This window comes from Mercurialis annua, linkage group LG4 (genome assembly GCF_937616625.2).
Source record: "Mercurialis annua linkage group LG4, ddMerAnnu1.2, whole genome shotgun sequence".
Lineage (NCBI taxonomy): Eukaryota > Viridiplantae > Streptophyta > Magnoliopsida > Malpighiales > Euphorbiaceae > Mercurialis > Mercurialis annua.
The window spans coordinates 15,016,487-15,088,575 of record NC_065573.1 but is presented as its reverse complement, the minus strand read 5'-3'; the positions used below and the strand labels follow the sequence as shown (position 1 = coordinate 15,088,575).

The 72,089-nt window shown below is 37.3% G+C and overlaps 4 protein-coding genes across 4 annotated transcripts; 3 read left to right on the top strand and 1 right to left on the bottom strand.

The window, feature by feature from the left end:
- The first annotated feature begins 16,436 nt into the window (after positions 1–16,436).
- LOC126678333 (uncharacterized) lies at positions 16,437–17,555 on the top strand. The gene is made up of 2 exons (XM_050373235.1): positions 16,437–17,095; positions 17,165–17,555. Exons 1-2 carry the CDS (start codon positions 16,437–16,439, stop codon positions 17,553–17,555), a joined length of 1,050 nt encoding a protein of 349 aa, XP_050229192.1.
- A 21,186-nt stretch (positions 17,556–38,741) lies between these two features.
- Positions 38,742–44,716, top strand: LOC126676816 (CDPK-related kinase 1-like). Its single transcript, XM_050371106.2, has 11 exons — positions 38,742–39,421; positions 40,182–40,312; positions 40,626–40,667; positions 40,756–40,864; positions 41,818–41,896; positions 41,977–42,273; positions 42,372–42,481; positions 42,898–43,005; positions 43,109–43,171; positions 43,305–43,472; positions 44,066–44,716. The coding sequence occupies exons 1-11, from the start codon at positions 38,948–38,950 to the stop codon at positions 44,201–44,203; spliced, it is 1,719 nt and encodes a 572-aa protein (XP_050227063.1). The 5' UTR covers positions 38,742–38,947; the 3' UTR covers positions 44,204–44,716.
- A 9,395-nt stretch (positions 44,717–54,111) lies between these two features.
- Positions 54,112–54,770, bottom strand: LOC126678331 (uncharacterized). Its single transcript, XM_050373234.1, has 3 exons — positions 54,581–54,770; positions 54,408–54,475; positions 54,112–54,273 (listed from the first exon to the last, which is right to left on the bottom strand). Exons 1-3 carry the CDS (start codon positions 54,768–54,770, stop codon positions 54,112–54,114), a joined length of 420 nt encoding a protein of 139 aa, XP_050229191.1.
- An 8,531-nt stretch (positions 54,771–63,301) lies between these two features.
- LOC126676817 (uncharacterized) lies at positions 63,302–69,717 on the top strand. The gene is made up of 6 exons (XM_050371107.1): positions 63,302–63,720; positions 64,774–64,866; positions 65,192–65,425; positions 66,055–66,157; positions 67,477–67,706; positions 69,148–69,717. Exons 1-6 carry the CDS (start codon positions 63,392–63,394, stop codon positions 69,359–69,361), a joined length of 1,203 nt encoding a protein of 400 aa, XP_050227064.1. The 5' UTR covers positions 63,302–63,391; the 3' UTR covers positions 69,362–69,717.
- The last annotated feature ends 2,372 nt before the right edge of the window (positions 69,718–72,089 follow it).

Below are 72,089 nucleotides of genomic sequence, written 5' to 3'. Positions count from 1 at the left end.
TCAATCTCCTTTGGATAGTCGATATTGGAGAGATTGAAACAAGAAAATACAAAAGGATCGTGAAACGAGTAATACAACGATAAGAGCTGCACTGGAAAATGGTAAAGAAACTACCAGTCCGACATTCGTTAGAACTAAAGGATTGAAAGATAGTATGTATCATGGAAAGGGACGCGATACATATCAAGTAATGCCAAAAAGGCATTCAATTTCATGAGGTTCAGAAATCCATGAAGTGTATGACTAGTAGTAAAGGAAAGGACATTCCTAACTGCCTTAAGATATGGACAAGGATATTGAACGAAAGACTTTATATAAATATAACCATAAAGACAATGGTTAGTAAATGGATGATCAGAGTGTCGCAGTGAAAGCAAAGGAGGAAAAGACAATCACATATGTGATTGAATACGAGGAAGAAAAGAAACGTCAAAAAGATGATGTTGGACTTCGATAAAACTCGAAAGTCTATATGACACGAGAAAAGAATCGAGATTCATCAAAGGATACTGCAACCTAACAAATAAAAGTTAGGTTAAGATCTTGAGAAACAGTTAAAAGGGAATCAATGAGACTATTATGGAATAATAGTTCATAACAAATATCAAAGAAAGATTTGAGCCTGTGAACTAAGCAAGCCAATTACGTTAAGTATAGTTGAAAACGGATAAAACAGCGATTTCAGAGAGTAAAGGGATATCGAAAGTAGTTCGAGTCTACACAAATGTTGTAGGCAGGAAGGTAAGGTATAAGAATCCTGAATTTATTTTAGATAAGGATTGTCTGAACAATTAGCTTGTAGGTTCAAACAACAGCCTATGTAAGCGGTTAAAAATAGCCCAGGGAAGCGACTCCCGAGCCAATTTTTGACGCTTCAGGTTTCAATCTCAACATGAGGTTTATGTAAGAATGGTAACCAGTTTTGTTCAGTAAACAAACGCTTCTGAATAAGCAATTTTGGATAGCCGAAGTGAGCTAGAAAGGTGATTTTGAACAAGTTTAAGATTACTTGAAAGATATAAGTTAAAGTTGAAAATCAAAATTGGAATCAAGGGTCATGTAAACCCTTATGGTATTAAAGAACAAACAATGCATGAGGATTGAAGAAAGTGCTAGCGATAAAAAGTGAACGATGTGAGCCTATTAAGGCCAGATGTTAGTAAACGACGGGAGTAAAATCCCAACGTGACTACAATTGTTCTCCTGCCATTACAGAAATCGTATACGAAGCAGCTACGCATGGACTAAGAAAGTTCATAGTGAGATTAATTATGAATGAAACCACATGGTTAAGAATAACATAAGAAGAAACGTATGACAAGACTAACCATTTGTAAGGATGATTAACAAACATCGTAAGAGGAGTCAAACACTTGATAATAAAGATAATTATTCAAGTTATACACAACAGGAGAAAGAGAAAAACGCCAAGGAAAGGTGTAGATTATGTTGAATAAAGAGGAAATAATCCCGAGGTATGTTGGTTAATACCAAATAATAGAAATATAGACAAAGTTGATACCCGACTTTTCTCGTGTAAGCTAACCACAGACAGTGGAAATGAATAAAGAATGTTCATAAAGAAAGGAAACTAATAAGACATCGTCAATACATAAGTACCAGGACTACGAACGAAAGAGGTTATGGTGATGAAAATTCTTTGGAAGTAGAACCACTGTAGAAAAAGAGGATACGTGAAAAGTGGAAGTGAGTATGCATCAAAGGTACTCTTATCAGTTTATACCGAGTAAGTGGAAAAAGGTTGAATTCGTGGACGAATTTATTATAAGGAGGGGGTAATTGTAATAACCCTAAACAGATTAAGATATTAGATTGTGCCACGATGTCCTAAATCGTGAAATTTAGGTCAAGTAGGTTGGGAATGGGACTCGACTTAAGAAGTTTAGATGAAATAAGAGAATGAATCGGATTACGAAAAAAATAATTTGAAGTAGAAATTATTATTCGCTAAAGTTTTATTAGTAGGACTAAGTGAAAACTAAGATATCAAATAAAATCGAAGTCCCGAGCTAATAAATTTCACGATAATGTTTGCAGTATATTATTAAGAATTAATCGGAAAAAGATTTCCGAAAGTTAAGCACGGCGATTAATTAAGAGTTTGAGCTGAAGTGCAAAGTAACTGTTTTAAGCCAAAATAAGTAAGAGAATGACATCACTTACTTGGTGGCTAAGGAAATAAATCTTATTCATTTTATTTCTCATAAATAAAAAGAGAAAAGAAAGAACTTCAGAGAATCTATTTGAAAATAAAGCATGACGGAAAGTCGTTTTAGTTAAGCACGTAGGTTAATCGATTGATTTAAAATGAAAATTAATCGAGCTTAAGTGGACTTTTGTCCCCTTAGTGATGTCACTAACTTATTCATTAAGGGATTGACTAAGATACTTTCCTCTCATTATCTTAAGAAAGCAAAAGAAAGAAAAGAAAGAAAAGAAAAAAAATTGTGAAGCTTTCTCCTCCTTCATGGCCGAATATCATCTCCTCTATAGCCAAAGAATTTGTTCACCAAAATTATTCAACTATGAAGCAAATCCTTCCTATTCTTAAAGGTATTTGAGGTAAGGTCTTCAATTAATATTTTTGATGGATTAATTTGGAGTAATTTGGATTAGAAAGATTAGGGTCATAAGGACTGATTTGGGGGTTTTGTGTTCTTGATATGCTTAGGTGTTCTTGAGCCAAATAGAAGAACATTGATGGTGAATTGCTTGTGATTGGGCTTCGATATGAAGAAACCTTCAAGCTAAGGTAATCTCTGAAATTTAGAATCTTAAGATTGATGAATTGGATGGTATTTGATATGATGTATTCGGCAATATGCCTAAGATTGTGATGTTTGATGGATTGATTGTTAGGTTATGTATACATGTTGTTGTTGGTTGATTGGAGTAAAGGGCATTCGGCCTAATGCATATTTGAGGATATGAAATTCAGTTGTTGAGTTCATAATTTGATGATGAATGTATTAGAGCTGAAATTAAGATTGAATTGAATGATTACGGTTGATTGCAAATTGATGTTTGGTTTGGCCAACTGATGGATTTTATTATTAAACGTGTCGAGCAATCTTAAGATACGGAATGTGTGTGCTTAAGTATATATATAAGGGCTGGATAGGGATGGTATTGGAGTATGCTAGCAACAAATTATGGGTCTCGATGAATTATTGGTTACGAGTCGAGAACTACGAATTAATTGGACGTATGGCAGAATGTTGTGCTGCACAACAACAATATTGCAAAGGAAATATCTCGAGCTTTATAGCTCCAATTTAGTTCCATTTATTGGTAGGTAAACTTAAAGATGTTGTCTAAAATTGTTTAGGTTTACGTTTCTGCTAAATCAGACTCTAGGTTGCCCAAATAAAGAATAACATTAACAGTTCTGCATTTTAGGACATCCCAAGGTATTAACTTCCAGGCTGATTTCCGACACCTTCGGATGCAAATCAGAGTCCGAGATCTAAACGCAAATTTTAGACGACGCTTCAAACATTAGAAATGTCAATTTCGTTTAGGGGTCGGACTATTATAGATAAGCGTAAATAGAAAGATATCGGGTTAGACGCGATAAGGTGACAGGTTACATGTGCGTAATTTAGTCTCGAGTCAAAATTATCTATCAAATAGATTCTCACTCGAGAATTACTCCCTCCGTCCCAAATTGATAGGCATTATTTCAATTTTCTTTGTCCCAAATTATAGGCACTAGATATTTATCTCACTAAGTAATTTTCAAACATACTATAGAGAATATCTTGGAAAGACAATAAAAATCACTAAAAGACAAAAATTGTCACTATATTAAATGAGGGCAAGTATGATATTTTTTTATGTATTAACTCTTTTTATCTAGAGAACCTAAATTTCTTAATACCCGTATTTGTCCTAAAATGCCTATCAATTTGGGACGGAGGGAGTATTTAATAATTTTCTTAGGTTCGATAAGGTAACCTATTAGCGTACAAGGAACTCGAGGAGCTTGACGGGCATAGTAATTGATTGAAGATTTTGGAAAATAGCAAGTCGTGAATTTATAATTATGTTTACATTAGAAGTATTTAAAATGCATTTCTTTTATGCAAATTATTTATACAATTGCATAGCATCATTTTAAATAAAATGCCTTGCTTGAAATGCATGCATCATGAGTTTGAACTAGTATCCCGATGAAATGAACTTTCCTATTGAGAGGTAATAGGAACTGTGTGATCACCAGTTAAAAATCAAGAGATTCTATAAGCTTCAGAAAATCAGAGTATCAAAAGCCGGCAGTAATCTTCTCGAGAACACGACAGGCATAGGTTGAACTCGGTGGAGGTATCTTGGGACCCATGTCTAGGGAGTTGAACTCGGTGGAGCGAGGCTCTCGGGACTCACCTCATTGATTAAGGATATAAGATAATACTAGTCTAACTCAGTTTATCCATTTTTAGTTAAACTCGGCAAAGTCATCTTGGGACTAAAACCATAAGGAATAAGTATCATAAACTTGTTTAAGAGATGAAGTGATTAGACTGATTGGATTTATGGAATGGATTGGAATAAGGGAATTGATTGGATTATGATGAGACAAGCTATGGTTCAGGGTTTCAATCGGAAAGTTGTATCTTATTCCAGAAGTCTTATGTATAGATAGTCGGAGTCAAACAGTAGTGTTGCAGTAGTCGGGCTCTTATGTGTATAAGTAGTTTGACAAACGGCTTGTATGTTTTATTCATACTCTGATATTTATAAAAGAATTTGAAAACTACATCTTAAACCGTTTATTTTAATGCGGAACGGGCTATGCTAGGATGTAAGACATCGCATTATAAGACTCAGGTTATGTGGTGCACACAAAGGGCCAACCACCATGGTGAGAAAAGCATCCTTGCAAGGATACTAGTGGCCAAGAATGAAAGAAGACTCAAAGGAGTTGGTAAAGAAATGTGGCAAATGCCAAAAGCACAGGGATAGGTCGCACATTCTGGCTCAGGAAACCAAGATGGCGCACAACCCCTGGCCATTTGCAAAATGGGGAATAGACATCCTCGGGCCATTTCCAACGGCGAAAAATCAGAAGAAATTCATCTTCGTGACAATCGACCACTCCACCAAATGGGTAAAAGTAGAAGCAGTTTCCACGACAACGACAACCAAACCGGAGGAGTTTTTCTTGAGAGAAGTGGTGTGTAGATTTGGCATACCTAAGACGCTAGTGACAGACAATGGAAGGCAATTTGACAGCGCAAGCTTCAGGGGTTTCTGTGAAAATCTTGGTATAAATCTACAATTCACATTGGTGGCGCACCCTCAGACTAACGCAATGACGAAGGTCCCTAACAAAACAATATGTAAAGGATTGAAGAAGAGATTAGACGAAGTAAAGGGCAATTGGGCTGAACAGCTGAAAAGCGTGGTTTGGGCATATAGAACGACACCAAGGAAGAGAACGGGAGAAACAAAGTTTCGTTTAACATATGGGGTAGAGGCAGGCATCCAGGTGGAAATTGGAATTCCAATGATAAGAACGAAACACTACAATGAAGAAAAAAATGAAGAGGAATGAAGGCGGTTTTTGGACCAGCTAGAAGGAAGGAGACATGCGGCAAACATCCGGGCAGAAGGCTACCAAAGTCAAACAGCCAGATATTACAACAAGAAGGTACATACAAGAAATTTCAAGATAGAAGATCTGGTCCTAAGAGATGCTGCAATAGGAAAATTCTACACCGGCGTAGGAAAGCTAGAAAGCAACTAGGAAGGACTATATCAGGTGATCAAGACAACCGGTCGAGGAGCATACCGCCTGGATATGTGTGATGGAAGGACAAGAAGTACCCAGGTTCTGGAATGGAGAACACCTACCATGAATAAAATTGGAAGGAAATGTTGATTAGAAGTTACAGAAGTGTAAAGAAAAAGAAGGAAAAAAAAACAACAACAACAACAAACAGGGAAAACAATTCCCAAAAGGCAACGACCACCTTAACTGAGAAACATTTCTCAGGAGAAATAAAAAAACAAGCAAACGAAAAAATAAAGAACTCAGGAGGCATCTCCCAAAATGCAATGGCCGATTACCTGAGGAACATTCCTCAAAGGTAAAAACACACACAACAACAACTATAACAATAAAACAAAAAGAAAAGCAGCAGCCAGCGGATCATTCAACTTAAACAAATCGTGCAAGAAAATGAGTCTTAAAAAAATACAACAGATAAATATAACATAAGTACAACATCCGACATTGCTACATAGCTAAGTCCTATCGAAAAAGAAAGTTACAAAAGCTACTACTGCAGCAATCAACCACCATTGGGCGTGCTCAAGAACCCAAAACCTTTGGACAAGAAAGGCATGCTAGGATCCGGCATAGCCAAAGTATACGAAGCAAAGGGTGAGGGAAAACCCAGAGATAGCGGAGGAAGGCTGGGATGGCTGATAGGAACCGAAGCAACAACAGAGGTAAAAGAAGGACAAACGGCAGGTGGCACAGTACTAGCTTGCTTGTGATATGCCAACAGGCGCTGAGATTCTTCCTTCAAAGAGCGAGCATCAACGATAAGGAAGGAAGTAACCCCATACGGATGGAAAGCCAAGTAACTCTCAAGAATAGCCCTCCGATTCAACCTTAGCAATCGAGAGACAAGGAAAGCATATCTTCCAAACCCTCTTCCGCCACAACTTGATCAGCTTTAACCCGGGCAAGCTCGGCAAAGAGATCGACATTTTCCATCCGCAAAAGGACTTGTTCGATAAAAGCCTCCTTCGCCTACAAAGCGGCAAACTTAAGATCTGTCTGCTCAGCCGTCAGTTCACACTCTTTAGTGATGTAATGCTGCTGCGCAATGCGGATGCCATCAGTAACGGTCAAAAGCGCCTGATAAATTGAATCATAGAGACCTTCGCCCTCCAAACGTTGATAAAAATACGGAGGCTCCATCATCCCGATAAAATCACGAATCTGGAGAAAAAAACTCACATCGTTACAATTGCAACCAAAAGGAAGAATTAAGTGAGAAACCCCGTGAGGGACAGGAGGGGGAGCAACTGTCTCCTCCTCTTCATACTCACCATCATGAAAAGATTAAGAAGCAGCTGAGGGGTCCAGGGGGAAGTACAGGCCTTGGCCAAAGTTGGAAGGGTAGATGCCGAAAGAGTCGAAGCAGCGCCGGAACGAGGAGACAAAGAGCGAATAACTGTCCGCATACTACTAGAAGAAGCAGGACGAGGAGCCCTAGTCAGCAGTAAAGGAGAGGAAGGAGAAACAGATACAGTAGGGAGAGTCTCGGGCTTCTTCGTTGGAGGAAGATCCGAATCGCCACTTCGCAAACTCTTCCAAAAAACCACAGCAGGACTGGTAGAAGGAGCAGTGAACAAATTAGGAGAACGACCTACGAGCATACAAAATATTGAGAAATAACATAGATCAACACAAATACAAGAAAAAAAACAAAGAATAGGACTCACCAACAGCAGGAGATGCGTTCGGCAGAGAAGCGATAGTAAGAGAAACAACTAGAAAAGAAGTGGGGGTAGCAGCGCGCCTCCACAAGTAGTCGCTGATAAAATCAGCATAAGTCCGGGATCCTTCAGCATAAGTGAGCCCAGTCCGCTGCATGAGAGCATACTCCTCCTTCGAAACCTCATAAGGCTCGCGAGGCTCAATATGGGAGCGCTAGACAGCAAGACTAAAGGAGCGGGACAGATATGAAATAATGAAACACTTGCATTTCCAATTCTTAATTGAATCGAGAAGATCCTTAAACATCTTCAACCCAGAGCGAAACCCTAAGGAGATAAACGGAAACTCCTTGCGGCGCTAAGGAGAATTCATCCAATAGTGAAAGCAGTTAAGAGTCATCCGCTCGCCATGAAGGTGGTAGAGCAACTTTAAGCAAATAAAATGGTGGATGGCGTTGGGATGCAGTTAGGACACAGCAACGCGTCAAGACTCCAGAAAATGGAACTGCAGCATGTCCAACGGAAACTGGAGAGCAGCCAGCAACTGCTCTTCAAAATAAAGAAAGAGCAGGAGGAAAACGCGAGTCAGCATACTGACCGTCCGTCGGAAGATCCATAAGAAAGTCATCAGGAATACCATGGGTCTCCGGAAGTGAAACCAATGACTCCGGACTAAGAGAACAGGGCCATTTTTTTAAAGAAGCAAGAGCCTTTGAATAACCCTTAGCCATGATCAAAGAAGAAGAAAGTTGAAGAGTCAGTAAAAATCAAGGTAAAAGAAACGTAAGAGAAACAAAAAGAATAAAAAGGGAAGGAAAGACAAATCAGGCAAAGAAAATAAAAGGAAGATGAAACGACGGCAGAACACCAAAAGGTGTAAGACGCATTAAATGTCGCAATACAAGCCATCAAAGAAGCGCAAGAAAAGAGGAGAGGAGAAATCAAACTGATGAACCGGCCTAGTGAAAGCCCGATTCACATTACATACATAAATATTTATGAGAAACAAAGACCAAAATGGGAGGAATAATGATGGATTAAGCCTATAAAACAGATGGTCCACACAAATCCCACATCGAATAGGAAAAGCAAACAATACGTGCTCACCTATAAATAGATCAATCCTAAACTCTCACAAGGATCAGATTATCCTGACATGTACACTCATGTATGCTAAAACCAAATGTATCCCTTTAAATCTGAATATATAGAACTCGAGTCTTATATCCCCAATCTATCAATAACCAAAGCTCTAATACCAACTTTTCCATGAACCAAATTCGTAGATCGTGACCGGCGCTAGGGTAATGGGAGTGGTTGCTCCAAAACCTGTAACTAGCCTCGCGGATAAACATACAACACAACAAATCTGTATAAAGTTAATGCTCGGGGGCAACAGAGATTCCAACCTAAGTCTAACAGTTCAATTAACAACAATATAATAATGCTCGGCTCAACTACGAGTCTCCAACAGAATGGCATAAATATTAACATTCAGAGTATACAGTAAATATCCCAACAGTAAAATCATAACAATGGGACCAATCTAACAAACCATAAGTATAGATAAGAAATAAAGACATAGCTAGTACTAATACGGTTTAAGAGTTTTATAATAAGAAAGAGAATCTTTATTTAAAACTAAAAGTAGACCTCAACGAAAAATGAAAGCTAGAGATCACTGGACACGCTCAAAATCATAAACCTGGAAAATGGGGTAACAACAGGGGTCAGATATACTGAGATAAGTCTATACTACCATTTATATTTATTAAGTGAAAACCTTTGCAACAATAAAGTCTTTTATACTTATATGTAATCATTATGGAATAAGTATTGTATCAATCCCAAAATCGGTGAGACGCATCTCCACCAAATCCAAAGTAGGTCCAAGATATAACTCTGTCGAATCTAAAGTAGGCCACATAATAATCTGCTGATAATAAGTATAACTGATTCACATAGTCTCAATAATACCCATCGAGTAGCTCGTTCCATTTCAAATCCATAATGAACTCAAAACCATTTCAAAATTGTGTGTCCAATATATAGTGTCACACCCGTACTGTAATGATAGAATATGCATTCATTAAACATTCATTATCATGCATTAAAATTATAGAGTCTAATTAGCATGTCAATTTATTAGTAAGAAAATTATTAGGACAAAATTGAAAGGAAAGCTCGTCGGTAAACTAAGTTGATTTCGTTTGTCGAAATGAATTGGAACTTTAAGGTCAAAATGGAACTTGTGGAATTATTCAAGGACTAAATGAACCCTAACTAATTTCTTATTTATGTATATGCAAATCAAATCTTTTGTTTTACATGACAAAATATTATTAGTATAAGTTAAAAGTTACCTCTTTGATATTTTCATTCAATAAAACCTAATAACCTAAGAGAGAAATTCGAAATCCACAATCCCTAACTCCATTTCAGCAACTTAAACTTCAATTCTTCAACTTTAAAAGAATTAGAAGGTGTGGGATAACCTACTTGGTAAGTTCTTGTATCATATTGTGCTTTGAGTTATAGTTTACCTCTTTGTTACTTTGTTCTGTTTTATGACAGAAATTATAGCTTATGTATTTTGCATATAAGTCAAGTTATATAACCTCAAATCAAGTAATTCTTGATGGAAATTTGATTCCCCTTTAGTTTCTAGTTGATTGAGATCTGATGCCTCCTTATTTTTTGGTTGATCGAGCTCTAATGCCCCCGATTTCTAGCTGACGGAGATCTGATGCCCCCTTGAATTTGATTCTGGTGAGGACTGTAATACCCTATTTTTAGGATTATTAAGTTATGCCACGCGTTCTGATTTGTGATAATAAAGTAAAGGAGGTCTAATAGATGTTAGGATATTTTGGATATAGACCGAAGTGGGTCTAATTTATTTCTCGCAAAGTAATAAATTAGTGGATAAAATACTATTCAGCAAATCGGGTATGAGCAGGATTAAAGAATTAATATATCAATATGCATCTCTAAATGGAGAGGTAAAAGTTTCGGACAAAACCCCGAAGTTAAAACATCAAAATACGGAACTTTGGACGTGAAAATTGAAGGATATAGAAGATTACGATTACGGATAAGTGGCGATGGGTGAATCGAGACAAGTGGCGACGCGTGAGTAGTGACAAATGGCAATGCGTGAATGGAGACACATGGCGCGCATGCACGATGACATGTGGCGCATGCACGGTGACACGTACACGCACGGCGATACATGGCGCGCCTGCACGGCAACACGTGGAGACACGTGGTGCGCATACGCAACAACATGTGGCGCGCATGCACACTGACACATGGCAAGGTTTATGTCTATATATATATAGGAGCGTTAATAGTTCGTTCTTCTATGATCGACATATTCTCTGAAAACCGGTTAATATATGTCGAGTTTGTTTGATTGATCTCTCTCTACTCTGATATCAGAATTTGATGTTCTTTATGTCAAATCAAAGCTATTGGCATGCTCGTCGACTCTACTGATTTTTGTTTATTAAAATTCGGCCGAAAAATAGATTGCATACACGACTTAGAGTTCGGCCCAAAACAACGTGTTCGGTTTGTCGTGCTTCGATCAATTTTCTCGCCGTTCAAATCTCGGAAAATCCTTTTCTTAAAGATTTTGGAATTGGAGGATTGGATTCTAAGGATACGACGTATTATCCAACTATCAAAAAGGAGCTTGACGGTTTTGATACGTTGTTATTTCAAAATAACGGTGTTTGTGAGTTTTCTATTTACTTTGCGTATTATTTATATAAATTGTTGTTTGTATTTTTAGGATTTGGATGATTGCGTATTATGTATTTTCGCAATATGTTTGATATGGTTTTGATACGATGTTTTCTATATAATAGTTTGTTTGTAAAGTGCGTTTCTGACATGATTTTAGGGATAAGGTTTTGGTTACGATATGAGTTGTAGATGTCTATATGTTTAATTATATTTGGAAATGGAAAGAAGGATTATGTTTGTCAGATACGAGGTAACTCGGTAGAAGCTCTCGGGACTGGGATCTCGGTGGAAGAAAAATTCTCGAGACCTGTATCTAGTTCGTAACTCGGTGGTATTCTCGGGACTCACAACTTGGGATTAAGCGATGGTAGCGGTTAACTCGGTGGAATTATCTTGGGATCGTACCACTTGAATTGAGTCAATTTGATATAGCATAGGTAGTTGTGATACGATGTAAGATTAGGGTTTTGACGTGTTTGTCTTTTAGATGTGTTCAGTTTAATACGAAGAATTTGTATGTTAGATACAAGGATAACTCGGTGGAATTATCTTGGGACTTGTATCTAGTGAGTAGCTCGGTGGATGATCTCGGGACTCACATATCGTTGGATCAAAGAAGTGGTTGCAGTAACTCAGTGGATGATTCTCGGGACTGAGTCACATGGTATAGGTAACTCGGTGGAAGTATCTCGGGATCATACCATATGGATTAAAGAGATTGGAATCGATAGGAATGGAATTGGGTATCGTCTTATAAGTTATGTCATAAGATTGGGTTTCAATCGGATGTATGATTTTGTGATGATATATGTTTTTCGGTTTATGCAATTTATATTTATAATGTCGTACATAAATGTGAACTCACTCAGTGTTGAATGACCTCCCCACAGTGTTTCTGTTTCGGGCTTTGAGTAATTGAGGAGGCCGAGCTTCCATTTTTTGATCCAGAAGTCTCAGCTTGAAAGCTATGAGTATTCTCAGTGCTGCAGTAGTCCGTAAATGTCAAAATTATTATGATGTTTATGTATCGAATAATTGTCTGTATTGTACTCAAATATTATGTTTATATATACATAATTTTTTTTCCGCTTTTGATTGATGTTTGTTTGATCGCATCAAGTTAATTTTGTTTGATTTGAGGTTTGCTACGGGTTCTAGAGCAACCACTCCTATTTTCTAGCGCTGGTCTCGACCCTCGGATTTGGGTCGTGACAAGGACTTTGATGTCCCTTATTATTTGGGTTTTCCATTTACTATCAGATTTCTGTCTCTAGATAGTGGAGGCATGTTGCCTAATTTGGGCTCTTCTGGTATTAGAGCTCGGTCGCTTGTTTTGAGGCATTTAATGCCCCCCGCTATCTGGATTTCCATCTCCGGATAGTAGAGGCATGCCGCCTATTCTGGGATCTTCTAGTGGTAGAGACCTGATGCCTTTTATGATTCTGGACTTGGAGGCGCGACGCCTGTTCGGAGCGTTGACTTTTTGAAAATTTTCCCCATTTTTCATGCATCTGGTGGAATTGACTTTCTTATCTGCCTAATTCTAGACTCTGGTTTTCCCCCTCATTGAAGCATTCAGTTTTTTAGTTAGGGAACTGGATGATTCAATGAAGATTCTTAGTTGCTTGTCCCAAGCTCTGGATTCTGCTGTATGGTTTTGGATGGACCATGTATATTGTCTTTATGACAGTTTCTGCGCATTCAGCTATAAACAGTGCTACTAGATAATGCATATGAAAGTTTTTGAATTAACAATTTTAAATTAAATTTTTTTGTTCCATTTTCTCAAATATTGTGATTTTAATATTTATGGTCATTTGTCTGTCCTTTCTAGTAACATGCGCTGGTCAATAATCGTGATATGCACGTATAACAAAAGATTTATTTGACTAATTCATTCAATAGCTGGTACAATTGAGATACTTTTTGTTTCAAATGGTCGCACCCCTGTTATCAATCAGTCCTTGCAAATTTTCTTAATTGACTATTTTTTATGTGAGTGTTTTACTCGGTCGTTGACCGATAATCCAGGGGAATACTTATAGTGATCTTCGTATTTCACTACTTAGACCGTCCTGCTCCAAGATAGGCTGCTGGGCGGTGGAATTCATTGTTTGTGTAGAGCTTCTCCTTTCGGGTTCCTATCCAGGCTAGCTAGATGATCCATTTTGATGTGTGCATCTCCTTCGTAAAACTTTTTATGGCCAAATAGTTTTAGCTAGTAGGCCGAAACCCACTAGCAAGCCGCTATCTTTTTTGAGACAGCTATATTGGATCACATTTTATTAGGGGTAGGACCCATTGAAACAAAATTATGTCTTGAAGTTTTTCACTTTCTAATACCAATCATTGAATGGATTAGCCAAATAGCTCGATTTTATCACGCATGCATATGAAAACTATTGAAAATAACATGCCCATCAAGCAAGACATCACATAAATGAGAAAATTTGGAGTTCATCAACGACTCTGGAATTTAAATAAAATAAAATAAGGAAATTGTTCAAAAATATCTGAATGAAAAATAGAAACTACAGCTAAGATAAGCTATTACACAACAAGACAGTTTAGGTGTACAGATCTTAAAGTGCCCCGAACATGGGCGGGGTCACTACTTCTGTTTTACCGGTGGCATCATGGATGTTCAGGTTGACGAAGGAAGCCAATTCTATGATCGATTCCATATTGTAAATTTTGGTTATTGAGTAGAGTAGATCGTCGATGTCTATCTCCTGGATTGCTGACCCCCTTGTCAGTTCCATTTCCTCCTCGATCACATCTCGAAAGATTTCAAACCCTGGGACCTCAATGTCCATGATCATGACTGGTTCAACTTGGCCCTGGTACTAGCTTGCCTTAGCCTCTTCTTCTACAAAGTAGTCAGCTAGCGTGTTTCCCAAGACTCGTTCTATCTTGGTTTCTTGGTGAAAACCCAAATCCGCCTTGGTGATGTGAACTTTGAAGTCCGGTAACTCTAATAGGCCTTGAATTGATTTTTCTGATCCCCATGCGGGGCGTATAGTTGGCTTTTTCATCATCGAAATCCCTTTGACGTCCATGAATGTCCCCTCTTCTTCTCTTGCAGTTGAGATCCGGAACCTTTGTATTAGCATCAGAGCATTTCCGGCAAACTTGATCATGTTGATCACCTTTCCTGACTCCCCTTCGATTGTGGCTATCCCGCCTTTGTATGGGAACATGATTTTCTAGTGTAACGTAGAAGGTACCCTTCCCAACTCATGAAACCACGACCTTCCTAGAAGGAAGGAGAAGGTGACTGGTATGTCTAGCACAATGAATTCTACCCATGATTTGATGGGTCCAGTATTGACTAGGGCCTTAAAGGTCCCTTCTGCCCCTCTCTTTGTCTCATCATAGCCCCTGATAACCTGTTCTCATGGTTTTAGTGTTGTTGGGGTTAGGCTGAGCCTTAGTAAGAATAGTTGCAGGACAAACATTGATGGCGGATCCATCATCGACCATTACATTATTGGTGCGTTTTCTAAGGATTTCAACTGTAATGTACAGTGCTTTGCTGTGATGTCTTCCTTCTAGGGTAGGTCGTCTTTTGTAAAAACAATGGCACCGGCCTTTTCTCTGTTAGGCATAACTACTGTAATCACGTCTAATTCGATGGGCATTGCGGACAACGCTTGTACCATTTGTCAATTTGGACGGATTCTTCGTCCAGCACTCTTGTTTTCCCATTTTAAGCTGGTCCATCCTGCGGGAAGATTCCATTTACGTTTCCCGGGTCAGTTCTTGTGCCTTTCTTGAGTACTATTTCTTCACCGTTGTCTTCTTTGTCTGAATCATTCCAAACATTAATGGCCCTAACAGTTTTGGTGATTTGAACTTCTGCTTGTCCTTCTAGAGGTGTTACTATCTGGTCGATATCATCAAATTCTAGACCACAACCAGTCGGTACAATATTCTCGAGAGCGATCCTGGGTGATGGTGTATAAACCAGTGTCTTAAAAACCGAACCGGTGGCCAAACCGGTGAGGCCATCGATTTCCGGTTCAACCGGTTTAACCGGTTCAATGATCGGTTCAACCAGTTTAATAAATTTAAAAAAATTTGAAAAAAATTATGGTTTACAGGTTTTTTACCGGTCCAATCCGGTTCAACAGCCGGTTTTTTACCGGTTCATACCGGTCCAATCCGGTCCAACCACAAGATCCGGTTTTTTCCTTTTCAGACCGGACCACTGACCGGTTTGCGGTTCAACCGGTCCGACCGACCGGTCCGGTCTGGTTTTTAAAACACTGGTATAAACATAAGGAAATTGTACTTTCCGGATGGCTTCCCTAACGTGTCCATCTGTCTGGGAGGTTGGACGTCAGACAAGGAATTGATGGAATATACAATAAACAAAGGGAAAACAGAAGCACCATAAAATCCCACATTGGCCATGAAAGAAGGAAAAGGCAAGTCGTGCCACAAACACTATGAAAGGGCCACAAACCCAGAAGTCCAAGACACGCAATCCGAATGAAAAAACGTCCCATAAGCTAAACCATTTACCACTAAAACAGACATCCAATACTGATACTCAAGTCTCTAAAGTCATAAACCATATCCGACTTTCGGATCTATCATTTGGCGCCGTCTGTGGGAACTCCTATAATAAATTTTACTGATCAGATTCGACAATGGCGGATATAAGCAAAGACGCAACGGGACAAGCGGCCAAGGAGAAAGGCACCTTGCCCGGCGGATCTGGAGTATCGAAAGAAGACAGTCCCCCGACACCTATAGCTCTAGGGGCAAGTGGGAGTTCAGCAATCATCTTTTAGGGATTCGAAAGTCTGACACCCACTCCGGAAGACGAACTCGGTCAAGACTTCCAGGAATCTTTGGGCCGGACGATGGATGGGGCAATAAGGCGTTTTGAAGAAGAAGTGGCCACTATGGTCGAAGAAGCGACTGAATCAGGTCACAAACACCGAACAGCAAGAATTGGAGCGCAATTGAGAAACGGACGAGCGGAGCAGAAAAAATTACCCAACGCGGTCGACGACTTGGAGGGAAAGGATCCAGGAGTAGTCACGGTAGAGGACAGTGAGAGGGAAGAAGAAGATTTTCCCACTCCTAGACGTTCGGCGATAGGAACAGACAGCACGGACTTAAAGGAAGTTCAAAAACTCATATCAGTGGTGATGTAGAAAGCGGATGAAGAAAAATCAAGAGAGCACGTCTAGACTAGCAATATGACGGACGAGAAGTCAGCTCTAGCAGTAAGCGTGTTGTCCGAGAAATGGCCTCAGAGGCTGAAGATACCTAACTTTGATAACTTCGATGGAACCAGTTGTCCGGAAAGCCACGTCACCAAATACTACAACAAGATGGTTCTACTGGATGTCTCAAACACAATACTTTGCAAGATGTTTCCAACCACACCCACTGCCACAGCACAACGATTGTGCAACAGCTTGAAAGACGAATTAATAGCTATGTGGAGACAATTGAACAAAGAATTCGTGATAAGATTCTTCACGAACATCCTACCTAAAAGAAGCACAGAAGAACTGTACATGTGTAAGCAGGGCAAGGGAGAAACGCTAAGGGCATACATTGAAAGATTCAATAACAAAGCTATGAAAATTGAAGACCTCAACAATGAATCAATGGTACAGACACTAAAGAAGGGCACTCTCATGGGAGTGATAGGGGATAAGCTAAGTTTGAAGAAGCCAAAAACCTACCAGGAGGTAATGCAAGTAGCTCATAAATGTATCAACGTGGACGACAGAAGGAGGCAGAAAACCAGCGATGCGCCAAAGAAGGAAAAAAACAAGGGAAGCGCATCTCAAAGACAATCATCACACTCGCAACACGATTATGGTATGAGTCATCGCAGCATCAGCAGGTACACCCCATACGAAGAGAGCAACCACTGGAGAAACGACAACTGATACTCTAGCGATTATCGATCTAGGTATGGCGACAGAGCTGAAGCATTCACACCGCTGAACACCACGAGGGCGAACATCCTGATGTGGGTCAAAGAAAACAGAACATCGGTGACATGGCCCAGGAAGATGATCCACAGAACTGGGACAAGAGACGAAAACCGATACTGCCAATTCCACGAAGACTGTAGGCACGACATAGAAGAATGCTATGATTTGAAGAAGGAGATAGAGAAGATGATCGAATCAGGAGCATTAAGGAGGTTCACAAGCCGCAAAGAAGATAAGCATCAGAGAATAGAAGGAACCGACAAGGAAGAAAAAAAGGAAGAGGAGAGGAGAAGAAAGAAAGAGATCGCGGGAGTCATCAACGTCATCGTTTTGGGAAAGAGCATAAGAGAGGGGAGAAAAAAATGAAGGGGCGAGATAATGCAGGTAGCGGAATAAGCAGGAAGAAGGACAGAAGTAGCAAAAGTAATCACTTTCTTGACGGAAGACGGTACACATGTGAAAGGACCACACAAAGATGTGTTAGTGCTGGAAGCAATTATCAACAATTCTGGTCATGAAGCTGCTAGTAGATGAAGGAGGCGCGGTAAACCTGATGACGTGGGAGACATTCAAATGGATTGGTGGAGAACTAGGAAAGCTCAAGCATTGCCCCGTGCCGATAGTAGGGCTCGAAGGAACCCCAATCCAACCCAAAGGCTTGGCGGAGCTAACGGTAGAGTTTGGAAAAGGAGAAAGAGAGACGAAAGAAATCAAAATGTTGTTCTCAGTCGTGGACATGTCGCTGGCTTACAACGGAATACTAGGAAGGCCGTTTTTGTATGCTTCCGGAGCGATCACCAGCATCTGCTACCGGACAATGAAAATACCAACCATAGAGGGAGTTATCAACGTCAAGGGAGACCAAGAAGTAGCCGCCAAATGCTACACTATCACCATGAAAGAAATAGAGGGGTAGAGCACCACTGCAAGAAGGAAGTCAAGGAACAAAGGCTAAAGGGATAGAGATAGCAGCCTTCATTTTTGTTATAATTAAATTCTTCATGTCAATCTCATTATAATCAAAGTTCTCTTTTTTTCAAAGTAGCAAAATGCAAAATAAAAACAACAACAACAGCAATCGGAAGACGCAAACAAATGCGTATAAACAAGTGACAAAAGAGATACACATCTTATAAGACAACGACCAAACAAGAGAGGTATATACCTCTTAAGGCAACGATCAAATAAAGGAGATACATATCTCCTAAGGCAACAGCCAAAGAAAAGATCTCTTAAGCATAAAAACAAAACAACAATGCACGCCCATTAAGGCAACAACAAAGCAAGAAAGGAACATAGCCAACAAAGAAAACAACGGGCACGAAAGGAGCACATTCCATAAAGCAATGGTCAAGCAACCGGAGGTACAACATAAAATAAAGCAAAACACAAGCAAGAAAAAGCAAATCGAGAAAACAAATTAGAGAAAAAATCAATCAAAATCAAAGAAATATTATTAAAATACGTGTGCAGCACACAAGGAGGCCACACTCTCCAAAAGATACGAAATAAGATAGCAAAGATAAAAAAAATCCCAATCAAACGCCACCGGTTGGAGTAGATAAACATCCAGTCACTGAAGATGAGGGAGCGAAAGAGAAAGCAACAGAAGAAGGGGCAAGAGAAGTCGAACCCACAACCAAGGAAGAAACGGGAGACACGACCCCGGGCGAAGGGGAAGCACTAACCGGCGCCTCAATAGCAAACTTCTGAGCTGCCAAGGCAGAAATACATTGATCACGAAACTAGGCCAGATCAACATAAAGGAAGGAGAGATCTGCCACCGGGTACTCCTTCAAAACAATCGATATGATAGACCAACGGTAATGCTGAAACATCAAAGGAACCACGCCGGAAGCCTCTTCCAACTGGTTCTCCAAGGCCTGGTTCTGCAACTCCAAACGGGAGCGCTCTGCTTCCACCTTCCCCCGATCCATACGGACGTTGTTTAGGGAGACCTCTAGGTCTGCCATATGATTTTCCTGCAACTGAGCAAAAATGCTGCGAAGACTCCACCTGCTTACCCCCCTTAATTAAGTTGCTTCTCCAACGAGGTTTCAATGACGGTCTTCTCGCAAAGTTCGGTCTCCAAAGACTCATTAGAAGCCTTCAAAGAAAGGATCTCCTCCGCCTGCCGCTTATGCGCCTCATGCAACCTCTTCAAGACCGCCGACATCTGCTCAAATTGAGAGTCAACCTCCGACCGAGAATTCGCATAGGCCGAAAGATGAGTCCTATCGTCCTCCAACCGACGAACATCATAAAGAAGGCAAAAACAACTTGTGTAAATGGACGGCGCACCTCCTACGCCAGGAACTTGTCTGAAACAGCTAACAAACATTGAGTCCGTAGATAGCCAGATACGACATTCCGGACGTGGTTAGAGTCAAGAAGAGAGCCCTTGGGCATGATGAAGCAGTCCCAATCGACAACGTTGCCCTTGAGCACAAAAGTAAAGCGAGGAACATCCCGACACGGGCGAGGGGCAGGATCCACAAACGAATCTGGAGGGCCAGTAGTAGGCCGCTTTTTAGTCTCCGTAGAAGAAGCTTAAGGAAAAGGGCGGAAGATGTAGCAACATGAGATGACACCACCAACACTGACACGGAGTCTGTAGCGATGGAAGAAAGGGCCCCAGAAGAAGAAGTAATAGGCAAGACTACCGGAAGAGAGGACAAAGAGGTAACAGCCGTGGAAGGAGGAAGATCGCTAGTGGAAACGAAAGGCCCATCCTCGTTGTCCGACAAGAGGAAAATAAAGGGCGTGACCAGTCGATCAAACAAATAAAGGCTAGATATAACGGTGACCTCATCGTCACTTTGTATACCCGCATCCATAGCGTTGAAGATATTTTTGGTCATTCTGATGAAAGAGGGAAAAAAGAGAGCAGAAGAAAGATGAAGAGGAAAACCTAAAAGAAGTAGACAAAATAAATATCAAAGAGTGGAACTATTTATAAGCTTTTCTTGGAAGGAAAAGAAAAAAAAACAGAAGAGCGAAAGAGGTAAAATATAAAAGTAATAAATGGCAATAAAGTAACCGCAACCACTATGGCACCAGAACCGAAGAGGCACAGGCAACTCAATTGTCAAAAGCTGTCTAGAGAGAGAAGCACGATGAGCGAAAAAAGGGTAATTCAGAAAGACGTGACATCTATAAATGCACTACAACACGCCAATATAAATACAAGAGAAAGAAAGAAGAAAACCACACGCGAAACAGATGAAGACCAAAGAGTGGAGTCTTCCTGAGCCTTTTTATAGCTTGCTAGGGTTGGGTTAAACAAAACCAGGCAACCAAAGCAAGCTACAAAAAGCACAGGAAGAACCCAAGAGTGAAAAAGAGAAGAAACAAAAGAAGGCTGATTCTTTGTAGCCTGTTTTTGTTGGGTAAAACAAAACTAGGCAACCAAAACGTGCTACAAAAGCACATGTAGAACCCCAAAGAACAGAAAAGACAAAAAAGAAAGTCGTACCGGTCGCCTCAGATATCCGAAAAAGATGGAGATGCTGGCACAAACGGAAATAAACGGACGTGACGACACCCACAACTGGAGAACAGGACAAGAAACGAACGGAAAAACACCATCGATCATAATAATCAAAACTTGGCATAAATACCTGTTAGTGATATGCACTAGGTCAATCATGTTTGACCATGTTTTGACTTTATCATTTTATTATTTATTGATTGGCAGTTTTTATCATTTTATATTAATGATTAAAATACTTGAATGGTTAATTCTTTCTAAGGTCATCGAGTATGTGACTTGATAGTAGAACCCTTAGGTTTAATAAAAGAATTATATACCATCTATCCCTAGTCTTAATAGAACATTGAGACTAGTATGATGTTGACTGATGATTATGTTTTACTAATCATGTATATGAGATATTAAGTCAAATCATAGGTGCTATTTGAGAAATAAGGCACTGGATGACCCACTGTGAGAATACTACATAGATCACTGTCATAAGTAATTCTCATTACAGTTCTATTAGTATAATCCTTTGACCTTGAAATCATCATGGATTTCTACATAGCTATTTCATATTTTGATACAGTCTTACATTATCTTTAACAGGATAATGGAATAGATTGTCATTGGATATGAAAGTAACTATGTGAGAAATGTGAGTGACTGAGAAGGAATTTGTCCCTCATTTATTTGAGTAAGATATCTATGGGCCCCTTGAAGAAGATAGACTGAAGTAAATGCATGGCCATGCTAATTGATAAGAAGTTATCATTTTCAGTCTACTTAGAGTCAAGAAACTAATGATTGAATGTTATAAGAATGACATAACTATGCCTTATATTCAATCTGGATATCGAGAGACAAAGGGATTAAAATATTATTGTAAATGGTTAAATCGGATTATCGATATTCATATAACTTGGGTAGTCATAATGTCTTGCTAGAGGCCACTTATGACTTGTGGGCTGAAATAGGGATTTCGAGCCTACTGCCAACGTTATATGAACCTACAGGGTCGCACACTAAGAACAGGCCCAAAACAGTTATGGGTTGTACAAGCCCAATGTGATTAAGTGATTAATTATATATATATATATAATTCGTAATATATATATATATTAATAAATATATATATTAATTCGAAATTTAAGGATAAGTGTTTTCTTTAATTTATTATTTTTTGGAAGATAATAAATATAGTAATTAATATATATGGATAATTATCAAAAAGGAGTTTTTGATAAACATAAACTTGTAGAATTGCAATGAGATTGAAATTCGAATTTGTCTCAAACCCTAGTGTTATTTATCACTATAAATACTCATTAAGCAGTTGGTTTGAGAATCACGAAATTCATTATTCACAAAATCACTAAAATTCGAAATTGCTTGTGAAGCAATAGTGCTAGCACACAAGCACTAGTTTTGGCTAAGGTCTGTTCGTGTGGATACTCGTAGAGGACGCGTTCTTTTGGAGGCGTTTCTGATCCGAGGCCAGGTATCACCAAAGTGAACCACCTCCTTCCTTCCTACATTGCTGTTGAATTCGACATACAAGTAAGTAATTGTTCTGTTTAATTCGAATTACATGGATCTTGGTTTGGGTTTTTAGATAAATTTTTGAAATTCCGCTGCGTTATGAACCAATAAAACCCAACAGTGGTATCGGAGCTGCTTGTAATTTGATTAATTAGATTCTGAGTATATATGTGATATATGCTTATTGTATGTTCTGTTTTGAAAAAGGGGTTGTTTTTCGAAATTGTTTTGAAGGAATTATAATTCGTTGTAATTATAAATAAAACGTTTATGTGATTAATTGTATGAAAAATAGTATGAAGAATTAATTTGATTAATTGTTTAATGTGATTAAAACTTCGAATATACTGTTCTAAATTAATATTACGTTTTAATTTGATTAAAGGTTTCGTAGTATTAATGTTCATACGAATTGATAAGAAAAGGGGAAACAGAATAATAAAACTGTTTTTGAATAAGGATTAGTAAACTGTTTATGAAACTGTTTTAATTCCATTAGGAAAACTGTTTTTGAATAGGATTAGTAAACTGTTTGTGAAACTGGTTTTAATTCTATTAGTAATTCTGTTTTGAATAGGATTAGTAAACTGTTTGTGAAACTGTTTTGATTCTATTAGTAATTCTGTTTTGAATAGGATTAGTAAACTGTTTGTGAAACTGTTTTGATTCTATTAGTAATTCTGTTTTGAATAGGATTAGTAAACTGTTTGTGAAACTGTTTTGATTCTATTGATAAAACTGTGTTTAATTATGTTATGAACATAATTTATAAAACTGTATTTAATTCTGCTATGAGCCGAATTAATGAAACTGTTGTTATTTAAGTGTTAAATAAATTGTTTCTGAACAGTTTTTAAGATGCAGTAATTAGGGTTTTGGGGTTATTTTAATCTGTTTTGAACATATTAAAATAAACCGTAATCAGTTAAGATTATTGATTTCGGATAAAGAAATTTTAATTCTGTTAAGAGTAACATGTGAGAAAAATTTCTGGACCCGCTAGTCGACTAGCGGGACCACCGCCTGGGGCTCTGCCCCCGGGCCCCGCCAGGGGCGCTGCCCCTTGGACCCCGCTAGGGGCGCTGCCCCCAGACCCCGCCAAGGGGCCGCGCCCCTTGGACCCCGCTGATACACCCCATTAAGGACCGTTATCCTTTTAAGCCGGCGTGTTTTTGTCATGTATTTTATTTTAATACTTTAATGATAAATTTTAAATATGATTTAAATTATCATGAATAACATATTTATATGATTGTTGTTAAATATGATTTAAAATAGTGAAATAATATGTTTTTAATGTTTATCTTATTGGTTATATGCTTTGCATGATTATTTTATATGTGATAAGATAGGATAACTAAATAGGATAAATAACAAACCCTTATTTAATATTAAGTCTTCAATATACCTCCCATTGTAATAACACTTATCAAAACTTAGATTGCTATGTATAGGCTATGCCAAAGCATGATGTATAAAGTCATCTAAGTAAGATAAGTTGGATAAAAGTGATATCCATATGTTTGATTTGGTTAGACTTAACTAGGTTATCAAAATAGTTTTGAACCTAGGGTATAAGATAGAATATCAAGACTACATGTGATGTTAATATTCTATGTTCAAGAATTGCATGAGATGTAATTGGTAAAGTGCTACCTACCTAAATAAACCACACTTAAAGTGATAAGCCAAAGCTTACTTGAAGTAGGGTGAAATATGGATCTTGTCCCACTATTATTTTTCAATTGTTGAAATTAACATTAAGGGTTTTTATATGAATTATGGATATATGTTGTGGGAATTTTATTGTGCCTTTTATTAAATGCTACTTGTATATTTATTGTTGTAGAGATGGCTACAAACACTACACCTACTTCATCAGTGCGATCAATCCTTGAGAAGGATAAGCTCAATGGCACTAACTTTCTGGACTGGTGCAGAAAACTAAGAATTGTTCTTAGGCAAGAAAGAAAGGAATATATCCTTGATCAACCCCTCCCTGAGGAACCAGCTCCTGCTGCTACTAGAGCTCAAAGGGATGCTTATACGAAGCATCTCAATGACTCTACTGATGTCACTTGCATTATGCTTGGATGCATGGAGAATGAACTCCAAAAGCAAATGATGGAATTGGATGCGAACACCATGATTACTGATCTCATGGAAATGTTCCAAGAGAGAGCAAGAATTGAAAGGTTCAATACCATCAAGGATTTGCTTTCTTGCAAGTTGACTACTAGCGGCTCAGTTAGTCCTCATGTTTTGAAGATGAAGGGTCATCTTGAACATTTGGACAGGCTCGGTCTCCCAATTGCCCAAGAGTTGGCTACAGACATTATTCTCCAATCTTTGCCTGAGGCTTATGATGGTTTCATCATGAACTTCAATATGCATAATATGGAGAAGACCACCACAGAGTTGCATGGGATGCTTCAAACTGCTGAAAAGAACATCAAGAATGAGATTAAGGATGTTCTTATGGTCAACAAGGGAAAGGGTATGAAAAGGTCTGGTAAGGGCAAGGGAAAGGCTTTCAAGAAGTCTAAGCCCAAGTCCAAGCCCAAGACCAAGGATGAACCCAAAGCAAAACCGCCAAAGGAAGGAACTTGCTTTTTCTGCAAGGAACCTGGACATTGGAAAAGGAATTGCAAGAAATATCTGGATGATCTGAAGAAGAACAAGGGTAGTGAGACTACCACTTCAGGTATTCATGTTATAGAAATTAATCTTTCTACTTCTGATTCATGGGTATTAGATACTGGATCTGGATCTCACATTTGTACTAATGTGCAGGGTCTCAAAAGGAGTAGAAGTTTGACAAAAGGCGAAGTGGACCTACGAGTTGGCAATGGAGCAAGAGTTGCTGCTTTAGCTGTAGGGACTTATGAGTTATCTTTGCCTAGTGGACTTATTTTATCTTTGAACAATTGTTATTATGTACCTACCATGTGTAGGAATATTATTTCTGTTTCTTGTTTGGACAAGGATGGTTTTGAATTTATTATTAGGAATAATAAATGCAGTATTTCGCATAATAACATTCTTTATGGATATGCTCCACGCAGTAGTGGTCTTTATATTTTAAATGTTGACGACACTAATGAAAAATCAGTCTATAACATCAATGCTAAGAAGTTTAAGTCAAATGATTTAAACTCTACTTATCTCTGGCATTGTCGTTTACGCCATATAAATGAGAAACGCATATCAAAACTTCAAAGAGATGGACTTTTGAATTCATTTGATTATGAATCATTTGAAACATGTGAATCTTGTCTAATGGGCAAAATGACAAAAACACCTTTTATTGGACAAGGTGAAAGAGCTAAAAACTTATTGGGCCTTATACATACAGATGTATGTGGTCCATTAAGTACAAATGCTAGAGGTGGATTTCAGTACTTCATTACTTTTACTGATGATCTCAGTAGATATGGTTATGTTTATCTGATGAAACATAAATCTGAATCTTTTGAAAAGTTCAAAATATTTAAGAATGAAGTACAAAATCAACTTGGTAAAAATATTAAAACACTAAGATCTGATCGAGGTGGTGAATATTTAAGCCAAGAATTTGTAGATCATCTAAGAGATTGTGGGATCGTTTCTCAATTGACTCCACCTGGAACACCACAATGGAATGGTGTGCCTGAACGGAGAAATCGAACTCTATTGGATATGGTTCGATCAATGATGAGTCAAACTGATCTTCCAATCTCATTTTGGGGTTATGCTTTAGAAACCGCTGCATTCATTTTGAATAGAGTTCCATCAAAGGCAGTTGAAAAGACACCATATGAGATATGGACTGGAAAAACTCCTAGTTTGTCTTTTCTTAAGATTTGGGGATGTCAAGCTTATGTGAAGCGACTAATTTCAGATAAATTAGCACCCAAATCTGACAAATGCCTTTTTGTAGGATATCCTAAAGAAACTAAAGGATATTACTTCTACAATGCTTATGAGAACAAAGTGTTTGTTGCTCGAAATGGTATCTTTTTGGAAAAGGAATTTATTTCCAAAGGAACCAGTGGGAGTACAGTACAACTTGAAGAAATTCAAGAACCACAAAATAGCATTGTACCAAGTATGGAACCTCAAAAGAATCAACAAGCAATTGCTGAACCAGTACAAGTACCACAAGGCCAAAGGAGGTCTGATAGGACACGTCATAATCCTATGAGATATGGATTTCTCATTACTGAGAACAATGATGTGATGATTGTGGATCAAGAAGAACCCACATCCTATCAAGAGGCCATAAATAGTCCTGACTCTGAAAAATGGCTCGAAGCCATGAGATCTGAAATGCAATCCATGTATGATAATCAAGTTTGGACCTTGATTGACCCAACGGATGGTGTAAAAACCATTGGGTGCAAATGGGTCTTCAAAATGAAGACTGACATGGATGGCAATGTGCATACCTATAAAGCAAGACTAGTTGCAAAAGGTTTCAGACAAATACATGGTATAGACTATGATGAAACCTTTTCACCAGTTGCTATGCTCAAATCCATTCGAATTCTCCTTGCCATAGCTGCATATTATGACTATGAGATATGGCAAATGGATGTCAAAACAGCGTTTCTTAATGGAAACTTACTTGAGGATGTGTACATGACACAACCTGAGGGTTTTGCCAGTCCAGAGAATTCTGGAAAGGTTTGCAAGCTTCAAAAATCCATTTATGGATTAAAGCAAGCTTCTCGGAGTTGGAATCTTCGTTTTGATGAAGCAATCAAAGAGTTTGGATTCATCAAGAATGAAGATGAACCTTGTGTATACAAGAAGGTTAGTGGGAGCGCGATTGTTTTCTTAGTGCTTTATGTTGATGACATACTACTCATTGGAAACGACATTCCCATACTGCAAAATGTTAAATCATGGTTAGGGAAGTGTTTTTCAATGAAAGACTTGGGCGATGCTGCTTATATATTAGGCATCAAGATCTATAGAGATAGATCTAGAAGACTCATTGGCCTAAGTCAAAGCACTTATGTTGATAAGGTATTAAACAGGTTTAGTATGCAAGACTCCAAGAGAGGATTCTTGCCAATGTCACATGGCATCAGTCTCAGCAAGACTCAGTGTCCTAAGACACAGGATGAGCAAGACCGCATGAGTAAGATTCCATATGCTTCTGCTATTGGATCTATCATGTATGCAATGTTGTGCACTCGACCTGATGTCTCGTATGCTTTGAGTACAACGAGCAGATACCAGTCAAATCCAGGTGAAAGTCACTGGGCAGCAGTTAAGAACATCCTTAAGTACTTGAGAAGAACCAAGGATGCATTCTTGCTATATGGTGGTCAGGAAGATGAGCTGATTGTAAAGGGTTACACAGACGCTAGCTTCCAAACTGACATTGATGATTATAAATCACAGTCTGGATATGTGTTTTGTTTGAATGGAGGTGCTTTCAGCTGGAAGAGCTCGAAGCAGGACACCGTTGCTGATTCTACAACAGAAGCTGAGTATATAGCTGCTTCAGACGCAGCTAAGGAGGCTGTTTGGATCAAAAAGTTCATAACTGGATTAGGAGTTGTTCCTAGTATATCCGATCCAGTGAACTTATTATGTGATAACAATGGGGCCATAGCACAAGCAAAGGAGCCCAGATCACATCAACGATCCAAACACATACTTAGACGTTATCATCTCATTCGAGAAATCATTGAGAGAGGAGACGTGAAGATATGCAGAGTTTCGACAAATGATAATGTTGCTGATCCGCTAACTAAGGCTCTTCCACAGCCTAAGCATGAGAGTCATACTAGGTCCATGGGAATTAGATTTAATGTAGATTGGGCCTAGTGCAAGTGGGAGATTGTTAGTGATATGCATTAGGTCAATCATGTTTGACCATGTTTTGACTTTATCATTTTATTATTTATTGATTGGCAGTTTTTATCATTTTATATTAATGATTAAAATACTTGAATGGTTAATTCTTTCTAAGGTCATCGAGTATGTGACTTGATAGTAGAACCCTTAGGTTTAATAAAAGAATTATATACCATCTATCCCTAGTCTTAATAGAACATTGAGACTAGTATGATGTTGACTGATGATTATGTTTTACTAATCATGTATATGAGATATTAAGTCAAATCATAGGTGCTATTTGAGAAATAAGGCACTGGATGACCCACTGTGAGAATACTACATAGATCACTGTCATAAGTAATTCTCATTACAGTTCTATTAGTATAATCCTTTGACCTTGAAATCATCATGGATTTCTACATAGCTATTTCATATTTTGATACAGTCTTACATTATCTTTAACAGGATAATGGAATAGATTGTCATTGGATATGAAAGTAACTATGTGAGAAATGTGAGTGACTGAGAAGGAATTTGTCCCTCATTTATTTGAGTAAGATATCTATGGGCCCCTTGAAGAAGATAGACTGAAGTAAATGCATGGCCATGCTAATTGATAAGAAGTTATCATTTTCAGTCTACTTAGAGTCAAGAAACTAATGATTGAATGTTATAAGGATGACATAACTATGCCTTATATTCAATCTGGATATCGAGAGACAAAGGGATTAAAATATTATTGTAAATGGTTAAATAGGATTATCGATATTCATATAACTTGGGTAGTCATAATGTCTTGCTAGAGGCCACTTATGACTTGTGGGCTGAAATAGGGATTTCGAGCCTACTACCAACGTTATATGAACCTACAGGGTCGCACACTAAGAACAGGCCCAAAACAGTTATGGGTTGTACAAGCCCAATGTGATTAAGTGATTAATTATATATATATATATATATATATATATAATTCGTAATATATATATATTAATAAATATATATATTAATTCGAAATTTAAGGATAAGTGTTTTCCTTAATTTATTATTTTTTGGAAGATAATAAATATAGTAATTAATATATATGGATAATTATCAAAAAGGAGTTTTTGATAAACATAAACTTGTAGAATTGCAATGAGATTGAAATTCGAATTTGTCTCAAACCCTAGTGTTATTTATCACTATAAATACTCATTAAGCAGTTGGTTTGAGAATCACGAAATTCATTATTCACAAAATCACTAAAATTCGAAATTGCTTGTGAAGCAATAGTGCTAGCACACAAGCACTAGTTTTGGCTAAGGTCTGTTCGTGTGGATACTCGTAGAGGACGCGTTCTTTTGGAGGCGTTTCTGATCCGAGGCCAGGTATCACCAAAGTGAACCACCTCCTTCCTTCCTACATTGCTGTTGAATTCGACATACAAGTAAGTAATTGTTCTGTTTAATTCGAATTACATGGATCTTGGTTTGGGTTTTTAGATAAATTTTTGAAATTCCGCTGCGTTATGAACCAATAAAACCCAACAGTGGTATCGGAGCTGCTTGTAATTTGATTAATTAGATTCTGAGTATATATGTGATATATGCTTATTGTATGTTCTGTTTTGAAAAAGGGGTTGTTTTTCGAAATTGTTTTGAAGGAATTATAATTCGTTGTAATTATAAATAAAACGTTTATGTGATTAATTGTATGAAAAATAGTATGAAGAATTAATTTGATTAATTGTTTAATGTGATTAAAACTTCGAATATACTGTTCTAAATTAATATTACGTTTTAATATGATTAAAGGTTTCGTAGTATTAATGTTCATACGAATTGATAAGAAAAGGGGAAACAGAATAATAAAACTGTTTTTGAATAAGGATTAGTAAACTGTTTATGAAACTGTTTTAATTCCATTAGGAAAACTGTTTTTGAATAGGATTAGTAAACTGTTTGTGAAACTGGTTTTAATTCTATTAGTAATTCTGTTTTGAATAGGATTAGTAAACTGTTTGTGAAACTGTTTTGATTCTATTAGTAATTCTGTTTTGAATAGGATTAGTAAACTGTTTGTGAAACTGTTTTGATTCTATTAGTAATTCTGTTTTGAATAGGATTAGTAAACTGTTTGTGAAACTGTTTTGATTCTATTGATAAAACTGTGTTTAATTATGTTATGAACATAATTTATAAAACTGTATTTAATTCTGCTATGAGCCGAATTAATGAAACTGTTGTTATTTAAGTGTTAAATAAATTGTTTCTGAATAGTTTTTAAGATGCAGTAATTAGGGTTTTGGGGTTATTTTAATCTGTTTTGAACATATTAAAATAAACCGTAATCAGTTAAGATTATTGATTTCGGATAAAGAAATTTTAATTCTGTTAAGAGTAACATGTGAGAAAAATTTCTGATAGGACACGTCATAATCCTATGAGGTTGGCAGTAGTGCATATCACTAACAATCTCCCACTTTATCATTTTATTATTTATTGATTGGCAGTTTTTATCATTTTATATTAATGATTAAAATACTTGAATGGTTAATTCTTTCTAAGGTCATCGAGTATGTGACTTGATAGTAGAACCCTTAGGTTTAATAAAAGAATTATATACCATCTATCCCTAGTCTTAATAGAACATTGAGACTAGTATGATGTTGACTGATGATTATGTTTTACTAATCATGTATATGAGATATTAAGTCAAATCATAGGTGCTATTTGAGAAATAAGGCACTGGATGACCCACTGTGAGAATACTACATAGATCACTGTCATAAGTAATTCTCATTACAGTTCTATTAGTATAATCCTTTGACCTTGAAATCATCATGGATTTCTACATAGCTATTTCATATTTTGATACAGTCTTACATTATCTTTAACAGGATAATGGAATAGATTGTCATTGGATATGAAAGTAACTATGTGAGAAATGTGAGTGACTGAGAAGGAATTTGTCCCTCATTTATTTGAGTAAGATATCTATGGGCCCCTTGAAGAAGATAGACTGAAGTAAATGCATGGCCATGCTAATTGATAAGAAGTTATCATTTTCAGTCTACTTAGAGTCAAGAAACTAATGATTGAATGTTATAAGGATGACATAACTATGCCTTATATTCAATCTGGATATCGAGAGACAAAGGGATTAAAATATTATTGTAAATGGTTAAATAGGATTATCGATATTCATATAACTTGGGTAGTCATAATGTCTTGCTAGAGGCCACTTATGACTTGTGGGCTGAAATAGGGATTTCGAGCCTACTACCAACGTTATATGAACCTACAGGGTCGCACACTAAGAACAGGCCCAAAACAGTTATGGGTTGTACAAGCCCAATGTGATTAAGTGATTAATTATATATATATATATAATTCGTAATATATATATATATTAATAAATATATATATTAATTCGAAATTTAAGGATAAGTGTTTTCCTTAATTTATTATTTTTTGGAAGATAATAAATATAGTAATTAATATATATGGATAATTATCAAAAAGGAGTTTTTGATAAACATAAACTTGTAGAATTGCAATGAGATTGAAATTCGAATTTGTCTCAAACCCTAGTGTTATTTATCACTATAAATACTCATTAAGCAGTTGGTTTGAGAATCACGAAATTCATTATTCACAAAATCACTAAAATTCGAAATTGCTTGTGAAGCAATAGTGCTAGCACACAAGCACTAGTTTTGGCTAAGGTCTGTTCGTGTGGATACTCGTAGAGGACGCGTTCTTTTGGAGGCGTTTCTGATCCGAGGCCAGGTATCACCAAAGTGAACCACCTCCTTCCTTCCTACATTGCTGTTGAATTCGACATACAAGTAAGTAATTGTTCTGTTTAATTCGAATTACATGGATCTTGGTTTGGGTTTTTAGATAAATTTTTGAAATTCCGCTGCGTTATGAACCAATAAAACCCAACAATACCCAGTCATTGCGATAAATCAGAGGGGGGATTAATGATGGAATATACAAATACATAAAGGGAAAACAGAAGAACCATAAAATCCCATATCGGCCAGGAAATAAGGAAAAGGCAAGGCACATCACAAACACTATAAAAGGGCCACGAACCCATAACTCAAAGACACACAATCCGAATGAACAAACGTCCTATACGGTAAACCATTTACCCCTAATACAGACATCCAATACCGATACTCAAGTCTCCAATGGCATAATCCACATCTGACATTTGGATCTATAAGGAATCCATGACCTCTTTTGCGGTCTTCTTATTCTCATGATCATCGTCGATCTTCATTATCTAGAAGGAAGGTTCCTCAATTTTCCCTTGTTCGATTAGGCTCGTGATGTCGTTCTTCAATTCTGCACAACTCTCTATCGAATGCCCGAACTCTCTGTTATACCCGCACAGCTCGTCATTCCATGCATGATGGTCTATCAATCCATGTGACTTCAATTGCTAGAAGAGAGTAGTCAGAGGATTTTTGACGAGTGCTTCTTGTTTGGTCTCCATTTTTGCAGGGCTAATGGAGTCAGCATTAGCAAAAGAATTCATGAACTTATCATGAATTAGGCCATAATTTATAGTATACAAATTCTTCGGCGGCAGCGCCTGGTGGTAATTCAGGAGTGGATTGTTCTGCGTACTTGGTTGTCCCATTGACGGATCAATGATTTTTCCGTCGTCCATCAGATCTTGGATAGCATGTTTTAGCATGATACACGAGTCAATGTGATGCCCTGGTGTTTGATGAAACTTGCAATGGGCGTTGAGATTGTAATTCGACGCGTTAGGATTCAGAGGATTCTTGGGCAATCTGTGCTATAAGAGATCTTTCTTCATCAACCTATCTAGAACCTTAGTCAGAGGGACGGGGAATTCTGAAAACTTCCTGGTCCCCGTCCCTTGCCTTTGGACGAAATTCACACTAGCGCTTTCGCTGGACGATTGATAATTTGACTGATAACCTCTTATATGCCTGTTATGCTTCTTCTCAGATTCAATTTCCTCCACATGCATCCCATCATCTAGCAGATCGTCTATGGTCTTGGGATTCATATCATGGGGTCTTTTAACCTAATGTAGGTGAACATTCTTTACCACGATTCTGACTATGCCCTTCTCAAACTACTTTTCTTTTAACAAAGCGGCCTTATTCAATCATCTAGCAAGGAATTTGGTTAAACCAATTCGCTCCAGTCTCCTCTTGTTTTCATTTGTCAGTTCTGAATCCCTTAGGGTGACTCTAGCTCGGAGCCGCAGTTGTAATGATTAATGAAGATGGTGGACAATTCGCTTCAGTTTCCTCTTGTTTTCATAGTAGGTCATAGTACCAACGAGTTGCATTCCCTTCTAACGACCTTCGGAAGGCCCTAACGATCTGTTTCATTGTCAAGATCGTTGTAGTCATTACAAAATTGAATTGGTTGAGGTGGGTGCGAGGGTCTACTCTTCCATTGAAACAGTTAAGATCAAGCATCTTGAACTTGGCCAACAGTTTCTCATCCTCTCATAAAGAGTATTCATCTAAGATGATGAATTGATTGCTATTCTTCCCAACCATATTGGCATGGAGTTGCTCCACTTTCCTTGCAAATCCTGGTAGGAATCAGATTGGGTTGAGCATAAAGTTTTGAGATTTTCACTCTTGGTCTCTGCTTTTTGTTGCTCTTCGTACAAAACATTAATGAGCCAACTCTGATCGTTAGTAAGCGGCTTATATGTTCCCCCCTGAGTCTGTCATGCTCTGCTCTGCACTTTTTCTCGGCGTCATCTTTCTTTCTCATTTCTCTCATGAGGTCATTAGCGGTATTTTTCCTCCTAGTGGCAAACGATGGCTCACCTCCTTGGCCAATTCCTATCCCCTCTCGGGATTTCACCCGTTATGATAACCACTTTTTCAGGTCATTTGTTTGCTTTTTAATAGAGTCCATGAAACTGATCGAGATTGGCTTGTGTCACGGCCGGTGCTATTTCAGTTGATTATGGTATATCGGAGATGCTGGTAGATCTAAAGATTTTGTTGGCGAAAGATTTTCTGGAGCTGGAGTTGCTTACCTGCTCGCAAACCTGTCTGGCTATTTGTGCTGGTGTAGTCAGAGTTGCTGGTCTCTTAATAGGACTAGTCGACCTAGTGAATCATCTCGCTTGTCTTTGTCAAAGAGAAGGAGGGTGAGATTCCTTAGTGGCTGCATCCACAAGGGGTTAGTACATGATGAACAACATTCAGAATGCATGAGATGCGTGATATGCATATGGATGATATGTAGGACTAGTTTAACATATAGCACGTAGCACGTAGCAGATAGCACATAGACGTATACCTGCAAGCTCTCTTTAGCAGTTCTAAACAGACAAGCGGCAATAGCCAATGTAAGAATTGTTTGTCCCCTTTTGAAGGTGTGAAAACAGAGAAAGTGGGCCTGGCGGTCTGGTTTGGCATCTAGGAGATAATTTAGCCTGACAACTAGTCAAGTGCATGGACAGACACTTGACTGGACCGGATATTAGAGGGTTTAATCAAGTAAATGAGTTTTACTTGATCAGATATGGTATTTAGGTTTGGCCTAATAGGATGTTTTTGAAAATCTGGTTTTTGAAAACTGATAAAAGTTTGTTAGTCCTGACCTAAGATTGAGATTAAAATTGGATCTTTAAAAAATGCACTCGAAATCCTTACATTGACATTATGCCCTAAATACAAACATCATATTGTGTATTTTCCTAGAGGGTAGTGTCTAGGCTAGAATGCATGTGAGTTGAGTCGATGGGTATTCGTAGTAACCGGCTTAAGGCTCCCAAAGACTGATATACTTTTGATGGGTCTTATCAATCACGAGTACAAACGACCAAGGTATTGGGCTGTGAGTGATGCTGCTCCACATATGACGTTTCGGACGTTGGAGTGCAACGCCGGGACGTGAGATTGGCTATAAGCATCGGTACTGATAAGGGACTCCTAGAGAATATGTGAGAAGGGAAAGTTTCCAATGTAATGTAATAGGTGCGAATATGTCTAGTAAACAAATCGGTGATCGATAAGGCGCAAGTCGTGCGGTTTAGGTCCATGGAAACCGTTTTTGAAAACAATTATAAAAATGTCTTTACATTTATGTCAAAAAAACAGTTGAATTTTATCATCCTAAGTGGAGTTGCCTCTATGAGCGGAGCGAGGTTCGGAGGCTGTTCGCCCAGGCTTATGGCTGACCTTTAGTTCAACTAGGAAATGCCTTTTATACCGACCAGATAAACTAACTCGCTTATGGGTAAGATTATCGTGCATCAGACCAAAAGACCGGGTTCATAGACGTCCTCGAGACTCATGTGCTTGGCTTATCAGTTACTGGTGTATTTGCTGGACATATTCGATTATCTCATCTCAACATTCAAAAGCAAGCCACATGATATAGTGCTTAAAATGCATACAAGTGTGAAAGCGGTAAACACATAGACTCCCATATGACTCAATCTAGACTAGCATTTGAGGCAAATAACACTTACCCCTAAGCATACGTATAAACTTGGTGGTTTCAATCAAACAATCAAATAATGGCTGGTATAGATCATTTTATAGGCACAAAGCCTAAACCGGATGTCTAAGTGTGATTGCTTCTATTATTTAGTTATCTTGAATAACCTATACAACCTCTAGTTACATTTTTCATAGCAGTCCTAAGATGTCTAGGTGATTTACTGGATTTGATGTTTTTGATTTATTAAGTTAACGTGGTTAGTCCTTTCGCTTATTAATATTCGGATTTGGCATGCTTTTGGAAAGCGTTTTAAACAAGTTCAACATACACATGGGCATGCGATAACATTCAAGGTTAGAAAATACTATTTAACCTCGTCAACTTCAGTGCCTGGCACTTGATGCGATTAGAATGTCGGTGTGGTCAGAACCGGAGCTCGGGCAGAACATAGAAGTTCTTTGCCTCGTCGATATAATTCCACTGGTTTGAACCGCAGTCAATTCCAAGTTTAAATGAACCCAGAATCCCTTCTAGAACTGGCTGGTTTCGTCGATAATGGGCTTCAGGAACCGATTCGCTTGACAGGTAACAGGTTTGGGGTTTGAGACCCAAATTAAATTGGGGAAGGCCCACTACAGCGGGTATTTTAAAATTACAACTATATCTATACATGTGGGCTCAAACGGGGCCCAGTTTCGAGCTCAAATGAGCCTGGAAACACGAAAACAAGGTCAAATCGGGGGCTGGAAGATCTGGGAATCAAAATCTGGGTCTAGGAAAGGTTGAACATGGCGCCAATGGGAGTGGCAGCGGCACCAATCCATACTGCCGGCGGCGGCACTCTAGACTGGCGGTGGCGCTAGTTTTTGGGGGGTCGTCGATTCGTCGTTTTGGCTCGGTTTTCATGCAAAACACTCAAACACACCCATAACATGCACAAAAAAAACACATTAGCATGCACTATAATCAGTAGAAATCTATTAAGACATCCTAAATCAGCTAAAGAATGTATTTCTACTGAGTTTTCATGGCAAGCAAACGCGTAAAATAGTTGTAACATGCTTTCTACATATCAGAATCAAATGAAATCTAGAATTGAGTTTTAACATGCATTAAAACAGCCCTCAATATGCTTCTTATTAATTTCTCATGGGAAACATGGCAATAGCATTAAAAACAGCAGTCATGACAGTTTATGAAAAAACAAACAGCTAAAAATACCTTAGCATGCATCCTAAAACATACCAAAATAGCAATTATGGCATAAAAATAGTAAATGGAGTGATATGAAGCTATATGTCCTCATAAGTACCGTTCTGAGTCCTTGGCTCGTTTTCTAATGATCCAGATGTGGAATCCAACTTCGAATCAATGCGCTATAAGGCGTCTTTGAGAGATTAAAGCGTCTTGTTTTAGTGACTAGTGTTTGTGTGTGAGTGGTGTGGGGGATTCGGCCAACCCTAAGAAATTATAGGGTTTGTGTTTGTTTTCTGGTGTTTGAATATTTATTGGTCTGATCAATTTTTCTGACCTCTACTTAGGCTGTTTTAAAGGTCTATTCATTGGAGTGAGGGGGACCTAGAGTTTACTATAGTTTGTATTATGTTAGGTTTTTGAAATGTTAGAGTTTTGTTTGAATGCAAGTGTGTGAAGTGATAACGTTTTAGTATTAGAATTTAGTTAAATCTCTATTTTATAAATTAATCCCGTATTTAGGCTCGGTGGCTAAGTAAAGAGTGTCTAGGTTGATTTTGGTGCCCAAAAGTGTTTAAAAAAGACTTCTGGAACCTTATAGGTTTGGGTATGGTCAATTTTAGTCCGTCAAACTCTCAAATTGGCCCATGAACTTTTAAAATATTGCAATTAGTCAACTTTCTAGACTTATATGTACAATCTCTTTGGAGTTTTATAAACTATTTATGGCTAATTATGTTTCAATTCCTCAAATTTGCAGCTATACATTGATCATGTTTACTTGAATTCAAACAAACGAATCGATAGCTTGTCACCCGAACAAATTTCTCTAAAAATTATCATTGGCGTTTCAATCCTTTATCACTTTTTACATTTCCGGTAAATAGGTGTCTACAAAGAGTTTTGGCTGTGTACATGAACCTGATCTTTTGCTCCGACACACGATTCCTCATCCATAGGCGTGTGAGGACATCTAATCGGTATAAAAGGTTTTTGTTAGCCGAGTTAGATGATGACTTCATTTATAACTAACCTGACCGAGGTCAACTATAAGTGTAGGCGAGCGCCCTGAAATCCTGCTCCGCTCACACTTCCATATTAACAAAATTAATCAAAATCGATTTAGTCAAAAAGCTGAAATTTTCAAAATTTAAAGTCCACCAGATTGGATAAGTCGGTTAATTCGATTAAACCAAATCAAATATATAAAAATATCGGTTTAATTAACAAAATTTTAAACTCTTGACCATACAAAATTAAAAAAAATTCATAAATCGAATCGAACCGGCCAAATTATAAAATTATTAGAAAACCTTTACCCGAAGTAATTAACTGGAATAGATCTATTGATTCAATTAATTCGATTTGGGTTAGTGTTTGCTGACCCCACATACCCAAATCTTTTCTTTTACTAATTTGTTTTTTTGGGGTTACCCATTTTAAAGTCTTTTAACTTAACGTTTTTAGTTTATCTGATCCCTAAACTTCCATTTGATCTCATTTGATCTTTGAAATTTATATTTTTAGTTTATTTGATCCCCAAATTTCTATTTGATCTTATCTAGTCCTTAAACTTTACATTTTTTAGTTTATCTAGTTCTTGAACTTTCATCCATGTAGGACCTAAATAAGCAAAAAAATCAACATACATGGATTAGATAAGACCAAATAGAAGTTTAGTGATCAGATAAATTACAAATATAAAATTTATAGACCAGATAAGACCAAATAAAAATGTAAAGATCATATAAATTAAAAAATATAAAGTTTAGGGACCTTAAGATGAGTTAATCTTTTTTTTTTTTGATATAGAAAAGAAGAATGAAAGAAATTTAGTAAAAGTAAGAAAAAGAAAGAGGAAGCCTTGTTGTAGTCTTTTTTCCTTGTAGCCTCTGCTAAGCATCTTTTCTTTACTTTTGCTATGCTTTTGCATTCACTCTTATTATTCTTCTCAATCTCATTCCCTCTTTTTCCTTCTTCTTCACTTATTATTCTTCTTCTTCATATTTTATTTCCTCTTCCCAATTCTCACCCCTTTTTTTTCATCAATTAAAGGTATAATTCCTTTTCTTTTACAAGAGTTCCCTACCTTTCCAATCTGCAAATTATTTTCTTGGGTTTCCTTCTGAATTTCTTTATCAATTCTGGGTAATTCTCAGTTTTTTCTTTAATGATCACATGATATGTTTTTGATGCTCAGTAGTTTAAGCTTACTTTTTCCAATTCTTCAAAGTCATAAACTTTCTTGATTTCAGTTATTTTTGTCAATGGGATTGTGCCATGGAAAGCCAATTGAGACCCACAAAAATGAATCATCAAACAGTCACACTGAAGGTGAGCCACAAGAATCACAGACAAGTAAAGCTTCTAAATTTCCATTTTATAGTCCAAGTCCATTACCAAGTCTGTTCAAGAACTCGCCGGCAATATCAAGTGTCAGCTCCACTCCACTGCGTATTTTCAAGAGGCCGTTCCCTCCTCCTTCTCCTGCAAAGCACATTCGTGCATTGCTTGCTAGGAGGCATGGCTCTGTTAAGCCTAATGAAGCCTCTATTCCTGAAGGTAGTGAGTGTGACGTTGGTTTGGACAAAAACTTTGGGTATTCTAATCAGTTTGTGAGTCATTATGAACTTGGTGAAGAAGTGGGTCGGGGTCATTTTGGGTACACTTGCTCTGCTAAGGCCAAGAAAGGTAGCATGAAAGGCCAGGAAGTTGCTGTTAAAGTTATTCCCAAGTCTAAGGTTCGGTTCTCAACTTCTTGGTGTTTCTCATTTTTATTTTTATTTTCATTTTAAGGTTAAGTTCATTTCTCTAGTGCTAGGTAGCGCGGAAACGGACATGGAAAAACAACACTTGGACACAGCAAAACAGTGTTATTTTACGGTTTCCTATGTTAAAAATGAAGTTTCCGTGTCTAAACGCCAAAGTGCCCGACATGTGTCCGAAACGGAAAAGTTGATTGAATGAAGAGTCAACTACCTAGCTCTAGTGTCATTCTTTTTATAGTAAAACAATTACTGAGTTCTATTATAGACTAGTTTGACATCTTTGTGTCATGGAATGAATTTTTTGTTTTTTCTCTTGTTATATTTAGTTTTATGGTGAATTATTTGTCTTTTTGCTTGTCATATATATGCTACTGACTGTTAGTTAGTCTGCAGTTTATTAGGTGACTTCATGGTTTACTCTGTTGCTGTAACTGTGTTTGTTCCTTTAGTATGATGAGGAAGGCTCCCGTGGTTGAGTCTTATAATATCATGTTAATCTGGAAGCCCAACGGTTGCTCGAATTCATGTCAAGTGAAATGTCATATATGGCTAACTTCTATCTATTCATGTCTAATTCTTTTGGGGCATTGGTTAAAATAAAAGTTTACTAGATTATCTGATATTACATTGATCACCAATATGTAGGACTGAATATCATCCTTTTTTCAGCTCTCTTTGATAAAGAATAAATGATTTGTTTGATTCTCATGTAAATGAATAATTCTTTTTGCAGATGACAACTGCAATTGCCATCGAGGATGTTAGACGAGAAGTGCAAATATTGAGAGCTCTAACTGGGCATAAGAATCTCGTGCAGTTTTATGAAGCCTACGAAGATGAAGACAATGTCTATGTTGTGATGGAGTAAGTTTGGGTTTTGTTTTCTTAAAAGTGACCATGTTGGCTAATTGTGAAATTAATTTTGATTATTCTGTAAAATATCGAAGTTATGTGGACTAGGATCAAGTGTTTTTTTTTTTTATTGTTTTACTCTGTATGCCCATAAAAGATGCACATCCCTTATCCATGAAATCATGGCTAAAATATGTGAAGTACTCACAGTTCGGTCCGCTGCTTGGTCAAAGACTTGCTATTTAAGATTCTGATTTGGTCAAAGCATGAAGTAGTACAATTGAAATTTTTCGAACTTACTATCCATCCGTTTATGTTGGTTTAGGTTGTGCAAAGGTGGTGAGCTATTGGATAGGATTCTATCAAGGTAATATACTTAGAAAAGCTATTTTCTAGAATAATTCCCGCTTCTTGTCTGACATTTTAATTGGGTATCTTTATTTTATGCTATCTAGAGGTGGTAAATACTCTGAGGAAGATGCAAAGGTGGTTATGGTTCAGATACTAAGTGTAGTTGCCTACTGTCATCTCCAAGGGGTGGTTCATCGAGATCTCAAGCCGGAGGTAGTTAAATCAACAAAAATTGTTTTCATATGATTCTAATAATAAAGTATAAGTTCCTGGTTTCTTTCCTGAAAGTTTTTTAATCATCTGCATGCAAGTTGTGCCAACCTGTCACAAATTCTGTTGTTTCTATACATTAATTATGAGTGCTGTGACTATTGCTGTTTGCTAAACTTAATGTGTTTTTCTTGGAGTTGATCCATGTGATGGTTATAAATTCCATTTGTCCACTGCTAACCTGGAAAATAGACGAATTCAAGATGCAAGCGGTAGATTATAGAAGATCATTCTGATGAGATATAGTTAGAAGAGTAGTTCACGAGACCTTTTTGTTCAGGTTGATACAATTGGAACAATTTCCAATTTGAGATGTAATGTTGAACTGATGATCGATATCTTTTTGAACCAAACTCTCTACTAATATTGAATTTTTGATTAGACATTGGGACATGTGATTTTCACGGGATTAGAGCATCCATGCTGTATTCCACTATACACATGCCCTTTTCTAGTTTCGTATTTTGACTTTTTCACATCTTGTTCCCTGCAACGAGCATAACTTTGCTACTAAAGTCAGAAACCACCTTTTCTGGCTGTGGCTGGTCATGCTACATATCTTCCTCAATAAAATACCGTAACGGTAAGCAGGTTATTTCTAGGACTCAGATCAGTAGTGCATGAAACTTCTCACAGTGTGAATTCTAGAGAATTCTATATGTGGAGCCTTCTGTTCTATGGTCTGGACCTGCGACTTCCACATCACTGTTAACAGCCAGTTCACTCATTTAATTTCCTGTATCAGTTTATTTCACTACTATGGATGATGTACTGTAGCTTGTGATTTTGAACGAATGATACAATAGATTAGAAGTTTTTTTTTCTTAATAATGCTCTTCCGAGTTGCATTTCCTCTTACATTATGGATATATTACATGTGCTATATTTTTATGCAGAACTTTCTATTCAGTACTACAGAGGATAATTCTCCATTGAAAGCCATTGATTTTGGACTGTCTGACTATGTAAAGCCAGGTCAGAAATACTTCTTTAAGCTATCCTCCCATTTCTGACCGCAAAATGGACTGGAAGTTGACTATTTGATTCTTTTGCAGATGAAAGGTTGAATGACATTGTAGGAAGTGCGTATTATGTAGCTCCTGAAGTTCTACATCGATCATATGGAACCGAAGCAGACATGTGGAGTTTGGGTGTGGTTGCTTATATCATTCTATGTGGAAGCAGACCCTTTTGGGCCCGGACAGAATCTGGCATCTTTCGATCTGTTCTCAAAGCGGATCCAAGTTTTGATGAAGCTCCTTGGCCTTCTTTATCCCCTGAGGCAATAGATTTTGTGAAGAGGTTACTGAACAAGGACTATCGTAAAAGATTGACTGCTGCCCAGGCCCTGAGTAAGTTGATGTGGTGTTGACTTTTGATTTGTCCTAGTTTATCAACTTCACCATTACTTTAAAAAACATTAATTATAACGGCCTGTTTTCTATGCCAGGTCATCCATGGTTAGCCAATCATGATATAAAGATCCCATTAGATATGATAGTACACAAGCTTGTAAAAGCTTATATCTGCTCTTCTTCTCTAAGGAAATCTGCCTTGGGGGTAAGCTATACCATAGTGACATAAAAAATTTATGCTTTCAATCTATAGTTTTTGGCAATCTACAATTTGAACTTTTGCAGTTTCTCCACCTTAGGGAGTGTTAAGGTTTGTTAGTCCCGGAAATTGGAAGTTTAAGTGCAGCCTGATCAATAATGAGAAAGTGATATTGCTAATGACATAAATATTTAAATCATTTATGATACGGAAAAATTATAGACTGATCATGTATAGGTATGAAAGATGCAACTCTTTGCAAATTTAGAACATTCCACTAACAATCATAGAGTGGTGTAGTTAATGCCAAATTGACCAATGGATAGGTGAAATGAATTGATTTATTTCTTGTTATGTCCTTAATGTAAACCATTGATCCTTTTACTGGGAATTGATTGTTCTATGTAATGTTACCATGACAGGCTTTGGCAAAGACATTAACTGTAGCTCAGCTAGCTTATCTCCGTGAACAATTTACACTATTAGGGCCAGGAAAAAACGGATTCATCTCCATGTCGAATTTCAAGACGGTGGGCTTTTTTTAGAACCAGAACCCCAGATTTGTATTTTTTTTCTATCAACTCAATTTTTGCGGTTTTTCATACATTCTGAAAATGATGTTGGAATAAGCAGGCAGTTATAAGGAACTCCACGGATGCCACAAAGGATTCAAGGGTCCTTGATTTTGTAAGCATGGTAATGTTCCAAATCTAATACGTTAAAGCTTAATTAGTGCAAAGATTATTTTTAACCCCTGCTTTCAAATTTAAGTTTGAGCAGAAGGATCTTTTTGAACTGTCATCTAAGGGCTTGCTCTTGTCTATTTCAGGTTAGTTCTCTCCAATATAAAAAATTGGATTTTGAAGAATTTTGTGCAGCTGCAATTAGCGTGCATCAGCTAGAAGGAATGGACGGCTGGGAGCAACATGCAAGGCGTGCCTATGAGCTGTTTGAGAAAGACGGCAATAGACCTATTATGATCGAGGAACTGGCCTCGGTATGTCCTCTATATCTCTCCCTCAGAGGGGCTTGTGTTTGTACATATGTCTAAAATTTCCACATCTATGGGCAAACGGTTATTTGTAAGTCATGCATTGCCGTGCAGCTATAAGTAGCTAATTGAACTATTACATTATAATAGTATCAACTATCTCCATTTTTTACTGCAAAAAACTACATTAGTTGCCATGGACCATAGCTTTTTGTTTCTTCATTACCACTACAATGTATATCGTTACTTGCTGAGTAATCCTTGTAATATAATGGGATTAGAGAAAGGACTCTTTATTGAAAGGTTTGTACTTATGCTAATCTGATAACTCTAAAATGATGACATTTAGTCTTTTATACATTAGAAATAGTAGTACACTATGTTGCATAGAAACATTATAACAAGAAACGATGAAATAGAAAAAGGCAAAAGAAAATATTTTATAAAAATAGGTTATATATATAGAGTTTCGGAGATTCAAAAGCGTTTTCGAAAATGGAAACAAAATGCCGAAATATAGGATTCGAGAAGTTCCCGTAGGTAGTAAACCGGTGATACCATTTTGAATGACTAACACATCTTTCTTTTTGTGTGTTCAGGAGCTTGGTCTTAGTCCATCAGTACCAGTTCATGTGGTTCTCCAAGACTGGATAAGACATTCAGATGGCAAGCTGAGTTTCTTAGGGTTTGTGAGGCTTCTTCATGGGGTTTCTTCTCGCACATTTCAGAAATCTTAGGACATGTATCACATCTGAAACTCCGTCTTTTCCAGCATATGTGCTCTTCTCGAGCTAAAAGTATAGCAATGGGAGAAACGGCTTGCCCATTTTTACCTGAAACAAGAATGTGTTTCCAAGATCATTATGGAAGGTGCTGCAAGTTCAAGAGTAAGATGGTTCAGCATGGCTTGCTAAACGAGCGGCGGCTTATGTTCTCGTTTTGTTTTTATCTATATGAAGTGTATTTGTTTCCCTTTACCATGATTGATGCCACTGAGATTAGATGATTGTACAGAAGAGGTTAGATGAAAGTATGTATTTAGCGCAGCAACAGCTCCAATCTGATTTTTTTTTTTTTGTGTTCATTTTTGTTCTATGTTGTGTATCTTTCACCCCTAGGTTCTCTAATAAATTTATCACGGAATCTGCGTGTTATGCTACCAAACTATCATTACTATTCAAAGTCTAAACTCATACAAGGACTCCTGTATTATATGTTTTTTAGTTAACTGGTCGCTATAATTTATGTTTGCTCGTCTGAGTCCATGTGCATTTTATTTTTTGTCAAAAGGTATTTTTTTAAAGGTTAATGTCATAAAAATTCACCAATTTTACACGTTTTTTCAATTTAATCATGTTATTTAAAACTTCTCATAATTTATGTTTGCTCATCTGAGTCTGTGATTTTTTTCTCAAATTCATACACGATGCTGACGTGTCACTCATTCATTGGTTGAAAATGACTTACACCTCAGCAAATTGTATCAATGAATGAGTGTCACGTCAGCAACGTGTATAAATTGAAAAAAATGAAAATTTGTGTATGTTTATGAGAATTTTTAAAGAACGTTATTAAATTGAGAAAATATGTAAAGTTGGTGAATTTTTATGACACTGCACCCTTTTTTTAATGGATCATCAAGTGTGTCCCCACAAATTCCGCAAGGGACTCATTGAGTAAAGATATATAGTTTAAGGGTCCCCATAAGGATAATTTTAATTTTTGTAATTAAGATGCGACATTTTAATAATAATTTTTAAAAGATAATGAATTATTAAATCTATGCTTTTTAGAATTTATTATCTTTAGTTTGGAGACTTTAAAAAACATAACCAAAATAGAGGAATAAGTCGATTAGGTTCGGTCAATAACCGATTATTACCATATATAGGGTTAATAATCATTCATGACCCCCAACTTTTAGGTCTATGATCACTAAACCCTATGATGTTTAAAAACTATCACTAAACCCCTATATCTTTGTGGCGGCGCTCACAAAATCCCCTAAACCCCGAATATGAATAAAGTACTCCACGCGACGTGTTTTTTGGTCAATTGTCATCCTTAAAAAAAATTGACGGCACCACGTCAGCTGTTACGTCATCAAAATATCCTAAAAGTTAAAACACTCAAAATACCCCTAAATTTAATTAAAAAAAATAACCCAACCAACTCAATCTAACCCAAACAACTCGGTCAACCCATCTATTACCGACCACACACCGTCGCCCGCCGCCACCTAACCACCGTCAAAAATTTCTCCGGTCATCTTCTAATGATTTGTTCTTTGAAGAACAGAGATATGTTCTTCATGAATAGATGACAAACGATATGTTCTTCATGTCTGTTCATGAAGAACGATCAGTTTTTCATGAACGAATCTTCATGAAGAGCATATCATTCTTCATGAACTTATCTCCGTTCATGAAGAATAGATCGGTTTTTCATGTTCTTTTGGTGGTGGTTGGGTGGCGGTGTGTGGTCGGTGGTGGATGGATATACCTAGTGGTTTGGATTAGATTGAGTTGGGTTGAGTAATATTTTTTATTTTATTTAATTAAATTTAGGAATGTTTTGGGTGTTTTAAGTTTTAGGATACTTTGATGACGTGGTAGCTTAAGTGGCGCTGCCAATTTCTTTTTTAAGAATGACATTTGACCAAAAAAGACGGCGCCTGAAGTATTTTAGTCATATTTCGGGCTTGGAGGGTTTTGTGAGTGCAGCCACAAAGATTAGGGGGTTTAATGATCATTTTTAAACATCAAGGGGTCTAGTGATCACAAACCTAAAATTCAGGGGTCATGAGTGATTATTAGCGTATATATAATGAAAATGACAAGATCTTACTCTTGGTTCGGTAGAATTTTTTATGTGCCAACTTATGGGTGAATTATAGCATTGGAAAAGTTTGGGATAATTTTGATAATTAAATTATTAAAAATTGATTATACGTTATTTTGGGGCTGATTGTATGTGATTTTATATTTGTATTGATTTTAGTGAATTTTATGGCAGAAATAAGTTTATGGTTGATTTTGTAATATTTGATAAGTTTGGCGATTTTTTGGTATATTTTACAAATTTTTAATTTTTGGTTAAGGGGCTGTTAAGATATAATATTCCTATGAAAATATTATTTCGTTTCGTTTTAGACGTCCTTGAATCGATAGTTATGCTCCGAAGTTTAGTTTGGTGGTTTTTACGAATATGGGAGAAAATGTAATTTTTTCGGATTTTAAAATGGTTATTGGTAATATTTTGTGATGGAAATAAAATTATTAATATTTCTGAAAATATTAAATTATTTATGAAATTTTATGGCTGCGAAATCATTTTACGAGATTTTGACGTTTCGGGCCTTGAGATGAGTTTCCAATCAAAACATGAGTTTTGATGCAAAGTAAATTAGGAAAAGGAATACTTGGAAGTTATAAATATTTAAATTGAATTATATTTATGAAAATAAATTTTAAGTCGAAGCATAAGCTAAATTCAAAAATCTAAGAATTATTGGTTTTTGAGTAAAGTATCGTTTTAGATAAAAAAAAATTGATGGCGTAATTTATATGTTATTGTCTTATAAGATGCATGGTTTTGAGCTGTAGTAATCCAGATTTAGGTATGGTCTCGTCTATCTTGAGGACGTCAAATTCGGAGGAAATCTAACAGAGATGCGGAACCAGTTTTTGGTTAGGGCTCATTCTGTTTTAGCGCAGTCCATGAGTTTATATTTATTTCTTTTAATCATTTTTGCAAAATGTGTATGCTTTAGAAAAGTAAAATGTCTTAATTATTATTTCTGAAATACTTTTAATTATCGCGAAAAATGCTTTAGAACATACTATCTATTGGCATAAATAAGACTGCGTGTACATCAGTGTGATCTGATATCAGGTATATGATTGGGTATGAATTCGATATGTGTTTTGGTGTTATGGTTTATAAAAATGATGTTTTGATGTATGGATCCTTGTGGTACCGACCAGGTGGAGCGATTGATCGCGGAGGTCCCAAAAGAGGCCTACTTGGTGGAGCGATTGCTCTCAAAGGTCATGACTTATGGACTACGAGTTGGTCGGACAGATCTGGTGGAGTTTATGCTCTCAAACCGACTAGTCAAACGGATATGGTGGAGCGTGTGCTTTCAAACGCGACATAAATATCATATTTGTACTTATTATATGTTGTTGATTTCATAAAATGATTTCCATGTAATTTAGGAGTAGGTTCCATTAGTGTTTGATGCAATTTAAATAAGGTGAAAAATGTTTTTAAACGTTTTCAATTTTTTGTTTTATAATCATTTTGCAATCATATTGAGTCACTCAATTTTGACTGATCCTCGTTGTTGTTTCCCCCTTTCAAGTTTTATTGAGTAAGTGAGAAGTGGACTTTCAATTTTATTCCAAGAGTTCCAAATTTTCAAAGAAGTTACTGTAAATGTTTTCCTTTTAGACCGTTGTAGTAGATAGACGTCTTTATTTTTTTTACAGTTAATTATGTCATACTCTAGTATTATGTTTGTATTAATATTACGTCATGTTGTCATTTAACATGTTTACAGCTCGGAAATTTAGTTGGCATTATGGGCAAGTTGTAAATGTTAGCTTAAGGTTGGAATCTCGGATTGATCCGAGTATTGGCATTTGAAGGAAATGGTTATTTATGTTATGCTTATTGCCATAATGTGAATGTTGGAGTCTCGGTTGCCCTTGAGCATTTGTATAAATGATTTTGATCGGTTATTGCATGTTTATTTGTTGTTTTTCTTGGTTTGCTATAGGTTGTGGAGCAACCATTCCCGTTCTCTAATCGGTCACGATCTTCGATTTTGGATTGCGACAAAATTCGTAAAAGAAGAAGGCATAACCTGAACAACTCCAATCTCAGATATAACCGCATTCCAAATTGAGGTTGCATTCCTACTATGCAATTAGTTATGGTCTTGCATTTCTATATTATTACAGAAAATACAAAACTGGATATTTGAATAAATGATGAACCAACGAGCTAGAAATAATCTTGAAGGAAACCAGCATGGAAGGCAATCCAAAGAAAAACATTTACACGAGGTTGAGTTATAGGAGTCCAAGTATAACTAAAAGGATTGCTATCTAGCACAAATATTGAAATAATAGGAATAGTAGAAGAACCTGCAAAATAGCTGCTGGAAGCAAATGCCACTGATCTGGAATTGTTGAAGATTGGAACAGCTGAAGGACCGCTTGTGACTTGAGAATCGACTGAAACACAAAGATGGTTGTAGTAACATGACAGTGTGAACTTGTGACGACCATTCTGTCAAACAGTAATATCTGGAGCAGCAACAACAAAGGTAATTTGGAACAATGTAGTCTCTAGTTGAAGCAACTGTTTCATCTCAAAAATACAGAGTCTTCTCCTCTAAACCATTCATAATTTATAATCTGACTAACTAATGATTGTTTTTGTCTAGATATTGTTGACAAAAATGCTAACTAGTAGTAATCCGTAAGTACGGAATCAATCCCACGAACATAGTGGTTGAGCGATAATGAATTTTCCTTTGAATAATAATTCGTCTAGCAATAGAAAAAGTCTTTGCTTGGTTTTTGATAAGTAAAATGAACTAACATTAACAACAATTAAACTATAATTGAAAACTAACTTATGCAATGATTAATTAAAACGGATTTAAACAATAGATAAAAAGCGCATACGGGTTGCTAATCATGCTAAGGCAATTCCTAGCAGATAGGTCGGTATACGGGTATTGGTTTGGGTCAAGCCATTCTAAAGTATCCAAATCCGCTCTCTCGAGCCGGAAATCGAAGAACCGACAATTGATTGATAAGCCGAAATCCAACTCACTCTCGCACAATTGGATGTCAACTACACCAATCAATCCGATTAATCCGCAAACTCAAACAACTATCCCTAAATCACTCTCGTGCATCTAGGTCCATAGCTTATGCTTAACTAGGTCTATTTGATTAGTTTAACTCTTGCCCTCACAAATCAAACACTAATTAAAGATTAAGTCATCAAATGAATCTAGGCATTAAGATTAATAAACACAACAAAATCTAACCCATACAACCCTAAACAATTATATAGCAATCAATTTAAGCAATCATAACAACCTATATACTAGGGGTTTAACTACTCATAACTAAAGTAATACTAACTACTAAGCAACAATTAATAAGCATATTAAAGATTAGAAAGATTACCTTAAGTAGTATGAGAAATAAAAGCATAAACAATAAAATGAAGATTCCAATAATAAACTTGCATTAAATAGGGTTGTCAATCCCAAAATCTGGAAATAGAGTATGAAGACCAAGAACAATGTTGATTTCTTCCCTAATTGAGAGCAAAAGGAAGAAAAGCTACAACTATTGATTGATGTCTTGCAAAATTAGGTGATGAACCCTAAAATAAGATAAAGTTCCTTATATAGTCTTGACAAAAAGGGAAATAAAAAACATCCTAGATAAAGTGTGTTGGGCCAAAAATGAAAATGGACCAAGTCAAGCTCGTTTTCCCAAAAGGATTTGTCTTCTGAGTTCCAGCTGTGTCTCGATCGAGAAGTTCACTAAAGGGGCACTTCTCGATCAAGACCTTCGTTGCAATTTTACTCGGGCGTTTTCTACTTGACTGTTTTGATCGAGAAGCATAGTGAAGTGAGCTTCTCGATCGAGACCTTTGATAAACTAGGATTTCTCGATTCTTTCTTTTCAGCTTCTCAACTCTTCAAGTCTTCAATGCTTTCCACTTTTTGACCCAATTTAGCTCCACAAACGCTTCGCTTCTCTAAAAACATAAACACACGTAATAAGATACCAAACACTCATAAATGTGTGACAAAACATGGTAAAGCGATTGGAAAACTACACGATTACTATGACTATTTTACTCCTATCAAACCTCCTCACACTAAACCCTTGCTAGTCCCCAAGCAAGAAATGCACCACAACACAGCACAATGTTACCAATCATGACAAAACTTGCATAAGCATCAACAAACGAACTTTCTCATAAACAAGCTTAAATGCACCTATCAAGTGTCAACAACTTCTAGTGATGCAACCAAGGATCAATGCAATAGCAAATGAAATACACCGGTGACAATTAGACTACACTCGCATTGGTTTAAGGTTCTCGTAGGAGCAATCAAGTCGCTATGATCATCTACGGGACATGCAAAAACTTAGTTCAAAAACATCTTTAAAAGGACACAAAGGCATATCAAACATAGACATAGACAAAAACAATTCAATTCTCATAAGTTGCACTCTGACACACAAAGTGTTTAGGGTTGAAGAATAGAAAATTCAAGGAATTTCTCATTTGCCATAAGCTTGCTCTTAGTCCGGAGTCCGCTGCTTAGTTCGGTAATCAACAACTATCCTATGGTCTTAATTGGGGTTGTAACTTGGCTAGGAGTTTGGGTAGGAAATTTGGATACTTGGCTAAAACCTAACTTGAACAACAAAAGTGCTTCGAACATTAGAATTGATCTAACTCGGAACTTTTCACAAATGTGCTCTTTCCTTTACCAAATGCCTTTATTTTTCTTTATTTTTCTTTTTATATATCTCAACTCTCTTTATTCTTTCTTTCTTTTGTTTTTTTATCTTTTCTTCAAAGCATTGTTTTATATTTTCGGCACTTGTTCACTTTTCTTTCTAATATATCGAGCTAGCATTACAAGTTTTTTAATTGTAAGTTATTCAAGTTAAGGCTGGGTATTTAAAGAGGTAAATTGTTGACGGGATAAGGTGAAAAGGTTGTTTAAAACAATGAAAAATGTCTAAGACTCAAGGGGGTAATCTAGTGGTTAAGGGTAGGCTTTTAAAGTGGTCTTAAAAAAATGGGTACTACTAATTGCCATAATCATTTAGTTGCCGACTACTCAACGATGTAACTTTAAACAGACACTGAGAAAGTTCTAGGAATGCAAACACAACACACAAGAAACAAATATGCTCAAAACTAATAAGGATGTGGTGTTATGCTATATCTAGATTCCTATGTTCTCATGCCAATGATGTCCAAAAATTGACAATGACACATCACTCTCACACAATTTGCTCTAAAAACGCACATCATGCATATGCATCTCATTTAAACTAATCAAGCTCAAACTTTCTAAACCAAAGAACGATATCACCCAGTTCCCATCGATACATGTCATAGGAGATTGCACTTCTTTATCATATCACAAGAATTGTCTAAATCATGAAAAATATACATTTATGCCATTTATTACGGGAGATAACAAAGGTTGATGATCATTAAAGGTTTCGCCACATTACTAACACATGCATTCACAAGTTTGGTACACGGGTTTCGTGGAGGCGACACTAACAACTCTCAACTAAAAATAAAACTAAAAACATGACAAAAATAATAATCATAAAGCAAGATAAAGCAAACGAGATACAATTTGCTAACAGTCCTCACATTATTTCGATCTTAGGCCCTAGCAAGAAATATTAAAAAGAAGCAAAATTGTATGAGTTTGAGTTAGGAAATGCAAATCTCGCTTAGTCTAACTCCGGGGTTGCGGGAGATAGAGGCAGTGTGTCGAGTCATTGAATTCCTTGACCATTCGCGTAGTTGCGCAAGTTCTCATCTTGGCGATCTAACTTTGCTTTCAAGCACCCTTGCTTGTATGTGATTCTCGCCATTCCATGCCTTGCATCGCTTCCATCCGCTCTAACATTGCCTTTTGTTCCGCCCAAGCGTGGCGGTTTTAGTTCTCCAACTCATGAAACCTATGGTCAAAAGTGGACCTTTGAGCTTCGGCTCCCACATATGTCTAATCCCCGTAGTCTCTTCTTGGAGCTTCTTCTTCTTGCACCCTCGGTTCCGCATGCTCCTTCCCCTTCCTTCTAGGTACTTCTTTTTGCCTTCTTGGCCCCGGTGGTAGAATCTCTTCCGGCACATACTCCGCTTCATCACCAAACTCCGCTCTAAAAGCCGCTTTATGTCCATGTTCCTTGACCCACTTGGTTCGGTTGTAATACGGTATTACTTGGCCATCACTCGCAAATCGGGACCGCTCTAGGTGATCCGTGTTGATTATTCGGGGTGCAACTCGGGTGTATTCCGCTTCATTTATCCAACCATTACGGGTAGCCAACCAAAGAATTATAGGAGAAAACCCAAGAGGTCTGGACTTCTCCGCGACCGCTTTATTACGGTTAAAGAGTATTTCCGCCGTATCAATTTGATAAGCTTCCACCTCGGGGTGTACGCATGCATTAAGCATTAATAGCTCGGTCTCCCCCATCGTATTGAACTCTATCCTTCCCCCGAATGTGTGGTCGAGCCACTTCACCACTACCAGCAAGGCTGTGTCCTTGATATTGTTCACCTTAGATTGTCTTGCTCAAAACCCCGGTAAATCACTCAACTCAAGCCATGCCGCCTCCCAATCAAACCTTATTGGATTTCCCTTCAACCCCGAACCTCGCATATGAAGATGAGTCACAAATATCTCTTTCAATAAATACTTCCATTTCCCTCTTTGATGGAACCGCCTCATACCCGACATATTAATATTTGTGCGAAGTGTAGTGTAAAATTCATACACAAACTCCTCATACACCTCATGCGGAAGTTCCTCCATTTCACGTAACCCAAGGATGTCAAGGTATCGCCTCACATCATACGCTAAATAAAACCTTTCCATGGATGCCCAATCTATACCAAACTGAACCGCCACGCCTCTATACCTTTTTCCCTCCTCTTCGGTTTCAATCTCACCAAGACAACCTCTTGGAGTATTCGGACCTCCGGGAACCGACTTGCGGCACGTTCGTGTTCCCTTGGTGGGTGGTTGTGGCTCTTGGGGTTCTTGTGACGAAGCACCATAAGAAGAGGTTGTTTTGGTGGTTTTTCCCATGATTGGGTTGAATTGGGTGAAATTTGGTGTTAGTTGTGGTGATTTATGGAGGTGTTTTGATGGTGGCCGAATTTTTCTTGCTAGAGAGAGAATGGAGTCTTTTCTTTTTAGGGTAAGAATGAGGAAGAAGGAAAAATAGACTCTTGAAATTCCAATGGTTAAGATCTTGCCATGGTAGCAATCCAAGTGAGTTCTGTTTTTTGTGAATGGCTTGGATCTTTGCCACCTCATCAATCCCTAGGTGAAATATGTTTGAAATTCAAAATTCAAATGAGAGGAATCTTATTGGGACTTGCAGCAGGCTTCTCGATCGAGAAGTTCATTAAACTTGAGCTTCTCGATCGAGAAGCTGAGGGGAAAAATGTGCAAAAGGAATTTCCCTTAGTGTCTCGTTCGAGAAGTTTAAGGAAAGAACTTCTTGATCAAGAAGGTCAAGGGAAAAATGTCCAACCAATTTTCTCCTTCATGTCTCGATCGAGAAGTTCCCCTTAAAAGAACTTCTCGATCAAGACATGCCCAAATCTAACATTCTCAATAATTTCTCAAACATTAAGTCCTACACAACACAAGCAAAGCACATATCCCAGAGTTATCTTGAACAAAAAGACACAACAAAGCAATTTAAAATACTAAAATTAAAAGATTAACAAAGTGAAAAACTAAATACAAAAAACAAATCGAACCTCCCGAGATTGCCTCTCGAGTGTGCTTGTATAAGGTCGGAAGCTTGACCGTCCTTTTATTTTGCGATCACGAAGGAGGGTCGAACAAGACTCGCTCGCCTATTTCGTCCGCTAAAGGTCCCAAGTAAGGCTTGCAACGGTGTCCGTTGACCTTAAATGTTTCTCCTTGTTGATTCTCCAACTCTAATGATCCATGATCCGCTATATGCCGGATTTTGAAAGGTCCACTCTACCAAGATTTCAATTTGCCGGAAACAACATCAACCTCGAATTGTACAACAACACAAAGGCTCCTACCTCAAAAGACTTTATTCAGATGTGAGCGTCATGCCATCTCTTTGTTTTCTCCTTATAAAGCTTGACATTCTCGTAAGCAATGAACCGTAATTCATCCAATTCATTAAGTTGCAACATACGCTTCTCACACGCCGCTTTGAAGTCATAATTCAATTTCTTGATCGCCCAATAGGCCTTGTGTTCCAATTCGACCGGCAAATGACATCACTTCCCATACACAGTCCGGTTAGGTGACATACCAAGTGGTGTCTTAAATGCCGTGCGGTAAGCCCATAACGCATTGTCCAATTTGAGAGACCAATGCTTTCGCGTCCCATTCACCGTTTTTTCTAGGATCCACTTCAATTCGTGATTCGATACTTCCACTTGGCCACTTGTTTGAGGGTGATAGGGGGTGGCAACTCGGTGATAAACATTATCCTTCTTCATTAAAGCTTCAAATTACCGGTTACAAAAATGTGACCCTCCGTCACTAATAATCACCCTAGGGGTCCGAATCTAGTTCATAAGTTGCTTTAGGAACTTCAAGACCACCTTAGCGTCGGTCGTGGGTAAAGCCTCCGCTTCAACACATTTAGAGACATAGTCGACTCATACTAAAATGTACATTTTCCCGAAAGAAACCAGAAAGGGGCCCATGAAGTCGATTCCCCATACATCGAATATCTCTATCTCTTGAATGGACGTCAATGGCATCTCGTCTCGTTTGGAGATGTTTCCACCCCGTTGGCAACTGTCACAATGACCCACAAAATTCTTGGCGTCTCGGTATAGAGTCGGCCAAAAGAATCCTCTCTCAAGAACTCTAGCAGCGGTCCTTGCCGCTTCATAATGCCCCGCATAATCCGACGCTTGACAATGGCTAAAAATTTGCATCACTTCTTGTATCGGCACACACCTTCTTATCATACCATCCCCACATATCTTGAATAGATAGAGTTCATCCAATAAAAACCATTTCACATCACTCAAAAATTTATTCTTTTGATGGTGTGATAGATCCGGTGGCATGATATTCGAAGATAGGTAATTTGCAATTTCCGCATACCAAGGTGTTCCTACTTCCGAGATCACCATCAACATCTCATCCGAAAATCGCTAATTAATTTCCACTCCAATTGGAATTGCTTCCGGATTCTCAAGCCTTGATAGGTGGTCCGCAACCACATTCTCCATCCCCTTCTTGTCCCAAATCTCGATGTCAAATTCTTGCATCAGAAGGATCCACCGGATTAGGCGAGGTTTTGAGTCTTGTTTGGAAAAGAGGTGCCTAAAATCCGCATGATCTGTAAAAACAATAGTATTTAGTCCAAGAAGATAAGACCGGAACTTGCCAAGAGCAGAAACTAGGCTTGCATCTCCTTTTACGTGGTGGTGTAGTTCAATTGAGCCCTCGCCATCGTTCTACTCGTATAATAAATCACATGGACTCTCTTGTCTTTACGTTGCCCCAACACACATCCGAGAGCTTGGTCACTAGCATCACATATTAGCTCAAAGGGCAACCTCCAATCCGGAGACAAAATGATAGGAGTGGTCACAAGTGCTTCCTTTAATTTCTCAAATGCATCATAGCACTCCTTTGTGAATTCAAATGGGGCATCCTTCACTACGAGATTTGTCAAAGGCCTTGCGATAGATGAGAAATCCTTAATAAACCGACGATAGGAACCCGCGTGGCCCAAGAATGCCCGGACTCCCTTCACCGTGACCGGAGCAACCAATTTCTCGATTACCTCTGTCTTTGCTCTACCTACCTCAATACCCGCTTCTGAAATCTGGTGCCCAAGCACAATATCCTCTTCGACCATGAAGTGGCACTTCTTCAAATTAAGCACCAAGATAGTGTCCTCACACCGCTTTAACACACGCTCGAGATTCGCCAAACACCTGTCAAAAGAATCACCAAAAATAGAAAAGTCATCCATAAATACCTCCATTATGTCTTCCACCATGTCATTGAAGATCGAGGTCATGCACCGTTGAAAGATAACACGTGTGTTGCATAAACCAAAAGGCATTCGTCGATAGGCGAAGGTACTATAGGGACAAGTGAATGTCGTCTTCTCTTTGTCATCCGGAAAGATCAAAATTTGGTTGTAACCGGAGTACCCGTCAAGGAAACAATATTACTTGTAACCTGCCACCTTTTCTAGCATTTGATCGATGAATGATAGTGGGAAATGATCCTTTCTTGTTTCCGCATTTAGCTTGCGGTAACCAATACATACTCGCCAACCGGTCACCGTTCTAGTAGATATTTGCTCCCCCTTGTCATTTTCCACAACGGTCATTCCCCCTTTTTTAGGCACACATTGGATAAGGCTTACCCATCCACTATCCAAAATAGGATAGATGATCCCGACATCTAGGAGCTTGACTATCTCCTTGTGCACCACCTCTTTAATGTTAGGGTTCAACCTCCTTTGCCTTTGAGTGCATTTCTTGGATTCATCCTCTAGGTGGATCTTATGCATCACCACTTGTGGACTTATCCCCCTAATATCGGAGATTTGCCATCCCATAGCCAACACATGGCTCTTGACGACTTGCACCACCCGCTCCTCTTGAGCTTCCGAAAGCTTGTTTGAAATGATGATAGGTAGCGTCTTGTTTTCTCCAACGAAGGTATACCGGAGGTAAGGTTGAAGTGGTTTCATTTCAACAATTGGTGGTACCTCGGAAGATGGAGGTGTAATCCCCCCATTTTTGACCAAATTCTTCGGTTTGGGCTCGTCTTACTCGTAATACTCATCGTCAAGTTCATCGAAGTGAAAAGTAACCTTTGAGACCTCTGCAGTACATGTCTTGGTCGAGACAGAAGTGTCTTGATCGAGACAAGGCTTAATTTTGCCTTGTCTCGATCGAGAAGTTACTGTCTCGATCGAGACATGTGGTCCAATTTGACCCAGGAAATTTCCTCCTTGAAGGTCTCGATCGAGAAGCTTCATAGGACTTGGTTCTCGATCGAGACCTAGCTCAGGGTAAGTAAAATCTTTAATTTTTCTTTCCACTCCCCTAATGATTTCTTCCATATTTTCCTTCAATTGACATTCCACAAGCTCGTCCACCAAGTCAATCTTCATGCAATCTTCCCCCTCGTTGGTACCCCTCATAGCTTTCTTCATGTCAAACTCCACCTTCTCTTCATCAATCCTCAAGTTTAATTTCCCACAATGCACATCAATTAAAGATCTTCCAGTGTTCATAAAGGGTCGCCCTAAGATAATTGGGCACTCTTTATCTACCGCATAATCCAAGATAATAAATTCAACCGGAAATATGAACTTATCAACCTTTACAAGCACATCCTCAAGAATCCGGTAAGGCCTCTTCAATGAGTGATCCGCAATTTGAAGTACAATCGAGGTGTTCTTTACGGTTTTATATCCAAAAAGCGTCTTGAAAAGAGTTAAAGGAATGAGATATGTACTAGCACCCAAATCACATAAGCAATTAATTGAACTCATATTTCTTATAGTGCAAGGTATAGAAAAACTCCCTGGGTCCTTCAACTTAGCCGGTAGATTGCTCAAGATAATTGAGCTACAAACTTCCGGAATGGAGATTGTTGCACCATTGTCCCAACTCCTCTTGTTGGTAATGATGTCCTTAAAAAACTTAGCATATTGGGGCATCTCCCCTAGCGCATCCACTAGACTTAGGTTGATTTGAAGTTTCTTGAATACTTCAAGAAACTTATGAAACTTTTGATTGTCCGGCGGTTTACTTAGCCAGCTTGGAAATGTTACTTTTTGCACGAAAGGTGGAGGTGGTGGTGGTCTCACATATGGCTCTTCAATATCAATACCCACCTCCTCACAAGCCTTAGGTAGCTCTTGACTTGATCTTGCAACATCAATCACCACTTGAGGCTCATCCTCCTCAATCCTTAGCCTCTTTCCATTAGCTTTTTCAAGGTTCTTATCACTCCTAAGCTCAACCGCCTTAAGTTTCTCCCTTGGATTGTTTTCCATAGCGGATGGTAATCCTCCTTGAGGTCTACCTTGAAGGTTGATAGCAAGTTGGGAGATATGAGTTTCCAAACGGCTGATGGTTGAAGCTTGGTTCTTCTCCCTTTATTCTATTTTCTCAAATTTCTCTAACAACTTTGCAAGTATGTTTCCTTCATCCATATTCTTTTGGGGTTGAAAACCGGGAGGGTGTTGAGGTCTACCACCATAGTTGTTTCCTTGGCCTTGGTTGTTGTGGTAGTGACCTTGTTATTGAGGTCTATTCCCACCTAGTGAACTCCGCTACATATTCCTGCATTAATTTATCTCCTTTAACTAAATTCAGTAGTCTGTCGCGATAGCTTTTTGTCACAGAAAATGGCAGAAAGAACTCTCTATATCGAGTAACAAATTCTGCCTAGGTCATCCGATTCATCGTTGGTTAGACTCTATGTTGAAACCAATCTTTTGCTGCTCCTTTCATCAACATCTCTTCTAACAAGATTGACTGTCTCTCGTCAGCCTGCAGACGTCTAGCATTACGCTCGACTTCCTCAAGGAAATGTAACGCATCACCAGAACCATCAAAGTGCACTGGCTTAAGTTTCATATAAGATAAGACACTATCTCGATCGACATTTGCACCAACACGCTGTTGTTATTGCAATAGTTGCTCCCTATGCATAGCCTGATTCTTGACTTGATTGGCATGCATAGCTGCAACTCCAGCTAAGAACTGATTAAAATCAAAGCCTGAGACATTAGGTTGTTGAGGCATTTCCGGTGCCTGAACAGGTTCTTGTTCCCCTTCTGCTTGACCTATAGCTCTAGCTCTACCTCTACCACGGCCTCGTCCACGGCCTTGACCTGCCGCGTCAGCCTGTACATTTTTTCCTCCGCAAACAAATGATTCATCTTGACCCTTTTCATCATGTTGTGCTATAGCAATGCGCCCTCGTGTTTGCCGTTGGTCATCCATCCAAACCAAAGCAACCCACGCTACTATCAGACACACACACATGATAAAGTAGAGTTCAACAGGTACACATAGTCACCTCATTGGCAACATCAATTATGCACATGCTCATCATATCATATAACATGTGCAAACATAACACAGACTCACAGCCTATAGGGAAAAGCTGAATTTTTATCAAAACAAATTATAACGTATCAAAGACATGACTCGATTCCTATAGCTGTAGTAGTTCCTAGGTACTCAAAACACACAACACATAGGATGTATTAGCAATGGCCTAAGAATCTAAACTATTGCTCTGATCCCAAGTTTGTCACAATCCAATTTTCACTCTGAAACTTGAGTCGAGACCGACGCTAGGAAATGGGAATAGTTGTTCCAAAAACCGTAGCAAGCCTAGGAAAAATAGTAAAACTTTTCGCGTTTTGAAAACATAAAAGGTCTCAATCTCTTTTCGCAAGTATTTGAAAACCTTTAAACAAATATGTAATCAAAACTCTGTGATTGTATTCCTGGACTCAGGGTAGTATGCGTACATATCATACATCATATGATAGCCCTGTTCGAATACAATGCCAGCAGTGTAAACCAGTTCACACATCAGGCGTCTGGTTAAAATACGTTTGTACAAACACATAACTTTAAACACAAATCTAGTCTTACTTTATAAACACTGGCAAAAGCCCTTTTTTTTACAAACACGCAACATTCAAAACCATATATACAAAACATTAGTTTCATATCAGAGTAAGTCATTTTAAAACGAACTACTGATACGACCGAACTAGTCTGCATCTCTAGAGTGACATACTCAATAACGACTTCCGGACACAGGATTGGAAGTCTGGTCACGTCAAAACTATTTATCTGTAAAAGTGAAATATCAACGGGGGTCAATATTGAGTGAGTTCACATAATTACTTAGGAATATTAATAAAACAGAAATTGCATGAGAAACATTCATTATGCAGCCAGACAACCGATCCAGATGAAACCCTAAACATCAAACCCTAATGGGTAAAACTATAGTATGAACCACAATCACCATAGTCTGATACAACAAATTAGACCGTGAACTGAATCACTGCCATCTCAAATTCTATACCTTTTGTACTTGGACTATAATCAGAAACTGCCATCACGGTTTTACTCGTGACCGCAACAATATTACTGCCGTCTCAGGGTTTACCCGTTAAGTCAGGGTCACCAACATTTCTGTTGCCCAATGAACTAACATAATCATCCCTATCTCTCTAAATAATAACATGCTTAGTCTATAGTATCGGTATCGGTGATCACACAGCCTATTTCCGCTTAATAGGTAGCATGTTTTAATGGATCTATATCGGTTTCAAATCGACTCAATGCAATGAGATTTAAATAATATTTTGAGTTATAAATATTTTAGGTATCAATATTCATAAGTAAAATGCGAACTCGCAGAACCGCTATCCCTAAAACAAGATTAGAATGTCTCATACTCCGCTGGTCCGGTAGCCCATTGACCCGTCGGATCTAGTTGGAATTCAATTGTTAAAAATAATTCAAATAAGAATTCTAACTCTAAGGAGTAAACTCTCTAAACATTGCTAGACTTATAACATATAGTCTATCCTTATCTCGATATCAACTTATAGTCCTCTTATTATTAATCATTTTGATTAATAGAGGACATAATTAAAACATCCCTTTATTTTTATTAATCAAACTCCCTTAATTATCCAAGTTCTTTTTTTGTCCATTAAACATCCTAGTTCGTAATTCAAAGTCCTTTTAATTCCGTATTGAACGTAGAGTTCAAAATTGTCCGAACCTCAACAATTCGGAGCTCGACGTGCGAAAGCACGTTGGAAGTGCGCACTGGCGCAAAGACCTGTTCGCCAGCACAGGCGCACAGTGTCCCTGTGCGTCCACACAGTGTCCCTGTGGCTAGGGGTGTAAATGAACCGAGCCGAGCCAAGCTTTGGAGTGTTCGTGTTCGGCTCATTTAGCGAACAAGGTGTTCATGTTCGGTTCATGTTCATTCGAGTTTTGAATGGAGTGTTCATGTTCGGTTAGTTTAGATTTTATAGTGTTTATGTTTGGTTTGTGTTCAGCTCGTGTTTGTTCGTTTAGCCGCTAAGAGAACAAGTTCGTAAACGAGCTCAAGAACGAGGTCGATAAGTACTAAACGAGCTTGTTCCCGAATAGGCTCGTGGACGAGCTCGATAAGTACTAAACGTACTCGTTCGCGACCCCGCTTGTTTTGAGGACAAACAAACGAACATTAGCTGTTGAATGAACAAACACGAATATGAGCCGGATAAATTAAAACAATGTAATCGAGCACGTTCACAAATACGAGCTAAATAAATTGGAAACATAATTGTATAAATTAATTTAAATATGAATTATTTCGCGAACACCTAATCGAGTTTTAAACAAGTTTGTTCGTGAACTATATACGAGCTCGTTCACGAGCTTTTTATCGAGCTCGTTCACAAACTCTTATTCGAGCTGTTCGTGAACGTAAACGAGCCGAACATTAGTATGTTCATGTTCGGCTCGTTTATATTAACAAAGATAAAATCACGTTTGAGCTCGGTTCGTTTAGAATACGAATAAACATGAACCGAGCTCTTATCGAGCCGAACACTGAGCTGCTCGCGAACGGCTCGGTTCGTTTACACCCCTACCTGTGCGGTCGCACAGTCCGGCTATGCGTACGCAAAGCTTAGGCCGTGCGTCCGCACAGTCACTGTGCTCATGCATAGTGGCTATGCTTCACGCAAAGCCACATAAACTCTATTCCCAGGCCAATTTTGTCGAGCTTAAACTTCGTTTTTCGATCCAAAGCATCGATTCACATAACAAACGACTCAATTCTGCAATTGAAACGTAAAATCAATACATATAGATTTGATACGGTAACCGTTATATATTCGAATGGTTATAACTTTGATTAATATCGGATTATCGAAAAAATCCAAGTTAGAAACGAGAAATCAGATCGAAAACAGATAACCTACTGTCGATCACGTCGTCGCCGTTCTCTATAACCTTAAAACCTAACTTTTAGGTTTCTGAATTCTAATGATACAATTCATTTGAATTAGGAGTTTATACAGTTTGGCTAAAAACTAAACTAGTCCCTACGCATTCACGCGTTACTTTAACCCAGATTCGTAAATACTCGTCCGTAACTAAAACGGACAACGAACTCCGAATTTTATGAAATTTTAACCATGAATTCCATAATTTGTAAATAGAATAAAAACGTAATATTTATTCTCACGCACGGGACCTATATTTTATTTTTAATAAATCATTTAAGATTTATTAGGGTAAATTAGACCCACTTAATAAAATTTCTATCTCCAAATTCTATAAAATTTTAGGAGTAATTTTTTAAAAATATTCCCGGAATATTGACTCCAAAAATATTCACACGGGACTTATAAATTATTCTATTGTAATTTATAAGCATTTCTTAATTTCCGTTAGTTAAAATATAAATATCCAAATTTTATATTTTAACTTCTATAACTATTTTATATTTCCGGAGATACTATAAATTAAACTTATCCTCAAATTTAATTTACGTTCTCCCAGTCCTAATAATTATTCCACAAATGGAAAAATATAGTCCTTTAAATTTACATGGTATTATATGGTTGGTGGAGGTGGAGGAATAGTGGCGGTGGCGGTGCAAAAAAACCCGATGAATTTATCGGTTTTAAAATTTAGATTAGATATTTGATTAAATTAGATTAATTAGGGTTAAATGTTTAATTAAATTAAGTTAATTAGAGTTAACTAAAGTAAATTAGAGTTAATTATTTAAAATTTAGAATCGCACTATCCAATTACGGTGCCACATCATTATGTATGTGTTTTTGAACTGATTTTTCTAAATTTGGGTAAAATAATCCGGTTTTTTCAACTTAAACGTTTTTTCATACTTCGTATCAAGCTGAAGGGGTAAAGTGATCCTTTATTCGTAGTCTAGTTCTTGTTGTTGGTGGCCCACTTTTGGTGATGTTGGCAGATCTAAACAGTGACATAAACGAACTGCAAGTAACATCTTCTCCATTAAAAATATCTTCCAAATCTCCATTCTTTGCTTCTATGCTCTAACAATGGCAACTATTAGTAAACCCCTAAGGCCAACCAAATCAAAACCCTTCAGCTATCCAACTCTCACCATCATTATATGCATCTCCACCATTGCCCTGTTTTTCCTTTTCTCCTCTCTAATTTCCACCCATGGCTTCTCGTTCTCATCCCCAACTACCCATTATATGATAGACATCGTTAAACCCAAAAACACACTGTCTTCACATGACAGGTACTTGTATTGGGGCAATAGAATCGATTGCCCCGGTAAGCACTGTGATTCTTGCGAGGGTTTGGGCCATCAGGAGTCTAGTCTTAGGTGTGCCCTTGAAGAAGCCATGTTCTTGAACAGGTAGGTCTCTGAATTTTTATGCATTTTTCTCTTTGTCTTTTGAATTGTTTGGTTTCATTGGGTTGCTTATATTTGCGTTAATTTGTTGTTTTGAGTTCAAATTTCTGTTTGGAATATGGTGTTTTTTATAATTGGGGAAGGGGGAGAGGCTGGGGAAGAAATTGAACCCACGATTTAACGCTTATACTATTTGGATTTAACTGTGCTTCAATACTGCATTTTTTTAGACTAAGATATTATTTATGGGTTTAGAGATGGCATTAAATGGTCAATGCCTGCTATTGTTGATATTGCATTTCTAATTTTTAGCTATTGTCATGCCCGATGTTTTATTTTCATAGAATTAGGCATTGTTACAGTGCACATACTGATCTTTGTTTATAGCAAAGGAAGCTGAAAACGCTAGTGGATAGTTAAAAATTGCCATTCATAAGACCAATACTACCGAAACTGAGACCTGGAACTAATGCATGAGCTCTAGTAGAAATGCAGTCAATATACTCTAGCAATAGCACAACGAAAAAGAAAATATTGTTAGACATACAGGAGAAACAGGGGAGAGTGCTGCCAAGAGTGTGATGGGGGTGGGAGAGAACATAGTGGACGAAATACCGATAGTGAGAAGAAGGGTAGTGAAATGAGCATTAAATATTAATCTAAAATGGCTTTAATATGAATCAGCTATGTAGATCTTGAATATAACTACTTGCCGTCTTTAACTCAAATATGAATTCATGGCATTCCCCACCGTGTTTATTCAAGCCTTAATTTGCTATAAAGCGGCAATAGAAGTTTTAAAATAGGAGAGAAAGGGTTAGATGTGTAGGAAAAGCACAGGTGAGGCTGAAGTCGCGCGAGATAATGGAGTAAGAAATAGCAACAGCTGTGAGAATATGGGTGGTTAAATGAACATGAGATTTTATCTAACATAAACCTTATTCCATTTCCAGTAGCTATATTTATTCTTTTGCACTATTCTACTTGGTTTGGCATGAAAACCTATCAGAATTTCTTCTCCCTTTCGTCGTATTTATTTTATTCCCATTGTTGTAGGACATTTGTGATGCCTTCCGCAATGTGTATCAATCCAATTCACAATAAGAAGGGAATGCTTCATCATTCTGGCAATGCAAGTTCCGAAGAAAGGTATTTTTCTTATACCTCTTTCATGTAGAGTCTCTTGCAAAAGAAAGTATTATTCCAAGAAAGTAGAAAACAATTTAATAAAATTATTAAACTTAAAACTCCAGATTTTGCAATATGGTGTTGTTTTAATGCTCTACTTGACTATGGGATAAGATCATTCTCTTAATAATTATTATTCCAGAGTATAGTCGTTTCTAGTTTTCAAATTTATATAAGAAAGGTGTGAAGTAGCAATGGGCTTGGCTTCTTCATTTATGTATATATGCATTTAATCAATCAGAACAGTTAATTGTATAATTAAATCTTGGTTAGTTTTGTTTGACAGGTGGGCTACAAACTCTTGTGCCATGGACTCTTTGTATGACATGGATCTCATATCTAAAACCATACCCGTAATTTTGGACAATTCAAAAGTTTGGTATCAGGTACTATCAACAAGTATGAAACTGGGAGCTAGAGGAGTTGCCCATGTTGATGGAGTTAGTCGGGACAATCTCAAAGAGAACAATGCCTACACAAATCTCTTGCTCATAAATCGAACAGCAAGCCCTCTTTCATGGTATTTGAATTTAAATATCATGTTGTCGTTTTTGTTCCTTATTTCATTTTAGCTGCTGGAGTATAAGTCATTTGGTAACTGGGAAGATTGAATGAGGGATCGTGTGGAATAATTTAAAGAAAAGTAATCATTGGGAAGATTATTAAAAAAATGCTTTATATGGGTTTAGAGAAGATTTTTTTTTTTTTGATAATTTAGATATTTATTGATGTACTGTCTGAAATTGGAAGGGAAGTGCTGTACTATTCCTGATGCTTGTTTTGCATAGCTGTATCCTGAAAGTTTGGTTTGAACTTGTTGGTGTGGTCTAATTTGCTGGATTGGGTATGTTTATGCTTCTTAATTGGGTTAGAGAAAATACATGGTTCTACTTGTTCCATTTATTGATTATCTGGCTGACATGGTCAAGAGTCTTAAATTGTTTAAGTTTGCGTTGGATATGATGAGTCAGAATTGAGACCGATTGCTCTGTGAAGAACTTAGAGAATAATGTGGGCAAGATATGAAAGATTTATGACTGTTCTTGAAAATGTTTTAAATGTTTCATAATATCTCTCCCCTAAAATTTCAGGTTGAATTGTGCATTTAGCAAGTTTCTGTATAGGTGCTAATCGTTGATGGCCATTCAGGTTCATGGAATGTAAGAATCGAAATGACCGTAGTGCAATATTATTATCATATTCATTTCTTCCTTCCATGGCTGCAAGGAGATTAAGAGATGCAGCAGACAAGGTATGCAACAATTAGTACCACTGACCTTTTTTATCATAAAAAGAAATAAACTAAAAAAACCTACATTATTGCTCTTAATGCCTACAGGAAGTTATTTGACCATGAATTTATTATTTTTTTCTTAAATCCTAATGCTGGGATATGGTTCTTCGGAGGACATTTAATGTTTTATGCATAAACAGATGTAGAATGAAAATTTTCATAGCTACTGTATAATAATTTCTTTACTGTGGATTGGCTGGGAACACGATTGGTGTTTTCTACCACAACTATTTGGTGAACTTTTACATAAATGCAAGGCATTTGATTACTTAGAAATTGGTTATAAGCATAAAGTTCCAATCTGTGTCGCGTACCTAACCATCTAAAAATACTTTGAAAATTTGGGTAGAAAAGAAATGTGACTGGATATGCTTTTCATTAGTGTCTCTTTTGCTTATTTTGCATCATTTGTGGCTTCAGAATTCTCGTATGGTTTTGTTAATTATAACCTGTTCTGCAAATCAACAAATGTCTAACAGTGTAACCCTCCAGTCTTGAAATTCTTTAACTTAATATCTCAACTCAATAACCAGGGATCATTTTATTAAACCTGAAATTGTCTAGGAACTCTGTACCCATGTTTATCACCCCAATCTTATTGGTTGGTACTTTTTAAATTGGTGTTCTCAATGCTTCCCTCGGCCATCTTCTAGGTTTTAGGTGAAGCTTATATTAGACTAGAAGTAGTCTGATATTTTCTTTGAACTCTAACGAGAAATGCTGAAATTTAAAGATGTAGCAGACTCCATATTTGAAGTTATCCTAGAGTAAATTTTCCGGTGTCTGCTACAGAAGCCCTTGACATATTTATTCAGTTTTGAGTACATGGGGTTTTGTGGAAATAGAGACAGATATGGGGCACCAGCTTTAAATAGTTGGCAAAGGGCACCGATATTGTTTGTAATTATTTTGAAATATGTGAGCAAAAATTTTGAACAAAGGTTATATTTCAGACTTAATGCTGTATGGATCTCTAAATAGTAAACATTACAGTTTGCTATAAACCAGTGATGTTTCTGGTAGGATGCAATTAACAGTTAGAATGTAATTTAGATTCTCTTAGGACCTAATGTGGCTGTTGCTAACATTAATATATGTAGAAAAACTTAACGGTGCAATATCCACTACTTTTCTGTTCACCACCAAGTTTCCACAAATTGATTTAATTGCCATTTGCCTTGCTTAGTCTTACTTCCTGCAAAGCATGTATAAAAAAAACTTTCGAAGTTACGGGTTTTTCGATTCATTAAGCTGATTCTAAGTAATTTCCTCTACAGATAAAGACTCTCCTCGGTGATTATGATGCTATCCATGTGCGTCGTGGTGATAAAATAAAAACTAGGTTGGACAGGTTTGGCGTTGCTCGGACCTTACATCCTCATCTGGACAGGGACACGCGCCCAGAGTTTATGCTTCACAGGATTGAAAAGTGTGTCCCACGAGGACGAACTCTTTTTATTGCTTCAAATGAGAAAACTCCAGGATTCTTCTCACCTCTCTCTGTCAGGTATTCTTCTCATGCTTAATAAGATTTGCATGAATTAGCATTACTAATGATGTTTGTTTGGGATACAAATCCAATTATTTCTTATTTTATAATATAAATAAGTCATTAAATAACAGAAATGGAACGACGTTGAAACGATAAAAGAACGTATATTTTAACGTCCAGTTTAACTTTTTTATATATAGATGCTTCCTTTATACCTGACTTGGTTCACCCTGGCAAAATATCAAACAGTAGGCAAATGTTGTATGATAAAATTAAACTGTAGATCAAAATATTTGAAACACTTCAATCCAAAGAGTTTGGAAGTGGTAACGTTCCATTAATGTATGCTGACTGATGTCTGCTGCAATCAACTATGTTACTCAATTTTAACCATCTCTTGTTATCACCTCTGTGTTTATACCTCATTGAGAAAGAAATCAAATGCAAGCTCATGCTTGACAATGTTTGCAAACTTCTACGATAATTAGTTTGAATGTTTGTTTATTTCAAATTTTCAGTTGAGCTTATTATTGATATCAGATGTAATCACCCCTTTTCAATCATGTACATAATCAGTCACCGTATATCTTTTCCTACCACCAAACTCTCCCTCTATCTGCTTATAGATGTAGATGTAGGCAATTTCATTGTTTTCTTTGGATTTTGACATCCGGAGGTCAAGCATAATAAATTAAATTTGCTGACCGCAAACTATATTGCTCGGAAACTTATTGATTCCCTATGTTTCAGCTTCTTTGAAACTCCAAAACTCTAAATTTATATTCTATCCTTGTAAAAAATGATGTTTCACCAGTTTCTTCCAGTTCAGCGTTTCTATTTCCATGTAACATAGCTCATAAAAGGTTTATTAATGATGCCTCTTCTGACAGAGCAGCTTATTTACTAGGAATGACTAAATTAAATATAGAAGTCAATTTCTACGTCAATATATGCTTTTATGAAATTGAAAATAGATTACAAGTGGGTTGTCTTAGACATGGGACTCCGTCTTGTAAACAGGATGGTTAATCTATTTTAGAAGATCAGGAATCTCAAATGTGAACGAGACACTGCATTTTCGGGTCTGCATTCCATCGATCATACCTAGTATAATGTTTCTGGTCCTGGCTGCTAAATTTTGTATTTAAATATATGCATGGTTGTTAAGGCGCTAGGCGCACCTAATGTGCAAGGGGCCTCATATAGCGCGAGGCGCAAGCTTATTTTTACTGTGCTTCTCACTTAAGTGTGCCTGAGGTGCGCCAGGATGAAGGTGGTCGCCTGAGGTGTTTCTCAGGCGCAGCACAACCCTCGCCTACTAGCGCCTTTTGACAACTATGTAAATATGTTCAGCTAAGTTCAATAGGGATATATTTTTGCTTTGTTTTTTCCTATGAAAAAGGACATACATAATCAAGTGAACTTTAACTCTTGTAATTTTTGGTTAATATTGCAGATACAAATTGGCATATTCATCGAACTATAGCTGGATATTGGATCCGTTGATTGAGAATAATTACCAACTATTTATGATTGAGAGGCTTATAATAATGGGTGCAAAAACGTCGATTAGAACATTCAAGGAAGATGATGCGGATCTGAGCCTTACTGATGATCCTAAGAAGAACACCAAGAATTGGCAAATACCAGTATATACATACAATGGATGAATCAATTTTTACTCCAATCTGTCTCACTAATTGTGCCATAAGCAATGCATACTACACTTGCTGATGGGGTCATTCTTTGGCGCGCAATGGTGCTCCATGTTCCCAAATCAGATGTTTTAGGTCAAGCTAGAAATTGGCGTCATGTGGTAAAATGGGAGGTAATAGTTTAACCGATGTAAAGCGCAATCTCAGAGAAGGTAAATGTTTTATTTAGTACATTCGGCTGCAGATTTTGTAGAGAAAAAGGTTCCACTTTTCCCTGTGTGTAGTTTATAAGTTTAATCTTTACAATTATCAACTTCTTTCAGCAAATGAAATTCACCAGTTATTCAATTCCACTCATTAAATAATTTCAAGATTTTGAGTGTTCAAATTTCTATAGTACGCAAATTCAATGGTCATTTTATATATCATGTACAAGTCATCTAGTATCATTGTTTGACCTACTCAACTAATGAATGTCTATGTTTATTCCGATCTCTATCAGGTAACATGAGTCTCGCTAACTTCACTCATTAGTAATTCATATTAATTTGGGGAATAAATAGTAATGATGATTTTGAATAATGTGATACTCCAGTCGTAAAATCAACAAATTGCGAACTAGTATTTAGATTGCTCTATAGATTCGAATCTGGGTGCCCTTGCGCATAAATGAATTTATCACTCATATTTTTAACAGTTAAGGATAAATATTTTCACAACATGATCTAGGACAATATGTAATAAATGAACACTTTGTCCGATAAAATACACATATCATTGTCATGACGATTTGTTTATCCAAATATATACGGTCAAATGACAACCTTTGCATAATATCTTGTTATTCACTTTAATAGGTGCACCCAACAAATTTCCAATCGACATGAAAAAATGGTCAGACCAGAAAAAAGAGTATATATGCTTAATCAAGTATGATGATAAGTTAAGGAAGAATGAGGTTGTACCGAGGAACAATGCTTGAGTAGTTTGGGATAAGAACCGACTTAGCTATGCTTGAAAGAAAATGCATCTGAAGGAGAAGGAAAAACCAACATAATATATGTATCCTGAAACCTTTTTGAAATTTTTGTTCAGATTAGAAAGAGAAGAATTTATCTCCATGATTTGTGATATTGGAATAAAGCTTGACAATAACTGATTGATAATAACCATTCTTTGTATTCGGCAACGGCCTCGCTATCTTCATATGCAAAAGAAGTTGTAACAAGTTCAGAATTGCAAATGACATCAGCGAATGATCTCTTATCACGGAAAGCAGGTGGAAAAGGATTGCCAGCTGGTTCTGCAACGATACATTTCTTAGGAGTTGGTATAACACGTTGGTGGGAATTTAGAGATAAAAGTGTTAGTGATCAATTATGTTTGACTGTATATTGAATTTATCATTTTTACTAATAACAAATTGGAATTTTTATTATTATTTTATTTTATGATAAATTGTTTGAATGTTAATTGTTTTAAGGTCATCGAGTATGTGTTACTTCTCTACCCATCTTTCGCTTCTTAAATGAGAAAGAAACATATTTTATTTGATCTCGAAGTCCTCATATAAAATTAGTAGTAGAATCTTTAGATTTAATTAAGAGATATTCAAATTATATATCTCTAATCATAATTGTACAATAATACTAATAAATAGAAAATGTTATTTTAAATATATGTAACAATTAATTAATCAATTTTTTTAATAAAAGATAAGAATTTTCTTTTAGTATTTTCTTTTGAATATTGACAATTTATATATATCAAAAGGAGGATTGATTGATAGACTTAAGTAGCGATTTGCCCCTTCAACATGTAAGCAATGGGCAATTAACACATAAATTAATTTTATTGGCAAATCAGTACACGAACTTGGTGAATATAGGCAATTAGCCCATTTTGACAAATTAACTTACAAATTAAGGGGGCAAATTACCAATTTAAGAAACAATTAACTTACAAATTGAGGGGGAAATTTGCCAAAATGGGCAAATTGCCTATAATCATCAAGTTCGTTTACTGATTTGCCCACAAAGTTAATTTATGTGTTAATTGTCTATTGCTTACAAGTTTAGGGGCATATTGCCACTTAAGTGTTGATATATACGAATGTGTAGACTTGTTAAAAACGTAGTGTTTCAATTGAGTTGAAAACGTGTTTTTAATAACTCAACCCTAATTAAGTTGAATGCTGATAAAAACAAACTTAACTCTAGGATTTTAAATATGTGTTTTTCCATATAGTAAAACACAAACACATCTCAGGAAATAAGAAATATCACACTTGAAATTTTTTGGAGAAGTAAAAGTGCTAGCACACAAGCATTTGTTTTGAAAGAACTATGTTCATGTAGATACTCCATACAGACACATTCTTTTGGAGATATTTCGATCCTTAAAATTATACTAAAAACTTGAGGCAAGGTACTTTTAAACCTCTTTTTTGAATGTCTAGCAGTTGTCTGTCGTTTGTTTGTCACTACAATTAGATTCGGGATCTGGTCAAAACATAATAGTTGGTCTCTGGTCAAATCGAGTCCACCGGCCTTAATCGAACTCGGCTAATACGGGTCAGAACGAAGCAAAAAACGCACTGGAAGTTGTTGGGATGGCGGATGGGCTTCGAAGCCCATGATAACATGTCAAGCGCCACTATATTTGACGTGGCTGAAAGGAGCTGAGTTGGAATTGACGAGATAATTACAAAAATAAATCCTACAACCAATTACAAGCATGTGAG

Coding starts and splice junctions, on each gene's coding strand:
- LOC126676817 (XM_050371107.1), top strand. CDS start 63,392: ATGGCAACTATTAGTAAACCCCTAAGGCCAACCAAATCAAAACCCTTC. Junction 63,721..64,773: donor GAAGCCATGTTCTTGAACAG/GTAGGTCTCTGA, acceptor CCATTGTTGTAG/GACATTTGTGATGCCTTCCG. Junction 66,158..67,476: donor TAAGAGATGCAGCAGACAAG/GTATGCAACAAT, acceptor TTTCCTCTACAG/ATAAAGACTCTCCTCGGTGA.
- LOC126678331 (XM_050373234.1), bottom strand. CDS start 54,770: ATGAAGAAGGATAATGTTTATCACCGAGTTGCCACCCCCTATCACCCT. Junction 54,476..54,580: donor GGCATTTAAGACACCACTTG/GTATGTCACCTA, acceptor ATGACTTCAAAG/CGGCGTGTGAGAAGCGTATG. Junction 54,274..54,407: donor GGTTCATTGCTTACGAGAAT/GTCAAGCTTTAT, acceptor AAATCTTGGTAG/AGTGGACCTTTCAAAATCCG.
- LOC126678333 (XM_050373235.1), top strand. CDS start 16,437: ATGACGGACGAGAAGTCAGCTCTAGCAGTAAGCGTGTTGTCCGAGAAA. Junction 17,096..17,164: donor AGTCATCGCAGCATCAGCAG/GTACACCCCATA, acceptor TTATCGATCTAG/GTATGGCGACAGAGCTGAAG.
- LOC126676816 (XM_050371106.2), top strand. CDS start 38,948: ATGGGATTGTGCCATGGAAAGCCAATTGAGACCCACAAAAATGAATCA. Junction 40,313..40,625: donor AATGTCTATGTTGTGATGGA/GTAAGTTTGGGT, acceptor ATGTTGGTTTAG/GTTGTGCAAAGGTGGTGAGC. Junction 41,897..41,976: donor GTCTGACTATGTAAAGCCAG/GTCAGAAATACT, acceptor ATTCTTTTGCAG/ATGAAAGGTTGAATGACATT.